This window comes from Coturnix japonica, chromosome 17 (genome assembly GCF_001577835.2).
Source record: "Coturnix japonica isolate 7356 chromosome 17, Coturnix japonica 2.1, whole genome shotgun sequence".
Taxonomy (NCBI): Eukaryota; Metazoa; Chordata; class Aves; order Galliformes; family Phasianidae; genus Coturnix; species Coturnix japonica.
Genome location: NC_029532.1, coordinates 1,514,702 through 1,581,855, shown reverse-complemented (window position 1 = coordinate 1,581,855; position 67,154 = coordinate 1,514,702). Strand labels below are relative to the sequence as shown.

Below are 67,154 nucleotides of genomic sequence, written 5' to 3'. Positions count from 1 at the left end.
ATCATTCCACGTGGCCAATGCACGAGCCATTGCGTCCCAGCAGTGAATCCAATTTGTATACTGTAAAAACAAACTGTGCTCCCACTGACTTTGCATTCAGACTGTTTCCAAGAAGGTAATAGCAGCCAAAGCATAAAATGTGAGAGCTTGGTTTTGTACCACCCCTGTGCCCAGCGAACCGGTGACACCCCAGTGCAATGGCTTGTGGGCTTACAGCACAGCAGTAACGAATGCATGGCAAGTTTGCACGCTTTATTAGAGTCCTATTTCCACTCTTTCTTCCAGAGGAGTCCAGGATGAGTTGTGACAGCCTCCTCTGCCTCTTCACACTGCTGTCCTTGCCCTTCAGCCCCCCGCAGCCCCCTGCCCAGCAGACAGCAATGCTCTGTGCTGAGCACAGAGGCCTGGATGAACTGGCAGGGGCAGGGCACGCTGCTGCTTTCCATGTGCCCTGTGGCCACAGGATGGGGCAGCCGGCCACTGACCAGCAGGCGCACGTAGCAGGCACTGAAGATCACCAGGAGCTGCTGGGCCATCACCTGGAATGAGCACGAGAGGGTCAGTGTCTGCCTCATTCAAACACTGCTCTTGTCCAACAGAATCAGGACAGAAGCAAAGGACAGATACATAACTGTTCCACATCCCCTTTGCTCAGCAGTGCTGGCACATTGAGCCCCAGCACAGTGACATGTCAGGCTTGGGGGTAGGCAGCAAAGCCAGCCCAGGGCTGGGATGGGGTGGCTGGGAGCCAGGCTGCTCGGGGACCCTCTTGTTCTGCCATCATCTCCTTTTGGGTGTGTTGGGTTTTTTTGCCATCAGATGGCTGGAGAGCTTCTACCAACAGGGATGTCACCTGCACTGAATTCATTTAGTAACAGCAAGCAGAAAACTGTGAAATAAATCAAAATAATCTCTTTCGAAGCTTCTTGCTGAGCAGGAATGAGGACACATTTGTCACTCAGCATGGCACGAGCATTTGAGGGCATGCTCCATGGAAGAGATGAGGGCTCAGCATAGCCACACTCAGCCCAGACACAAGCACCAGATCCTAGCAGACAACTACTTCCAAATGGGGACCAGAAGGAAATGTCTGGCCCATAAAACAGACAGCATTAAGGCCATAAGCACGAACTGCTTAGTGCTGTCAGGACTGGAGATGGCATGAGGGGACCTCTAGGTTTGCAGGTGTTGTACCCCATGGGCGATGCCTACTGCCATGAGTTTGGAGGCAACATGCCTAGAAGGTGCTCTGCCCATAGGGGGGTATTCCTCATTACCTCTGGGGGGCCCTCAGGGATGAGATGGAGCAGCTCATTGCACATCATGGGCTCTTTCTTGAAGCTCTCCCCACCAGATAAGAGAGGTGATTCCTCACATGAAGTGTCCTCTGCTGCAGGAACAGCCACCTCCATCACCACACAGAGCTGGTCCAGCCTGTGCTGCCAGCCCAGCTGCAGGAGAAGGACAGTTTGGGGGACCCAAGGAGACAAAGAACATGATTTCCTACCAAAACTACCCTCCCAGGAGTCAAGAAAAGAACAAGATTCGGGGGTTGTACCCCTCACCTCCTGTCATGTAGCCACAACTGGGCAGCAGAGTTTAGATATCTACATACCCACAAAGAGGAAGACTTTCCAAAGGACAAAATTCCCATCCAGGTACCTGGTGCTGTGCTTATTTATTCCTCAGGCTATCTCATTATTTCCAGAGGACAGCTCAAGGTGTCAGCTATTTCAGACAGTAACACCTGCCTTCAGCATTTACCCTTGGCGACTTTCCTTTACCAAAAGTCGCACAGTTGATTACCCAGCTATGTTCACACCACAGGGCCTAAATCAATTCCTGATGCACCAGTAGATGCTGTTTGTCCACCTCCCAGTTTGCCCAGCTGCCAGTTTTCAGCAGAGACAGGCCATAGGGTGGTCATTTACCTCTTGTGCCTGCCGCAGCTCCATGATGTGAGCTGACAGGGATTGAAGGCAGCGCTCGGGGCTGAAGTGCACAAACCAGAGCTGGGAGGAGCAGGTCAAGAATCATAGAATGGTTTGAGTTGGAAGGGACCTTAAAGGCCATCAGGTCCCACTCCCTGCAGTGCTCATAGACACCCACAGCTCCATCAGTGCTCAGAGCCCCATCAACCTGATCTTGGATGTCTGCAGGGATGGGGCACCACCAGGTCTGTGCATCCTGTGCGGTGCCTCATTGCCCTGAGTGTAAAAAACTTCCTTATATCCAACCTAAATCTCTCTCTGCAAGGAATAACACAACTGGGACTCCACTCTTCTGTGGTTGGTTTGTTTGTTAAGATCTTGCCATAGGCACACTGCTGTGATTCTCATAACGAGACTCATCATTGCCATGTAAACATCACACGGCTTTAGGAATAATTGTCTGCCCCAAGGACTAATTTCACTTCAGTCATTTAGACTCTTCCCAGCAGCCTTTGGGTATATTTTGATGCCTATGGATGGGAGAAGAAAAATACCCAATTCTCCACAGCACCCAATAGGAAGAAAAGAATCTTAGAAAGCCTTAAGGATTTACTGCATCAGTAAACATTCTCCCCATCACAGAATCACAGAATGGTTGGGTTGAAAGGGACCTTAAAGATCATCCAGTTCCAACCCCACTGCCATGGGCTGCTTGACCCTCACCACATCAAGCTGCCCAAGGGCTATTCTGCACAGAAAGGATACTTGTAGGATGCTGCGTGGCCCATCCAGGTCATCAGTAATCCCCAGAATTAAGCTGTGTTTGATAAAGAATTCATTGACAGCTGCCAGCCGCACATCTGTGTTCATATTGATCTAGGAAAGAATGTACCAAAGCTGCATATCCCAACACTTCAATGGCAGGGAACTCACTCCCCACGCTCCCTGGGTCAGCTCACCTTCCTCTGGCGGTGGTCAATGATTAGAATCACAACCACAGTGACAGCCACTGCAACCAGAGTCACCAGCACGCTGGCCTCCCAGTAGTGCCCAAAGGAGCAGAGCTGGACCGTGGTGTAAATGTTTGTCCAGAGAGACATATAGAAAATCTGTGAGAACCCAGAGAGATGGATGGCACTCATAAAACTGCAGGAGTGAGAGAAGTCAAGGGAAGAAAAGACCTTGCCATAAATTAATTAAGTCGCCTAGGATGTTCAGGAGGTGAGGGAGGACATGAGCTCTTTCCAATAACAAATCAAGGGGAGAAGGGTCTAAGAAGGGCCGAGAACTAGTTTATCATAAGAAGTTCGCAATCATCAAAGACAAACTGAGTTATTAATGATGATTCATATCTAGGGACGTTTTCGGTTGAGTTCTTTCATTTAGATAAGCTATGAGCCCACTGAGGAATATTGATAACACTTGTGATAGTCTCTCTCTTGTCAGAGCACTCAGGGTGGCGAAGGGGCTGCTCAGCTACAGGAGATGGACACTGGGCTCAAGGAGGATGCTAAGGACTGGAGAACCCAGCCTTTGCATTAAAAACAAAGCAAAAGACAGGGAAACAGAGGGAGAGCCCAGCATCCTTACCACAGCAATGGCAATCTGGAATGCCCTGGAGTTGTAGAAGAGGTACCGCCTCACTTCAGGCTTCAGGACTGCCTCCTCAATCAGCCTCCTCCATTCACCCGCTTCCACCTGCTCAGGAAACCGAGAGCAAGAATCACAGATTGCCTTGAGTGGGAAAGGACCCAAAGGATCATGGTGTCCAGCTCCCAGCTCCATGCAGCACTACACAACCCTATGGCTGACAGCGGTGTCCCAGCACTCCCCCAGCTCACTGGGCCCTCAGCTCCATCAGAACAGCTCAGACAGTCCTTATGGGACACAGCCTGCACTGCAGACCTGATGTGTGCAGAGGGCACAGGCTCAGGCTCCAGCCTCATCGCTACAGCTGTCACTGTGTGCTGCCTCATTTGCAGTGAGTGATATCTCCCTGCAAAGGGCAGGGAAAGTCATAAGAGAAAAGCATGTTTTTATGGCAAAGGACAAGACGAGACAGACTGTCCCAGTGATGTTCTAGCACATCGGAGTGCTTTCATGCTCTTCAGCTGAACCTGCACTGAATGGGTTTCTTCACGGAGCTCTAAGCCAAGGTCATTACAGTTGTCTTGAAGTCAATGAGGAATAGACTGAAATTAAACTGAAACAAACCAACCTTACACCAAAAAAAATAAAAAAGAAACTTAAAAAAGTGTGATCTGGGTGCAAACGGGATCAACCCAGCCAGCATTCACTGCAATGGGCTGCCAGGGGAGATGATAGGTGAAGAGCTTACCTGAACCCCCAGGGACTGGAGTTTCTCTGCACAAAGCTCCATGTCAAAGGATGCAGCCGAGCAGGTGTTGTCCATGCTGAGCACCATGAGCACTTGGCCATTGCGGGCTTCTGCAAAAACCCAGAGAGGTCAGCAGCACAGCTTTGGCATGGCTGTTAAACCCAGCAGCTCAGGAGCCTGTGGTGAAAGGAAGGCTGACAACACAGACTGCCATGACGTGCTCTGAAGGTTGGCGTTCCCCTAGAGCTTACACAAGCTGAGCTATGCCAAGAGGAAGAGATGAGGGCCAAGAAAGTGGTGTGTTCACATGAGATCCTGTTTCACCAACGTTTCATCCAGCTTTCCCCCTATCTCTGGGGATAGCCCCATGCCTTACGGCTGCTCCCATAGCACAGGGTTCAGTGCTCCCCCAGGCTGCTGCACTGGCCCCAGGGCTGCATACACTCACCTTTCCCTTCTGCCCTGCTTTCATCCTCCATCCTCACCATCTCATCACTGCTCATGTATAGGAGGTTCCAAGTTAACTGTGCCAATTGCATTACGATAGGGTGTAACTGCCTCAAGTGAAGAAGGGAAGAGCAGATGCATCTAGAAACTCCAGGATAATAACGTCCTACTTTTTTTTGCTGAAGTTAATCCCCAGATTAAGCAGAGGAGGTGATGAGTGTGAAGCAAGAATCCCAAAGGTTTCTTCACTTGCAAAGAACAGTTTAAAGGTCTCTATTGGCACTGTGCTCAGTACTGCATTTCTCGGTCACCAGCAAGTTCACAGACCCATAGAACAGCCAATGTTGGAAGAGGATCTTGAAGGACCCTCCGGTCCAACCCTGTACACTTACCTTTCACCCACTGTAGGGATCCTTCCTTTAAATCACTCTTACAATACAGGATGGAGGAAGGCGGGCTGTTCTCCTCAATCCCATCAGCCTGGCTCTTATAGGCCATGCTGCAGGCTCTGCTCCTTGGGAACTTTGGGCTGTAGGGTCAGCAATTCAGCACTTGCTGGAGATCTCCCCTATCTCCCAGCAGCAGGCAGCTCCCTCTCCTCACCAGGGACCAGGCTGTGAAATCCTCATTCAGACTCCCACTGGTGACTTCCTTGAGATTCCACTTTTCCATAAGCACGGCAGCATTTTCTAGCCCCGAAAAGAGGAAGGCAAAGCATTCAAAAACCTTACAGAGGCAGCAAATAAAGGCTGAGAGCACCGAGCTCTGTGATGTTACCACCACTCAGGTGCTAACAGTGCAACGTGCACAGGCTTTCCTCTTGCTTATTCGGATCATAGGAACTCCCTATCACAGGAAGGAAACGGTGCAGATAAGGAAGAACCTTGCACCCGCCCAAGCAAAGGAGAGCAGCAGCAAAGCAGGAAGCAACGTGGGGAGCTCTGCTCATCTTCACCCCCACAGCAGCCACCATTTCCCATGGGTTCCCCAGGGAATGATGCAAGGATTTGTGGGTGGTTATTCCAACCAAGAGCATGGAAGACTTTGAAGGTTCTTTATCTTCCATTTTTGCAACCCTGCTGCCAAAGCTATCGTTTAATTTTAAGCTTAACTCCACCTTTTTGCACCAGGAGGGTGGTTTGAGGGTCCCTCATCATAGAGACCCCTTGGGATCACTAAGTCCAACCCTTCCAAAAGGACCACTGCATTTTCCTGTTACTAATTGTTGTTGCAATCACCCCTTTGCACAAAGCCAGGACTGCCGTCAGTTCAAGGACTGTCAGACAGGAAACTGAGGCACGGGAAGAGAAGAAGAAAACAAAACAAAACTGCAAAGGCTGGAAACTCAACGCTTGCAGGAGCCAAACTCGGTGCACTTTGCACAAGAGGTGTGTGCTGTGCATGGGAATGGCCTCAGCACCCACTCCCAATGCTGGAGACAGAAGGGAAAGCTCATTACAAGCTGTCATATTAAGTTAGAGCTGAAGCAGGGCTCTCTGCCCCAGGCACATGGGAAACTGCTGAGTCCTGTGGGAGCATCCAGGGCAGCTCCTACAGTCCTTCCCCAGCACAGCCGTGCCCAGAACCATCGGCAGCATTGCTTTAAGCCATTTGTTCAGCACAGACCTCGCTTGGCTCCACTGCCTCTCATTGCTCCTGTGCACGGAGCTTGGCCCCTCAAAGCCTTCCATCCCTGCGCTCCCCAGGGCTCTGCATCTTAGCACACCTCTTATCTTAACACAAAGCAATTCCATTTGCCTCCCTGCCCCTACAGACCCCTCCGAGCCCCATCCAACCTAACTCCACTACTATGTCCTATTTAAGGAGAGCCCACCAGAGCCATACCTCATCCAGCAGCGCTCTCAGGGTGCAAACTCTGCCCCCTCCTCCTCCTCACTGCCCCACACCGCCCATCGCTGTGCCCCGCAGGTTGGGGAGGTCCCTCTGCAGGGGAGGGTTCGCACCTCCGCACTCCCATCACCCAGCGCTACGAGCGTTGACTTGCAAAACCTTCCTGGTGCATGTGACTTTTCCCCCAGGGCTCGTTTCAGAGCTGTGTTTTTTTAACCCTCTAGAGTTCCTCAAAGCTGTTTCCCCATAGGGGACGGACTCTGCTGCAAGAGCTGGGGTTGCCTTTTGGAGGGTGGGGGTCCACAAACAGACTGAATTGGGGGATTTGGATGGAGCAGTGGCACAGTTGAAGGCTCTGCTCTTCCTCCTCCATCAGGCAGGGTTCAGCCAGCACGAGTCTTGAAGTTGCATCAAATGAGTGGTGGTGAATCCCTGAGTCAGAGCTGTGCATCAGCAGCAGAGCTGGAGGAATCCAAAGGCTGGGAATTGAGTCAGTCAAATATCAGAGCAACTGCTGGTGAACAGTTAAAAAAGAACAACAACAAACCCTGCCGTGCTTCATTGCACCAGGAAGGTGCACACTTCCTGGATGAAACCCCACTCCACTTCAGGAAGGCTGAACTTCTGCAATCCTCCTTGCTCATCTCATTGCAGAACAGCCAATAAAACATCCCGTGAGCAATTTATTTCAGTCAACAGCGTGTATATTTCGTACTCAGGCTTGACAACAAGTTAGGCATTGCGCAGATGCCTTTATATCAGTGCTTCTGAAGTGCTAAGACATGCCTGTAACATTCCTGTTCCTCCTATTAATGGTTCCACTAAAACTTAAGCACTAAGTAGGACAAGGAGGAATGGTTTTAAACTGAGACAGGGGAGGTTTAGGTTGGATCTTGGGAGTTTTTCACCCAGTGGGTGGTGATGCACTGGAACAGGTTGCCCAAGGAGGCTGTGGATGCCCCATCCCTGCAGGCATTCAAGGCCAGGCTGGATGTGGCTCTGGGCAGCCTGGNGCCAGGCTGGATGTGGCTCTGGGCAGCCTGGGCTGCTGGTTGGTGACCCTGCACACAGCAGGGGGTTGGAACTGGATGATCATTGTGGTCCTTTTCAACCCAGGCCATTCTATGATTCGATGAAACCAACACCAAGTACTGCAGTTACAAAGCAAACACGAAGTCAATCAGTAAACTAGGAAGGTGCTGGGAAAGCTAAGGAAAAGGAACAAGAAATCAGGAACTCTCTGCCTGTAAAGCAGACGGAGGAAGCTGGCAGCTTCCCATCAGTGCTGCTGCTGCACAGAGCACAGCTGACAGCCTCTGGAACTGCCCCATCTGCAAAGCAAGGAGCAAAGTGCCTGCACCCTGCAAATAGACAACATCCAAAGAAGACCACAACGAATCCCTTCCTCACCTCCATCAGCCAGAAGGAACCTGTATTGCTTTGCTGCCCTGTGGGGTGACGACTTCATTTCAAAAGTAAAGCATTGGCCAGCTCTGTGCCTGGGGGGTTCACCCACATTATCACAGTGCTTTGCAGAGGTTACCAGCTGCTTTGTGCACTTCATTTCACTTTTAGTTCAGTTTTGCACTTCCCTTTTTGGGGAGTTTCATGCAATCCGTTTTAGATCATTTAGCCCATTTCTCAAGATCATTTTAAATTGTAATTCAGCCCTTTGTGCTGCTTATATCTCTTCCCAGCTTGGCGTCCTAGAAATATATTATAACTGTACTTTCTATTCCATCACACTGCATTAATGAATATATTACAGAGAACCTGATTCCAGGAATGCTCTGCTTGCAAACGGCAGCTGCAGTCTGTGCCATGCAAGTTGCAACCATGAGCAGCAGCCAACACAGCAGATCTCATTCTATTCAATGAAGCTGCATTTTCAGCAGGTAGCTGCTCCATCAGTTTGTTGGGGGTTTTTCTTTCCAATGAGCCTCAATTAGGTGAACAGAATTGCTCAGAGCCTTCTCTTGCCTTTCCCCTCTCCCTGCACACAGCCGCCTTCTGCAGTCTGCTCCGTCAGACAGCTCAGCAGAGCTGACAGATCTGACAGTCATTAAATGCAAGATCTTCATTTCCCAATACTCCTAAAATACACGTTTCAAATGAGGAAGATGACACTTGCATAAAGCGTGGCTTGTTTCTTCCTGCCTTCTTCCTATGAAGACTTCAAGCTCTTTGCTGCTTTGCAGCATGCTAATGTGAAAACCTTTTTCTTGTGCTTCAAATTTAAGGGCAAAAAAGAAGCAAAAAATAAAGGATGCTCGCTGTGTGCCTTGGATAATGATTTGGCTATTGATTCAGCAGATGCTTTATTAGATTACATTGCGACAGCCAAATGTAATTTAATACCTATTTATTTTCTATTCCTATGCCGGTCTAGAGATACAATCTTTCCTGCAAGAAATTACTGTTGTCTCCTTTCAGCCTCAAAGAAAGATGAGACTCACCTTCTTTCTTGGAATATTTTGAATTGCTTTTTTACAGCAAGATGTTGGTCTTGAGGGTTCTCAGTAGTCCTCTCTATTGAGACCTGCAAGCCAAAGCCTCAGCTGCAATCAGGTTGTTCAGGCTTTTCCATCTCACTGTGCACCAGTACAAGAACCCCTGGTGCTGGGCAGGGGATGCTGGTGTTGCCCAGAGCCACATCCAGCCTGGCCTTGAATGCCTGCAGGGATGGGGCATCCACAGCCTCCTTGGGCAACCTGTTCCAGTGCTCCTGCAACAGGCAGCATTGAGAAGGAGATGCTGACCTTCAGGCTGAGCACCACAAGCTGAGCAGGGAGCAAGTTCCATCAGAACAAGCAAGCCTTGAAAATTGAACTCTGGCTTCAAGCAGCACAAATGTGTGTCCTAATTGCACCTCGTCCTGCATGTTAAGCCATCCAGATGATGCTGGTATTGCGGTGTTAATAAGCCATTTGTCCATCTGGTGCTTTCCCCATTGTACAGATGACAAATCTTCTCAGTGGTGTTTTAGAGATTCAAAACATCGACTATAAATATATTCACACTGTCTGAAAAGAAATCCCACAAAGAATCAAGGTTCAGACCGTTGCTGATGAACCTGAATGTGACTGGTACCAAATTGTGCTGTGTTAATCTCCTGATGTGCCAGTTTCATCCATACCATCTTCATAGAGCACCAGGACTGAGCAGGATGGCAATTTGTCCGTATTTCCAGGGGTCAGAAGTCAAAAGAATCAGTTTTATACACACTTAAAGCAGCTTTTGGGGCCTTTCTGAGGTACAAGGGTGAGCTCCATCTCCTTACATCTGCATTTAGGGTCACATCTGCTAGGGGCAATGCAGACAGTGGGACTTTGGAGATAGATTTGCACTAGCAGCTGGGATAGGTCTTACTCTTCATAATCAAACTGCAGGACAGGTGAAAGCCTGGAAAATCAGCCTACAAAGGCAAGAAACTGAGCAACTCCAGACCTCTGCCAGTACGAAATCATTCCTTGCAGAGCATTTTCTGGCACAGTCTGGCTTAGGCACATAAGTCCTCCTTTCCCACAACACCTCATTGTGAGATTAAAGAACTTCAGTTTAAAGCAACTTATCTCGATCGCAAGGAAAGCCACACTTCCCAGTGAGCAGTAACTGGAAATGCTTGTCTCTGTGTGAATTTACCCTGCCAGGTAATTCTCAACAGGCAAATTTCAGGGAAGCATTACAGCAAATTGATGTTCTTGCAAGCATTGAATCTTCCGCATGTTTGAAAGGGAAGGTCTTCACAGGCTGATTTGCCAGTGAGGGAATAATCTGGGGTGAATTTTACACTTTCTTTCCTTCTGGCTTTTCTTTACTGCAGAGAAGAACAGAAAGTGCTCATTTAACAAAGGGAAACTTATGAACTATGAGAAAGTGGAGGCACGCGCTGTGCTTGTTCCAGACAAAGTAAAGTCTCCTTTTACTGATAAACAGGCTGGATGAAATTGCTAATTACAGCCTGGAGCTATGAGGACTTTTACAAGTACCAACGTGCTGCAGCCTGGCCACCTGTTCTCAACGGGAGGAACTGTTCCATCTCCAAAGGACAGACTAGAATTAGCGTGGCTGCAACCTTTTATGAGGCCGTAGCACTTCTCCGGCCATCAGACGAGTCTGATTCAAAGTGCTTTGATTCTGTTCTCCTTGCACAGGCCTGGCACGTTCCCAGCCTGACAGATTCTACTTCACAGGAGCTTTTGTTTCAGTTTTACAATCCATTTAATAGCCTCAATTCTTAAAGAGATGCTTTAAGAACTACAGTATGCTAACATAAAATATTACTAAAGGCAACCACACAGCATTCTCTTTGATAGCACAGCGTTACTGCAGGCAGATACTTGTTCCTTTGTTAAGGCTTCCATCCATCCTGCTTTCCTCCCTCCCATTTGCAAACCTTACCCTGCAGGTCTGAGTGGTTTCTCAGTGCTGCTCTGCAGAAATGCAGGATGTTTTGACTAAGGAACAGCATCGAGGCTTCCTCCTTAGACTGGAGGCTGCATGAACTGCAGCTCTGCTGAAAGCTCATGATGTATTTGTGTGCATCCTTGATTAAAGAGCTAGCAAGCGAGGCATGGACAGCCCTAACACTTATTTCACACTGTTCTGGGAATAGCAGGATGCTGCATGACCTTGGTATAAACAAGCAGTCACCAGGGAAGGATAATTACTGCACAGTGCCTGGCTATCAAACTATACTATTGAACTGGCAACGTTTTATTTCTCCTAATAGTCCAGAGAACATTTGTTCCTGAAAGCTTTCGGAACAACCTGGCAGGTAAAGCATCAGACTGGAGCCAAGAGGAGGAGATCTGTAATGGATTTTAAACTTACCTGCTGTGACCTTCAGACATTTGTTTTACTTATTGCTCTCTTATTAATACTTGATATTCATTCTTCAGGGCCCAGACTCTTCATGCAACAGAGAGTCCTGCTGGTACACTCAGAACAATTTTGTTGTTACAAGAAGACAGACATGAGACTTTTGAGTTAAATAGAGGTTTTTACTTTCAAGTGTCATAGTGCCAGACTTGTAACTTAAGCTAACAGCAGAATATACAGAGGATACTCAATACAGAGAAACTCAAGCACCTGAACATTATGAGCCAGCACTGTACAGCCAGAGTATTTTAAGTTTAACTTTGCACGAATGTTAACAGCACACAGAAAACAATGCATTTTAGTGAACAAGAATATATTGGTCCAGATTACCGACTCAGGTCAGCATCCTTCGCCTTTCTGCTTCTCAGAGGACAGCCTTTCTTTGAATCCTATCCAGAAAACAGGGAGCATTAATCTGCCAACAAAACTTAGCACAGATGTGAGACATGGTCGTTTAATATCAGGATAAGCTCTCAATCTAGAAAGAAACTGACACGTCAACAAAATACTGACGACCTACAACTCACTGAAATAATTGAACACCTTTACAAGAACGGTTACAGTATGGCTAAGAGCTGTACATTCCATCTGAAGCTCAAGTAGCATTCCTGGTACACTTCTCCCTCCTTCCTGCACTACCCATTGATGCGGTAATTCACATGGATTTCAGGTTTGATGTCACACACCAGAGACAACAACTGGTTGAGGACCACCTCACGGTTCTTCTGGAAGTTCTGCTGGATTACACTCATCTTCTCCTGGGTCTCTTTCTCGACTTCAGTGGTACAGCTGCCATGAGATCCAAGTGCCTACAAACAGCAAAGGGAAGAGAAAGCTCATGTGCAAGCTGTTTGACAAGGAAAACACTGTCTGGTTCTGTATTTTGGTGCTCTGTACTGCCTTGGTGCATGTCAGCTATCTCTGCTGAGGGAAGAATTGTGCTGGAAGAAATAGGAATACACCTGGATTGTCTGCTCAGATCTCACACAAAACTTGTCCCAGCTTATCATGACAGCCTACACCTTTCATCTTCTCCTACTCAGTAATTAGCGTGTTTGGAGCATAAGCTTCTGAGGAACGCCTGAAGTGAATGTCCTGCTGTACTGGTGACTGAAAATGGGAACCCCTGGGCACTACTACTGTACATAGCATAGATAAAGTAGTACTTGTGATTTAGTTTAAGCTCATCCTTCAGATCACCTGGTTGCTTGTGTATTTTGAGAATCTTTCAAGAAATCAGACTCCTAAATATGATTGTGGTCCAGGTCTTATGCATCACAAGGAGTATCTTATAGCTTAAAGGAAAGTGGAAAACAGCAAGCAAAGCAGCTGAGCAAAGTATAAGCCTTCCAACCTCAGGAAGAGCTGTGTCTCCAAAGTAAGTTAGCATGATGGGAACCAGCTTGTCAGACATGGAACCTGCTTAGTGCTTTCTGACATTGCTGCTCAGAGCAGGTCTGGGGAGACAGCGACCCATCAGGGCACCAGGCAGTGTATGAGTTTATTAAGTTAATTCATTGCCAGTCGATATTTCCAGCTCTTGAGATGCAACACACCGAGCTCTGATTCATTTCCCCCGATCTCTCCAACATGTGACTGTGTATCAGCAGAAGGGAAGCAGACCTCTGGCAATACGTTCCACATTGAGGGCAGCTCTGAGGGCGAAGGGGCAGGACAGTAGCAGGGAGTGATGCATTGAACTAACCGCTGCTTCCTTGGCTTTGAATTCCTTCTCCCTCTGCAGGCGGTACTGCTCAATCTCTGCCTGGGCTTCTTCTTTTGCCTGCTTCAGCCTCCGATTCTTCCCTGTATCCAAAGAACACAATATATGAAGTAAAGATAATGCTTCCCCAGCAACCTGATGCACAACTATGACACTATCAACCCCATTAAGCTTCCTGCAGCCACAACTGTTAGGCTCACGCAGAAGATGCATTAGATAATACATGGATCTGGCTCTGCTCATGCAAACACGCAGCATCCAATGGTGGCCCCGAGCAGCACAGCAGAATGAACGTGTACATCCTGCTGTGCCTCAGTCTGGCTGTATAGCAATGAGAATGGCTGCAATATTAACCACAATTAACCATATTAACAGCAATTAGCCATATTAATCGCCCTTCCCAATACCCCACCACATCCTGCCCTGTCACCCACAACAACCAGCCCCAGATCAGGCCCAGCCCAACCCCAAACCCTCAGGAACCACATCGTTAAGCCTGATACGGCCCTAACCGGGCTTCCCCCACGTCGGAGCCCCCCCATAAGCCGTACTCACTCTTACGGGCCTCGGCCACCTTCTCTGCAGCTCGTTTCTCGGCCTGCAGCAGCTGCTGGATGCCTTGAGACTGGCTCGCCATGATGGCTCCACTCCCAGCCGGCGTCTGATGTCACGACGCCCCTTTACGCCATTAAGTCACGCCCCCCCTCTCATTCAAACCACTCCCCTCCCTGCCCCATTCATTCTGTATGGGATGCTCTACATCCCATTAAACCAATGGGAAGCGATGGATCCTATGGGCTGAAGATCAAAGTAACTGCCCTCCCCTCACCCCCTCCACTGAACACAGCACCCCATGGCCATCCCTAACATCACAGGGAGACCTGGAAGCCCCAGCCGTGAGGGTCCTGGCTTCACCCCATCACATCTCAGCATCAATATAAAGCCCTGAATGTGATTCCCAGCCCTCAGCCATCACATCCCAGCATTAATATAAAGCCCTGAATGCAATTCCCAGCCCTCAGCCATCACATCCCAGCCCTGAATTCAATTCCCAGCCCCAGCCATCACATCCCAGCATCAATATAAAGCCCTGGATGCGATTCCCAGCCCTCAGCCATCACATCCCAGCCCTGAACGCGATTCCTTGCCACTTTTAGGTGCATAAATCACCATTATTTGCCAGGGTGGAAGTGGCAGCTCTGAGGCAGTGACTCACATCCCCGCAGGGAGGGGTTGGCGGTGGCTGATCCACTGCTCCCGTTCCATGTGATGGAGGGGATGTGAGGCAATGAATCAAATGTGTATTTATAGAGTGGGGTGAGTGCGTGGCAGGGTGACCTTCAACAGGGCCTGGAGATTAACAAAGTGGGGCTGTCAGCCCGGCCTAACACTTCAGTAGGAGATAAAGATGGGGAAAGAGCTCTGAGCATTCAATCTGGGTTTACATCAAGCTTGGTGATGGGCAGCGTGTGGCCATGGAGCAGCACCATGCTTCTGTAAGGCAGTCAGCCCCACAGCACAGTGCTTGGAAGCCCTGCAGCTCATTGATTGCAGAAATCAAGCCACCAGGATGTCATTTTCCTCCTGGATGACTGGGATTTTCAGACTCGCTGCTCCCAAGATGAGCAAACACTTTTCTGCCACCAGAAATCCATCCTGGCTGTAATTGCACAGAGAGAAATCCCTCCATCAGCACAGCCCTGGGTGGGCAGGAGCCACATGATGAGTTTTTGACAGTTCCACTTTGATGCTTAACAAGTGAGGCGAAGGTTGTTTGCATTTAAAACAAACCCTTCCTTTGGCTGTGCTGCTTTTTGTTCCAGATCGAACTGGAGCCTCATGATGTGGGTCACACGGAGAGCTCGTGAGTGTCAGAGTGTTCTGATCCACTTCTCACTTCACGTTGCAAACAACAGTTTCTGACTGCAAAGAATGGATTCCCAGTTCTCAGACCTGCATTGGCATTCAGAAAAGAGACACATCTATGACTCCAGCTACCGGCAATGCCTTTATAATTAAGCAGCACCACGAGTACTTCTGAACTCGTCTTTTATTCTCTTAAGATTAATTGTAACGAGCTTGTCACTTGCCATTACAGCTTAAGAGCTGCCGCAGCAGCTGGCACCGGCATCCTGCTATTTGCCTGCTGCTGGTTTCTTACACCACAAACTCAGCTCATCCTCATTTTATCATATCACACATTCAGTGGAGGTCTGGTGAAGCAGCACAGGGGAAGTTTAGTTGTGTGGCAGAGATGCAGCAGGTTGTTGGGGGGTTGGAAAGCAGGGAGCACCATTCTGCATGTTGTGGATGGGGCAAAAGCATTTCGTGTCTCTTTGGTACCTCCACAGATCACTTTAATGACATTAAATATATTTTTCACTTAATCCTTTATTTTTTTTTCCCTTCTTCTTTTTCTTTTCTTCCCCCCTAAAGATTTGTTTTCCTGCCAGCCTGGGAGGCTGATTTTCATCTCGAAGTGCCGTCTGCTGCTTTGTTCTGTGTCGGATTCTATCTCCAGGCGTGTGCTAAAGCGGGTTCTGAATCAATAACTCAGAAGATGCTTCTGGAACTGGGAAGGAAAGAGAAGCTTCTCCCCTTCATCTTTGTTTTCCTTTTTGTTTCCCAGCATAACAAACATACACAACGTCTTGTGATCCTCCAGCCGTGCAGCGTTCCAAGACATTTCATGAGGAATGAGATTTTAAACAGTGTGTTTGGCTTCTTTCCACATCAGGTAATTAGATTTCTCCTCTTTAAACTCCCCTGCACTTTCAGCTGGATGCTCCATCGCTCTCCAATCCCCAACTCTGGTTTTGTTCCTCAATTGTCTGTTCTTTCCACATGGTTTTGTCTTCATCAGCTGGGAACTGATCTGGTTTCTCTCTTCCCGAGCTTTAATTCATTAACAGAAACCACTGAGGCACTGAGACGTCACAACTGCTCGCCGCTGATAAATGATTGTTGTTGAGAGTTTAGAAACTAGCCATGAATAATTAACTGTGATTCATAGTTTGAGGGCAGTATTTCAAGTTTATGAGCTGTGTACTACAAATCCAGGCACAACAGAGTGGTGGAATTTACAGAGAAAAATCGATCAAAGTACAAATCAGTGCCGCCCCACTGTGCCTTACTTACACCAAGAGCTTGGCCCCAACATCCCAAAATAAGAATGAATATTTCATTTGGGTTTGTATTTTCTTTGTGACTGAGAGCAATCCAGAGCCTACAATGTGTTAGACTCATAGAATCATGGAATGGCCTGGGTTGAAAAGGACCACAATGATCATCTACTTTCAACTCCCTGCTATGAGAAGGGTCACCAGTCTTAGTGTGTATCTATTGCTCGGTGCTTTGAGAGGCATTTGAACAAGTGACAGACTGCAGCATAAGTCTCATTCATTACCAGCTTTGCTCAGAAACATCAAGTGTCTGGGGACTCTCTTTCGTTTGGATGCTCATTAAAGGCTCTGGAGGATTGGAAGAGAGATGCTGTGCTGCCAACACAAACCCGTACAGTGTAATGACACTGGGGTCTCAGCATGGTAAGCTGTGCATTAAAGGATGGATTACCAAGTTATCCACCACTGCGTTAACAGCAAGTGCAGCCAGGGGGAGGTCAGACATGCATAAAAACCGAAACTCTTCCCACCTTCACTGCATGAATGGAGCATTAAATAAAGACTGACCCTCAGAAAGAGGCTTTGGGTGTTGCTGCAGCTTCAACAGACCAATCTGTTTGTCTGCAGCTTTTGCATATCAGTTCTCCTGTGTCTTCCATGGTTCAGTTTTGAACCATAGTGGCACTGTGAGGAGTGTGTCTTTGGGGGTAAGCTGTGCCAGCAGCCCTGCACTGCATGATGCTTGGAATTCCCTGCCAAGGCAGAGCCCAGCAGTACCAATTCCATTCAGCCTCAGCCTCCATATCTGAGGTCTCAGGTTTGCAAGCTCAGCTGATGTAGCCTGCAGTACCACCTTCAGAGCAGAGCTCACAAAGCCTGCCTGGCTCCAGCAGTACAGCCCGGCTGGGTACCACCACGCTGAGCTTTTCTGTCCAACAGAAAAGACAAGAAAGTGAATTTGTGATAAAAGGGAAAAAAACATGAGAACTTTGGCTTTGCAATCTCATCCTGCTGCAGGGCAGGACTCTGCCAGAGCCCAAGCTCAGCTCTGTTTCAGCCGGCCCAGCAAGGAGGATGAGATCAAAGTGCCGACCCAGACAGGGCGCCCATGGCTGCAGGAAACATGTCTGGCTGCCGTTACTGATACCGAATAACAGCTGTGATGGGTAAAGCATCCCCTTCAGTTCTGGGCTGAGTTTATTGGTGTACGATGCTTAAGAGCTGGGATTGTATTGTTTGTCTGCAGTGCTCCAGGAGATCAGCCTCAGAATTACAGATGTGCACATCTCTGCTACATGCAAACTTGGAATTGGGCTCTTATTGAGCAATTTAAACCCTGCATGTCCTTCATTTAAGATGCTGGGATGGGAAGGGGACTGCTCCCACAGTGCGTGGTTGCTATGTAATTTCCTCCTTTCTTAATGAAGAAATTTGTTACCAACTCCAAACATGCAATATATACAAAGTGTGTCTATGCATATACACGCATCCATCCCCTTCCTCCTCTCCCTTTTCACTTAGGGAGCATCTCATTCGGGGCTGACACACTGAACAAATTGCATCTGCCTCACTGAAATACCCCACGTATTTCATTACAAAACACTCCGACTCCCTTCCTTAAGTCCCTTTCCCATGAATGATGACTGGTATTTAAATGAGCACAGAGCATTTTCTGGAGCGTTCCATTCACTTTAATTAAAAGCTAATATTTATTGAGCCGGGCGGATGTGCTCTATACCAAAAGTCACCCGTTCTGCATTGCCAGTGTGCTCCGCAGCAACCAGCGTGTAATCACCACCAAACTGGAGTAAGTAATATTGATTGTGCCTCTAATAGAGGATATGATTCTAAGGGACTCGCAGGAGCAGGCTATTCAAGCTCATTTTATTTATTGATTGAGGCAATAGAGGCTATCATCACACGTGGAAGGCGCTCATTAGAAAGGTGTACCCAATGGCACAGAGTGGAACAGAGTGAGTGCATCCCATGGCACAGATAGAGCCCCTGTGCTGCCCATTACCTCCCATCACTACCTCCTCCTTCACGCTGCCAGTCACAGCTGCTTGATGGTGGCTTTGGCCGTTCCTCCTTTCATGCTTTGCTCCTTGGTGCTCTCTCACCTTGCTGTAAATTTCCACCCACAGGTGCTGTACAGCACAGAGCATCTCTGCAATTCCGTGCCTTTCTCTTCCCTATTAAATCAAGGAGCACTCACTCAATCAGTCCTGCGTGCTCCTTGTCAGATCATTAGCCGTGTTGACTTTTATGCTGTTTCCCACTTCAAATCTGGGCTTCGAGTGTTTTCTCTCTGCAATTTGCTCGTTGTGTAGCGAATCAGAGTGTCATTTCAGGAGGGCACGGGGTGCTCAGCCCTGCTGTGCTGTGGGAGCTGCAGCCTCAGCCCTGAGTGCCCTCAATGATGGTTGAATGTGCTTGTGCCAAACTTGCTGCTGTCGGGAGGTGCACTGATTGAAATTAACCCAGGGGAGCGGGCAGGAGGGGCACATCCTCAGCACAGCAGGGCTGTGGGCACCCCCAGAATAAAGGAGAAAGGGGAAAGGGATGGTGGTGCTGAGCGCTTGGCATTTCTGTGCCCCCAGTAACACAGATAGGGGCTCACAAACTGAAGGGGGAGATGGACCTAAGATGATTTTGGGCTAAATCCCTGCCGAGGTAATGGCATGCACTGCAGCCTTCCTGGACCATGAGGCTTCAGCAGCTCCTTGCTTCTGTGCAATGATTTGCTCACAGGGCAGCAGTCCTACAGGCACAGCACCTTCTGCTGCTGCTGCTCCAGAATGAGAGAAAGCAAGAGGAGTCCAGGTGGTGGAAAGCTGCATCCCCTGGTGGGCATTGCTTGGCAAGGGGGAGATGAATTTGGTGCCTGGGGAGGGCTGGAACCATGCTGCTGAGCTGTGTTTGCTCTGTGAGCCTCTATGGGGCAGAGGAAGGATTAGGAGCTGTTTCTCTCCCTGCCCATCTCTTGGCAGCTCTCCTCCTCCATCATCCCCAGGAGCTCTGGTGCCAAGTTTTTATGCAAAGCAGGGACGGCTCGTTAGTCCATGTCCAAAATCCTTCTATCTCAATGTTAAAATGCAGCAACTGTGTAACTGAACAGAATGTTCTGGTCGGGTTAACACTTCATCCAGGTACAAACGAGCTGCAGAGCACTGAGGAAGGAACTGACTCCATCTGCACGCTGTGTCAGCCTGAAAACTGGGAGAGGAGCCCGGGCATCCTCACCTGAACAGCTCCCATCAGTACAAAGGGGGCTGGGCAAGGAGTGTATGTATAGCTTTATATATTTGGCATTTCTTTTATTCTGAAGGTCTCTAAAGGTTACAGAAGCAGCACCTCTGCAATTGAGTCCTGCACTGGGAGCAAGGATTTGATTGCTTCTCTTTTGCTTATGCGATGTAAAGATTGCTTTCGTCTGTCTGCTGATGGGCTGCAGTGGAAAGCAGAGCACAGGATATATAACTGCAGGATTTATCAGATAGGCCAGCACTTAACGTATCCCTGCTCGCTGCATCCTATTACATCTCCTCTCCCTCTTCTCTGTCTCATTCAGGGTACCATTAACCCAACAGCATTACTCCGGGCTCCGCTCACAGCGCAGTATTAAGTCAAAGCTGAGCACCAGCTGCTTGAGATGCAGCAAAATTCATCTCGGCTTTCCATTAGCAGGGAGCCACAAACAGGAACGAGGCAACAAGTAACTCACCAAGGAGAGCTAGAAAATTAAATCCGCTGTACCAAAGAGAGGAAGATTTAGACCAGAAGAGAATGCAATCACTGCACAGGTCCCTGCTGTCATCCCTGAGCTCCAGCAAGGGTGAAGTGATGGGGAGAAGCTGGAAGGGGCCAGGGGGGAGCAGCTGCTGTGCAGCTGTCCAGGTGAGCAGCTGTTCCAAATGCTCTGCAAAGTCTGTTGCCCTAATATAGCTCAGGCTGAATGAAGGTGTTTTTATTCTGGGCTAAATGAGGCGTTTTCATGTCAGCCGGTAAACGATCTCGTGTAATCTAACTGCTGCCTCCTGCTGAGGCGATGGTTGTGCTTGGGGGGAGATGGGAGCATTCCCCAGCTATGTCTGCAGGGAGACACCAGCTTGGGGATGCAAGAAGCAGCCACCAATGGTCCCATTCGGCTCAGGTGCAATGGGCAGCTTATCAGCAGCAAGTCTGGGGCTGAGCCCTCCTTACTCCCCTGATGGCAGCATCTCCTGCTCCTTCAAAGCATCCTACACTGCTTTGTGGATGCAGGTTTGGGAGCAGAAGACCCCATAGGCTGCGCATGCTGCTTCACATTCAGTGGGAAGACTTTATGCTCTGGCTTCTGTATAAAAAAAACAAAAGCTAAAGGTAAAAAACAAAGCCACAGCATCCTTTGGTGTAACAGTCCTGGTGGTTTCACTCTTGGCACCAAAATGCATCTAGATCAGGTGCTGCCAGCTCTAAGCCCATTCAGTGCAGATGTGACTCTGTCCAGGTTTTGGTTATTCACTCTGCTTTGATGCACGTGATGTAAAACCCATCGCTGCTGTAACAGAAGTGATTTGGATGTTCCCACAGCACAGTGAAGCGATGCACTGGAAGTTTGCACCGAGGAAACTCCATAGGGGGAATGGGAAGGGGATCCGTGCCTGGCTGGGAGCAGTGCTGGAAGCAAGGCTGCCGGGCTCCATGTCACAACCATCCAACCACAGGGAAGAGAACAAATATTTGAGAATGTAATCAGTCAGCGGGGAGCTGTGACAGGATTAAACGATGACATAACACGCTTGTCTTGTCTCCGCTGCCTGCGCTAATGAGCATGATTTGAGAGCATTAGAGACGTATCCACGGGCATTACTGCCTGCGAGTCGGGGGATCACAGCCTTAATTAGTCTCATTTCATGGCAGCTGCCGCTTGCCTGCCCGGTGCAGGCAGTGCTGTGAGTGCTCTGGGGCTGGGCAGGCACTGCATTGTGCTGTGCTGCTCTGTGGGGCACACAGCTCTACATGGGGCAGGGATTTAGGTGAGGAGATGCAGAGGAGCATCTCGCAGCATGGCCTCAGATGGCACTGCATCCACCTCGTAGAAGGGAATAAAATGACCAGCGTGATGGATGAGATGCTTGTGCCCTGCTGCATTTAATCAGTGGCAGTGGGCATTTATTGCATTATATACTACCAATCAATAGTGATTAGTACCTCATTAACCTTTTCTGTTCTTTGGATTGTCTCCTTGTGGCGCTGGAACGGCACCATCCCTCTGTAGCTGACAGTGGTGGCTATGGGGGCTGTGGGAGATGACACCAACCAACACAACCTTAAAGCTTTCCCAAAATGGAATTGTTTTCATTCGAATTACTTTAACTTTGGGTTTTCATCAGTGGGAAATCATTCGGATAGCACTGAAATAAAACATCCCAGGTAATAGAGTGAAGCTACTGCTTTGTTTGATTTGGGTAACTTCTCACATAGTCAGTATCCAAATGTAACCCTGTAGAAGCAGAACATCGTGGTGGTGTGGAGCAGAAATATTCAGCTTTGATCTTCTGCACAATGGAAAACAACAAAGCTCCCACCTGGCTGACTGCTTCAGGCTGGGTTTTGCTCACAGCAGCCTCGGCAAGGCACTGAGCAACGTGAGTGCATTGATTTCTAGGCATGCAGCTGCTGAAGGCTATAGGAAACATCTGAGCTCCTACCCCTCTCTGCCTGAGCGCCTGTCGGCTGGGATGCATCAAACTGAACTGCATCTGATTCAGCGTGGCACTGCCCTGCTGTGAGCAGAACACGGCTGTGCTCATAACAGCCCTCAGAAAATCCCCTCGATGGGGACGGAGCACACATCTCTGCCGTGTGAAGCAGCCAGCACAGAGGGAACCTGTGCCCAAATGATGCTGGGTTCAGCTCCTGTGGTGCTGAGGAGCTGCTGCACCACATTAAAACCTCACGGGCTGTTTTTGTTGCCCACAAGGAAGCATTCACTTAATTCTTGTCTGTGCTGAGCAGAGCACCTGCTCAAGCCGTGCAGACCAGTGCAGGGACAGAGGATTGGGAGCCCATCTGCTAAACAGGGATTTAGCCAAGCTGAGTGCCAGCCAGCCCCTGGTGCTCTCTTAAGGAGCTGGGCAGTTCAGCAGTTGCCATTCCCTCGCTGCCCCTCCAGGCTCCATCCAACTCTGCAGCAAGGAGTTCCCAATCAGAAGTAAGTTTCCCCCTCTTCTTGCTACAACACCTTTTAATTAGAAGCACAACCGCACTGGGAACACACAGCTCACTGCTCAGAGTGCTGGAGAGCAATTACAGTGGATTAAAGTGGAAAGGTTAGGCAATTCATTCAGCCAAGCAAATGCTTTGGATTATTTGGTCCTTGAAATAGGAAATAACACCTTTTTCAGCTCTCGTTAGCTCCATGGTGCCCTGCTGTATAACATGGGGCTGGATGCAAAGGGGTGTGAAGGATCCAGTGGTGGTAGCTCAGGTCCTGCTGAGCCAGGGGTGAGCATGGATTCATCCTGCCTTTGTCACTCCCATATACTCCAAATCACGGCTTCCATGAGCCATGGTTGACATGTGCTGACAGTGGTTATGAGCCCTGCTCAGTGCTGGGAGCTCAGGGAGGTGTTACCCAGCATCAAAGGGCTGGATGAGCCTTTTTCCCTCTGCTCCAAGGCTGTGCACTGCCCTCAAATGTGTGGCTTAAGTGCTTAAAGCAGTGGGAAGGATAAAGCCCCTGGAAACTAATCTGCCTTGCTTCAAGGTTCTATGGGAAGATCTCCATCTCTTCCTTCTCCAAGGAGAAGCAGCGGGTGTCCCCAACACGATGTCCCCAACATCAGCCTGGGCTGATGTGCTTGGTGTCTTGTAGGACTAAGCAAGGTTGGAGGCGCTCAGGTCCTATTGCACTTACACAGACGAGCCCTCAGGGCGTTTGCTAAGCATTAAAATCACAATTCAAAGACATGCAATACCTTGTTTGCCCTTCTCCTCTTGTTTGGCTGACGTGGGCGTGTTTTTGTTTTTACTCTCTTTCCTGTCATATATTGTCCTCTTTTTTTCCCCTTTCTTCCCCAGCAATGTTGACTGTTCCATCTGCTTATTTATCACCCACAGTTAGAACCTGAATTTCAATTACCAATCTGCTCTGTCGGGTTCTCTTTTAAGCAAGGCACTGAAAGCTCCAACAAAGCCTTAACACGGAGAACTGCTTGTAATGCAGCTGTTAGAGCATCTCCATCATATCCACGAGCAAAAGGAATACTCCTGCTATCAAGATGCAGCTGATAAATTAGGTTTAGTCCTCCTTGACGGCAGTGGGTAGAAGGCACCTCAGCAGAGATAGAATGATTTCGAATGATTTGGGATGGAAAAAGCTCTTTGCTCTGGAAATGCAAAAGATACTGAAAACTCACATAGTGAGAAACAATTTATATGGAAAGTGGGGAAAACTGCCTCTGTGGCAGTGAGGTTGGGTTGGATGCCAAGCTTGCCATTGTGGGTTGTTTTAATGTCAGCTACTGAGTTTGTCCATCTCCATTCCGCAGAGCCATTGCCCAGACCCCACTGATATGGGATTAAAACGAAGCACCTGCCAAAGTTCTCCATCGAATCACAGCTGAAGGAATGAATTCCAGGGCTGCTCACATCTGGGCAACATCCTCCTGCCCAGAGCAATGGAAAAACCTCCAGGCGGGTCAGGTAACGGGGTCAGCAGGCTGAGCTCAGCCTGTAATTGATCCCACAGTGCTGGGAGGGGTGGAGGAAGCTGCCCCACGTCTGAGGAACGGCTCTATCCCATTCACCCCACAGCAATAGAAGTCCATCCATACAACGAGCTTCTCACCGGTCTCAGCCTTACACCAGCCACCTCGCGGGCCGGGTGCGTTAATTAGGGCCGCACTAATTGCTGCGGGGCGGGGCATAAGGAGGGGGGGGGGGGACGGCCCCTCTCTGTATAACCGTCTCCCAGCAACAGAGGAAGCGTCACTTCCTGGGGTAGCGGGCGGGCAGGTGCGGTGCTCGGAGCGGAGATGAGCGCGGAGCCGGACGGAGTCTCGCTTCGTTCCTCCTCGTCCTCGTCGGGTTCGCTGGGTTCGGCTGCGGGGCCGGCGCTGCGGCCGCTGTCGGCCAACGTGCGGCGGCTGCACCAGGCGCTGACGGCGTTACTGAGCGAGGCGGAACGGGAGCGTTTCATCCTCTGTCTCAATGCCTACCACGGCCGTCGGAACGTCTGCGATCTGGTGCGCTCACTCCGCGCTCTCCTCGACGGGCCCCGACGGCGGCAGCTGCTGCCTCTATTGCGCCTGGTATTGCCGCGATCCGACCAGCTGCTCTTCGACCAATACACGGCTGAGGGGCCATATCTGCCGCCCCCCGGCCGCCCCCCGCCCCCTCCGGGTGAGCTGCGCCAGGTGACGCTGCGCCGGAGTAAAGCCCACGAGGGTTTGGGCTTCAGCATCCGCGGTGGAGCCGAACACGGTGTCGGGATCTACGTGTCGTTGGTGGAGCCCGGTTCGTTGGCTGAACGGGAGGGATTGAGAGTCGGGGATCAGATCCTGGGGGTGAACGGGAAGCCGCTGGACAGAGTGACACACGCCGAGGCCGTCAAGGTAACACGGGGTTCGTGCTCGAGGGGTGTGAGCGTCCCGGAGCTTCCCTCTCCCCCTTGGCCCCGTGTGGTCGCTCGGTGATGGCTCATTGCGGAGCTGCTCGGTGCTCTCGGGGCTGAGCGATGCTGCTGTCTTCAGCCGACGCTTCTATGTGATGTGACAGCGCCGGCTGTGTTACTTTCTTCAGTCTGAGAAGCGTTTGGAAGTTGGGAATTTGCAGGAGCCGCACAGAAAGTATGTGCTGAGCCGCTGAACTGTGCTGCATGCGCTCAAAGGAGGAGAAAGGGAGGCACAGGGTGCCCAAAGCAGAGCAGCGAGGAGGGGTAGCTCTAATGTGAACGCATTGTGACCTGGTGCTCGGTACCCTGAGGCTGTGTCTGTATGTGAGTGACCCTAAGCCATTCCCTAACGGCATAGCCATGTGGCTGCTGGGCTCAGCAAACCTAAGGAGCTGGGGAATCAGCTATGGAGCTAGGGCTGCAGAGGGTCGGTGTGTGGGGCAGTGAGACCCTTTTGTAGCTGTCTGTGCTTTAGCTCTTCCATAAGATGCTAAAGCATTTCTATCCACAGCCTGCTCCAGCTGGTGTGTTTCTCCAGCTGTGCATTGAAGTTGTGTGGCTGTGAGCTCCCTGCTCTGTCCTTAAACCTATGCTCCATACAGGGGCACATCTGCCTGGCAGCAATGCTGGCCATCCTGAAGAACTCTTTCTTTTGCTGTTGTTTTGTTGTAATAACAGAAAGACGAAGGCAACGTTTCTGGAAGGTAGCCTTGCAATTCTGTGCTCTTAAAACAGTAATGAAAGCCCCATTTTGTCTGCAGTGATGGGGAGCCAGGTGTCAGGAGTTCTCATGTCTGAATGATTTCATCTCTAATTCAGCCCACTGCACCGGGTAATTCACATAATAACTCTCAGTTTGTTCTCTAGTACAGTGTATAAGATGCCTTTTAGACTCTATTAAGGTTGTGTGAAGCAAGTGCTTCCTGCACAGAAATAATTCCCATAGGACACAGTCTGATAAGCGATTGCTTTGTGACAAGTGCTATATTTTACCATTGCTATTTTAATAGGAAATCTTAAACTATCTGCCTGGGAGCTGAACTTCTTTCAGCTGTTGTGTCAATCCTGGAGCTGTGCTGGAGTGCCTGCATCAACTCCCATCCAGGTGCTGTGACCATGGGGAGCTGCAGGTTGAACCTGGGACCTCAGCTCATGGTCAGTGTCTGCTCTGCAAGCATTCCTGCTCCATCAGAGCAGTGCAAACTTGGTGGATAAGCACAGGTTTAGGCTTTCTTGATACAAACCCTGGCTGCAGAGCGCTCTCCTAAGTGCCTCCTGCCTGTTTCTCTGTGCTGTGATGCTGTGGCTCTCTGAGAAGAAGCACATTCTAGTGCTGTATTTCCACCTCAGCTGTCCTGCATCTTGAATCTGTCTGTTTGTCCATTTGCAGCCTTGCTGGGCAGGACATCACAGTGCTATGAGGGATGCTATCAGAGCTCATTGCTTGGGGTGTAAGAGGATGGCAGAGCTCAGGAGCTTCTCTGCACCCGATGCGCTGCAGAGCGATGCAGGGATGCTCTGCTGTGAGCACACACAGTGCCACGGAGCTGTAGGTATTTTAGTGAAAATTAGATTAATTTACAGTTATTTCTTTGAAACGACAGGATTAGCTGAGCACTCCAAAGCAATTCACTTAACGATCGCATTCTTAACCTTCTGAGTTTTATGGCTTGGCTGCTCGGTGCTTTCTCTTTCATCCAACTCCAAATTAAATGACTCCATTACAATTACAGCTCCATCATCCCGGCGTTTGGGACTGCACTTCAGATAGAGATCGCTGTCACTTGAATTATGGCTTAAGAGACAGAGCTTGTGTTGTCTGTTGTATTTCTGGCAGGCAGTTGGCGTTCATCAGCCTCGCTACAGTGTGTGGTTGTTTGTAGCAGAAGTGCTGAAAGTTTGTGTTAATGAGCTCTAATATCGCATCCAGAGCAGCTGAGGCTGTCATGGATGCAGCCTGATTTTGTGGGGTTTTAACCCATCCAAGCATTGGGAACTCAGCCCTGGGTGGTGAATGGGGAGTAAAGGCAGTGCCTCAACCCCTGGTTCTGTAAGAGTATCAGCCTTGTTGCTTTCAACAAGGGAAAAAAGGGGAGGGAAGGAGCTCACCCTGGGACTTGGAGGCATCTGCATTTCAAATCGTTGCAATGCTCCATACAGGGAAGGGCTCCTCGTGGTGTCACAGTGGCACTGATGGTGCCCTGGGGCCGAGGGTTGGGCTGCAGGTGATGAGGGTGCTGCTCTGTTGTGGCATCGTGCTAATTGAGCTTATCTAATTAATGCTGCGTGTGAGATAGCTTGGGGTGTGTGCATGCATATGGGGCATCTCTGGCCCTGTTGCAGTGAGGATTTGGCTGCTGTACTGCTGCATTCCTCAGTGGGAAGTTGGTGGGTTTCCCTTCATTGCACCATCCCTAATGAAATGAAGTATTACAGTGATGCAGAATAATTAGGTGGAGGTCCTTAACCTCCCCACTCATAGTTTGAGGGTGCTGACACCTGGCTCTGGCATTGGCTCCTTCGGTGGAGCCAGTGTTGCTGGGGGCATCCGTAGTTCTCAGAGTGCAATAAATGTGATTTGCTGTGCTCCTTGTAAATAAGTAGTTCTGTCTCAGGCAGATAACCCAAAGGACAAAGTCTCTCCCTCCCTTAGAAGAAAACAAAAGCTCTGCTGTACTGCGCAGCCGGCGAGTGAACGTATCTGTTACTCAGTTCCTCTGTCCTCAGGGAAGATGATGGATTTCCATGACACTTCCCTCAATGCTATGTCTCCTCGAAGAATTATTGGGCTCTAAATCCCTTCCCCTGAGCTGACAGCGTGTCTGCTGGAGCGATGTGGCTGCAGTGAGTGCTGCTGTCACCGCTGCCTGCAGCACCTCTGCTCCTGCCCAGTGCTTGGGTGCTGTGCTTAGGAGCTTTGTGCTGGCACTACTCCTCGCCTCATTTACCCACATGGATTCTTTCAGGGTTCGTTTTTCACCAGGTAACTGACCGTCTCTAGGCAGTGTGAGTTTGTGGTTCCTGCTTGCGTTCTTTATATCTTCTTAGTGCGCAGGGGAAAGAGCAGAAAGGAGTTAGCTTTTATCTGGATAGATAGAGTTCTTGCTGCCATTAAGGCCACCTGGGGCTGTGCAATGGATGCACTGGGCAGTGCCCAGTTCTGCAGGTGAGAGTTGGGCTTAGGGGGCAGTGAGGTGTCCCTGGAGCTGAGGTCTCCTCTGCCCTTCCCAGGTGACAGGGTCACAGTTTCCTATGCCCCGGGGCTAACTGCCTGCAGTCACAATTACGCATTCATTTACATCGATTTGCATAAGTACCTCTTGTTGAAAACCAAACTGCTGTCGCCTTTGCCTTGGGAGAGGGAGAGAGGTTGGGCTGATCTTCCTTCAGGTCCCATCTGTTCTGCTGAGGAGTCCACCTCACCCCTCCATCCCACCTCTCATCCCACACCCCACCGAGTGTGTTTCTGCTCCATTCCTTCTGCCTGTGCACCTCTTCTCTTCCTCTCTGCCTGCAGAGAAGCCACGCACCCAACGCTCCTCCACCATCCCGTGTAAGGTCCCAGCCCTACCCCTGCATCCCCCACCCCTATAGCACGCACAGGGACCTCACCTTCCCCTATGGCACGTGAATGGGAGCCAGCTGAGCTGAGCAAAACCGAGTTTAGAGGCTGGGGCGCATCCAGAGCTCAGCATTGACAAACTTCTCCTAATCGCTCCCTCGGTGCCTCTGGAACTCTCACAGCTCCCTCTGCCTCCCTCCTGTGGCATCTTTGCGTTCCTCTCCCCTTAACACTTTGCTCACTTTTTGCTTTTAGAGTGTTTTTTCTTACTTTTTTTCCTTGGGATTGGTGCAGCTCTGTGCATTGCTGTGATGGATAACCACCCCCCAGGCTGACCCTCGCAGATGGAGCGAGTGCTTGGATGCCCGCTATCCGAGCAGCCCCAAGTCTTGTTATTTTTGGAAGTGAACATCTTGCTTCTGCAGTGAGGGGGAGGATGGCTCCGAGTTAATGCTGCTAGTTTCAAACTGCGATCTACCCACTAAGAGAATGAATTGGAATGGATTGCTCATTTCATTAGCGGCGGAGGTAAGTGAGTGGGCTGAGTCCGTACGAGACGCGTGTTATAGTCAGGCTGCCAGAGGAGTGCTGGTGATTAATTGCCATTCAGTTCTGACATCTGTGTTCCTACTGGGGGATTTCTGAAGGCCCGGAGATGCTTTTTACACAGCTTTTAGCTTTCCAGCTTCCCCCAGAGTGGGAAGAACAGGAGGAGAAGGGGGAAGTCCTCTATAGCGTGAGAGCAGCAGTGTTGGTGTTACAGCCTTCACAATGTAGTCTTCTTCATATGAGTTATAGCTGAGGCAAAGCCAAATCACTCTGAGCCTGGAGCAGAGTGCAGAGATGTGCTGCAGGGCCCTGGGGAAGTGAGGTCTGTGCTGGTGCCGCAGAGGGATTAAGGAGGTGGAATTATTTTATGTAATGGTCCACTGCGAATGGGTTCAGTTTAGTGTGCCCAGCAAACAACGTGCTATGCCAAGAGCTTGCAGGTTGGATGGTGCTGCTGAAGGGGCATCTCTGCAGTGGCTGGGCTTCATGATGTGTGTGTGTCTGAGGAAGCAGCTCTCCTTGTATGCATCACACCCACAGCCCACCCTTTATGAGCCCTGCAGGGCAGAAGCCCAATGGTTTCCAAAGGAGGGTACAATGATGAAGACCTGCATAAAGGGCTGGTGCAGCTGGTCAAACCCGTGCTCAGGTGGGCTTTGGGGCTGTATGTTTTGCTGGGGCAGCCCCACATCCATCTGTGAGCCACAGTGCTGGGGTAGCTCTGGGGATGCTGCTTAGTGCTGGGGGTGGAAGAGTGAAGAAGAGAGGTTCTCCATGTGTATAAAGATGGAGACTTGCCCTGTTCACTCACAGCCATGAAGCCTCATGCCATGGGACAAATACCAGCAATGCCAAACAGCTGTTCTGAGCAGCCATCCTTGTGTTCCTGCAGGGTCCCAGGGCCCTGCCAGCTCCTGTTCTTGTGTCTCTTCTTCCACCCAGGCTGCTCTGTCCTTGTGGTGCTCAGCTGTCACCTGCATGCATAAAATATCTCCCTGCTGCAGGAGAGCCCATCTCCTATGGCCTCATCAGCAGAGCTGCAGGGGGATGTGAGAAGCCCCGTGTAAATCTCTGGCCTCTCATCCCTGGAAAATTTGCTGCATCTCTTTCTTGAATGGCTCCAAAGGCAATGACTGCCACCTCCATGGGCAGCCTGTTCTGCTGCCTGATCTCTGCTTTGGGGAACAAGTTTTTCCTGGTATCCAACTAGAACTACCTCTGGTGCAACATAAGGCCAGCACCTCTCATCCAACCCCCATCTTCACCACAAACTCATTTCAGGAGTTGTGGAGAGGTCTTCCATGAGCTCCCTTTCCCCACACTGCTCCTCATCACACTGTGCTCCAGACCCATCGCAGCTCCATGCCCATCTCTGGCCACGCTCCATGGCTGAGCTCGCTGTGGAGCAGCACAGTAACCATGGCTGGGGAAGCAATGGGAAGTGGAAGTGCTCTGATGGGGCTGCTGGTTTCCCAGCCCTCATTCCAGCTCTCCAGGCACATGGTGACCTTGGGAGCAGGTAATGGACTGGCAGCCAAGCTGCTGTATGTGATGGGAAGGTGGTGAGCTGGATCCTTCAGCTCTGGCAGGGAGGAGCAGGAGTGATGCCAAGTTGGAGCTGGGACCTGGCCAGCCCAGCATTTCTGATGACATTACATTTTGTCCGTGAGCTGCCAGAATTGGTTCTACACTGTCACGAGCTTTGCTCGGCAGCTTCTCTGCTCAGTAGGGAGAGGAGACCTTGCAGGGGCAGCTCATCAGAAGGACGCATGTATGGAAAAATACAAAGCAGCTCCTTTCTGAGGGCAGGTCCTGAGTGTTGATATTCTTGAGGCCTCAGAGGGATCAGCGCTCACAGCCGTCCCCAGAGAGCTCCCATAATGTTAATGTTATTTTAATAAAAGCAATGTCAGCTCCTTGCAGTGAAAGCTGGGGAGGAGGGGGAGCAATTCCAAATGGCCTTATCTGCATCTCGAGGCCATCTCGGTGCATGCTGTCCTAAATAGATTTATGTATTTGTTAATGGATGCGCTCATTAATTGCTGGCTTGTGCTGGGAGGGCAGCTGGTGAGATCGTGGAATCATAGAATGGCTTGGGTTAGAAGGGACCTTAAAGATCACCCGGCTCAAACCCCTCTGCTGCAGGCAGGGTTGCCAACCTCTTGATGGCTGAATTTCTGAGAGTGCTGTCAATGTCTGCTGGACATCAGGAGATTTGATAAAGATGGAGCTTGGGACCAGGCTGGGGAGTGCAAAAGTGCTGCTTTCCCAAGCACGGAGCCCATTCAGAGGCTGCAGAGAAGGCTCACTCTGGGATTCAGCCCATTCTGGGGTTCTCTCCAGGCATGTCAGTACCCCTATATGTGGCTTCATCTGCTGATGGGGAGAGCTTATTTCCTCAGTCATCAACAGCAGCATGGCCTGGGTATTATGGTAGTTCGAGAGAATATAAAAATCTGAGCTGATTCACTGGCTTTTTCTGTCACTCATTACATTCTGTAGGCGTGCAGAGTGCTTGACATCTTTCAGCCTCCAGGAAGGACAAAGCCTGTCCTGTCACTCCAGGTCCCCAAGGCGGATTGTCCTTCCCCATCCATAGGCATTCACTCCTTCTTCTCTGTGGCATCTCTTCCAGGTCCTGAAAGGCTGCAAGAAGCTGAACCTGTCTGTCCATTCAGTGGGACGCATCCCGGGGGGTTACGTCACCAACCACATCTACACATGGGTGGACCCACAGGGCCGCAGTGTGTCCCCCCCCACGGGGCTGCCTCACCATCAGAACAGCTCACTGCGCAAAGATGGAGAGAAGAGGAGCCACCTCCAGCTCCTGCAGGAGGGAGATGAGAAAAAGGTGAGCAAGGGGAGCAGCACGGGCTTGGTCTTGGTTACCTGCTGCCATGCAGGTGCCAGCTGTCATCACTGACTTTGTGGTTTTTGCTTCCTTGTGTACTGCAAAGGCTTGGGATGGAGGGGTAGATGCTCTTGGAGGTGGTGGATAGGGAACCTGTTGGTCCTGTGCAAGAAGGAGTTTCTGTTGCCTCTCTGCTGCTTATTGACATCCAGGTACTATCATATGAGTGAGCAGCCCAAAGGCATGGAGTTACCCGAGCCTCAGCATTTCCATCTTGCCACCTTGTCCCCAGCACTTCGACTGTGTGCCCTCAGCTCAGCCTGGAAAGGCTGTAAGGGATCTGTAAGCTGGAGGCTCCCACCTCAGCCAGAGAGTCTAATCTAATACAGGATGAGGCAGCTTGCTGTTGAAATATTCATGTTGGCCACAAGGGAGAAGGGCCTATTATTTTTTACTTTAAAGAGAAGAGAAAAGCAACTGCAACTGGCTTACTAGTGTCCCCCAACCCCCTCCCATTCAGTGTCACCTTGATGCAGCCCCAGCAGAGCAGAGAAGCTCTTTGATGCTGCAGGCAGGAGGTGTTGCTCTGCACGTCATTCCTTTGCTTCTTGCTGGGTATCAACACACACGCCTGCAGCTGTGTGAGCCCCTTTCTAACACTGGATGTGCAGGGAGATGTGGTGCAGGGCTTGGATGCTATCACACAAACTCACTCCTGAGGTGTAAGGGGCACCATCTCTGGGTTGCCCTATTTGACACGTTCAGGCCTGAAGCTGGTTGGAGAGGTTTTCCCTGCTCCAGGTTGTGCTGCTCTGGTGCCATTGTTGTGATGCCCATTTATGTGGCAGAGCACAGGGGAGATCTGCCAGCCTGGAATATCCATGCCTTGTGGTGCTCCCAGCTCGTGGCATGGTGCCTTCAGCAGCTCTTTGCCAAGCTGTGAGTGGCTCCCTGCCTGGCTTTCCCCAAATCTCTGCTCATTCTTCCACTCCCTGGCACGACCCTTAAATAACCAAAGCACTTCTGTATCCAAAGAGCCCTGCTTTGCCAGTTGGCAGTGAAAGGAAACCCCACCATGATCATGATCCGTGATGGAGAGGGGTTATTTGGTGTGACTGCCTGTGTCATGGGGCAGAGCACGTGCTTCAAGCACCAATGAGCAGAATCATTTTATCCTGACTTTATCATGCACCCCTGAGAGGTGAATCCATCCCATAACAGGATAACAGTCTGCCTTTAGCTGTATTATTATTGTTATTATTATTATTGTCCACAAATATCATGCAAATAAATGCAGCGTATCCCTGCTTAATTCAGTGCAGTCAGTTGGAATTGACAGGTACCCCTGAGGGCTGTTTGATTCCTGGATGGTTGCACTTCCTAAGGGAGAGGCTGGGGATCTGTGTGCTTTTCTGACTCCCCCCCCCTCTACCCCCCCTATTTCTAATTGATCTGGATGTCCTGGAACACATAGGCCCAAGCTTTCAAGCTGGTGCTGTTTTGGGGACGTGCAGTGGATCAGATTTTAGCCCTGCAGCAGGAGGATGGAAAGCAAAAAGTTTGTTAATGCTTTGCCACAGTTCAGTGGATCTGATGTGGTTAAGGTGATGCTTCCAGTTTTGGCAAGGAGAAATTCAAGGTTGGTGGAGGAATCTCACATACATCAGGCAAATAGAGATGTCCCTGGCCCCGCCTCCGGCCCCACAGTTTCCTATTGATGTTTGTGATCTGTCCAGACTCAAATCCTCTGGATTTTGACAGTAGCAAAGACCACTTTAGGCTGTGAATTGTCATCGTTGTGCTTCTGGGATTGACAGCTTATTTCATTAGAAGCACTTTGGAAACCATCAGCCAGCAAAAAAACCCACAGGTGCTGCTGAGATGGGAGGAAAAAGAAACGCTCTGCAAATGTTGGGCTGCTAATTCTCTAAGAAATGCCATTTCATCGACTAAATCCTTGCTCTAATGTGCTGATTGCCAGGGGAACTGCTTATTCCTTTATGGTTTTGGTGCAGGAGAAGAAAGGGAAAAAAACATACGCATAGAAGAGAATGTCTCTTTGCCTCCAGGCAGTTTTGTACTCAAAAGTAGCTATATTAGAAAAGAGAAAAAATAAATAAATCTGAAAAGGAGAAATACATCTGTGATATCATTGCACGGCTTGGATGCTATCGAGAGCCTAATGGTGACTACTTGAGCATGAAGGATAATAGAAGCAGGCGAGATGAGGATGGATTTCTTTCTATTAGATGGCAATGATGTTTTCTGTGTAAAGCAGTGCTGCTCCCTCTTGCACCTCTTGCAGTTTGCCTGCTCTGACCTTGCTGGGTCACTTCCTCATTCACCTGCAGTTTTCCTGCTGTTCCCTGCAGCTGGTGTGTTCTGTGCTGGCCCTGCTGGGTGGGAGGTCTTTCAAACCTGGGTTGCTTGGGCTCTATGTGCTGCTTTCCACTTGCTGCTCCTTGAGTCCGGGTTTGGTGATGGTGGTGACGCACTGGAACAGGTTGCCCAAGGAGGCTGTGGATGCCCCATCCCTGCAGGCATTCAAGGCCAGGATGGATGTGGCTCTGGGCAGCTTGGGCTGCTGGTTGGTGACCCTGCACATAGCAGAGGATTGAAACCAGATGGTCATTGTGGTCCTTTTCAACCCAGGTCATTCTATGATTCTGTGATAAAGCAGCTCCTGCAGCACCTACAGAGAGACAGTGTCCAGAGCACAGGGAAGCCGAGCTGGTCTGCTCCCATCCTGGCTGGATGTGGGGAATTACTGGGTAGATGGACAAGCCCAGGGAGCCATGGCAGAACTACACCTGCTGTCATCCATGGGTTGTAACAACACAGGGACATGGTGACGCTCAGAAGCACAGAGCTGAGATGCTGCTGTGCAGAATTTGGGTGCCATGTAAGTGTCTGTTCCTCCTCCTCTGCAGGTGAACCTGGTCCTGAATGAGGGGAAGTCCCTGGGGCTCATGATCCGAGGAGGGGCAGAGTATTCCTTGGGCATCTACATCACCGGTGTGGACAAAGGCTCCGAAGCAGAGAGCACTGGCTTGAAGGTAAGAGTGATGCTGAGCAGGGTGGGAGGGATGGAGAGCTTCAGCTGCAGCACAGTGCAGTGCTGGCACACAGCTGCGAGGCTGCACTTCTATATATGGTCCTGGCAGGCCGGCATCCTGTAAGTGTCAAGGAGAAGGAAAGATGCTTTGGGGCGAAGGGAAGAGCAAAACAAAGCTATCCAGGAAGCCAAGCATGGTTTTGCATAAAACATTTGTTATAATATTTGCGTTATTTGCAGGGGTTGGCAGGATGTTTGCTCCCAGCTCTGTCCTTCTGATGGACGTGGCAGATGAGCTCGTCCTGCTGCTGTCCATGGCTCTGCTCATCTGCTCATCCCGGTTTCTTCTGCATTTGTTGTATTACAGATTGCAGGTAGCTTTCTTTGAACAAACAACTCAATACTGAGTTTGCAGCACAGAAGCTGGGTTAGGAGGAGGTTGCTGCAATCCATATATACCCATAGACAAAAAGGAGGAGAGAAAGCAAACAGTGACTATAAATAAGAAGTGAACTGTGTTACATCATCGGCACCGTTCACAAAGCCGCCTCTTGTGTTTTGAGGCCGGCAGGCAGATGAAGATGGCACAAAATAGTGCATGACATACAGAGGGAATGAGCCATAGGGCAATGCAAGGCTGTGTGTGCCAGGTCTGACCCATGCACCAAAGGCAGCACTGTGTGTTTTCTCACCCAGCAGTGAGTTGTGGCCTCGTGCTGGGCTCTGCACTGACAGAGCATGGAAAGCAGAGACTTGTGTCTCCTTGCTTGCCAGCTCCTCCTGGTTTGCTTTGGAGGGGAGAAGCTGAAGGGTGAGCGGTGCATTAAATCCATCTAACCGCCCTGAACCCATGAAAGTTTAATCCCCGATATAGGAAACTATTAAAGATTCATAATTGCAATCAAACTAACTAATTGAATTGGGGTTTTGGTGGTCCCTTCCATTGCTTTGCCCAACGCATTAAGGAGTTGTGGGAGACTTTTTTCCAGCCTCACCACACGCTCATTGGGCAAACAAGAGCCCTTGACTTCTCATTATTGCCAGCGTTGCTTTATAGAGCTCTTATCTCTTCTCTAAATTTAACAGGCCTAATCTTTCCCATCTGTCCTCTCACCTTCATCACCACAAGGCATCGTTTCACTCCTCTGGAACTTTGGTTTCTTTCCTTTCTGCTGGGCAGGCAGGGCTGTACCCAGGGAATGCACTGACAGCAAGGTCATGCCTTTGGGTATCACCATTACGCTCATTTTAGAGCTGTTCTTGAGTCGTTTCTTGCCACAGTTCCCTATCACGTGTCTTTTGCTGCAGTCCTTCTCAATCACAGTTGCGTGCTGAGCCACAGATCTCCTTTAGCTTTGTCTGTTTGGGTTGTTTAAGAAGCTTCCTCATGTCTTGGCCAGTTGCATGATCCTGCCTGGCTCTTCAGAGCACCTTTACCAGCTCCTTCCTTTCTGAGCTTACCCAAATAGTTGAGTGATGCTGGTAGTCCTTGACTCTCTGTTGATCTTGCTTTCACATTGCTATTACAGACATAGAATCATGGAATAGCTTAGGTTGGAAGGGACCTTAAAGATAATCTTGTTTTGATGTCCTGCTGTGGACTGGGTGCCCCCCAGCAGTTCAGGATGCCCATGTCCCCATCCAGTCTTGGGCACCTCCAGGGATGGGGCACCCACAGCTTCTCTGAGCAAAAAAAGCATCCTAGGATCTTCTTCCCCTCTCCATGACTGTGAGTCCTGCCCTACTGGAGCAAATGGATGAGGCTGGACCATGAATCCCAGCCCTCTGAGGCTTCCTCAGATCCAGCAGCAGAACGAGACAGACTGAGCTGCAGAGTTTATATTGACTCTCTGTGTTATTCCTTCAGCCTCAGAAGCTCTTCCCCCCCCTCCCCTCCTTCTTTTCTCCTTTTCTCCTCCAAGATGGGGTGAGTTATTTAAAGAACTGCCTTGTTCTGCTTGCATTGCGGCATAAAGAAAATAAGATTGCATTTTGACAGAGCTGAGCAGAAGCCTGTGGTTAAGCAAAGATATGAAAGAGCAGTTTCAAAGAGGTGGCTTATCAGAAACAGGGTGAATTTTGATAGGGGAGTGAGAAGTGTGTGGAATGCCCTAGAAGCAGAGAGACACTTGAGACAAAGGGAAATATGCCAGATGCGTGCTGTGCTTTGAACACAGCCTGACTATCAGGGAGCCCCAGAGTACAACAAAGGCCCTGGCTGCAAAATGGAAAGTTCATGGGAGCAGATGGGAAGGAAATGGGAGGAGAGGAGGGGTGAACCCCCAGCTGTCCGACATCCCACAGCGTGCAAAGAGCTGGAGGCTTTAGTGAGGATTTCAAGTGAACCCTCTGTGCTCTACATGGATGTGAGGTTTGGAGCAAGAAGAAGTGAGGCTGTGTGTTCACTGGGGGTTGTTCCTAACCAAGTGGGTCTTCAAATCCTTCAAATGGAGAGGACTTGGCAGGTGAGTTTGAATTGGGATCCTAAATAGCTCCTCTGGGCTTCACGGGCAGGTCCATTACTGGCTGTTGGCTTGGTCTCCAGCCAGCAGCACTTGGATCTTCTCCCTCATCTCTATTTCTCCAGTTGCTTTGGTCCTAATTTGGTGGGGCAGTGGGAAGGAAATGAACACTGCACCTGCCAGGCTCACCCTGTCCTTGCTCCGCAGGTAGGAGACCAGATCCTGGAGGTGAATGGCAGGAGCTTCCTCAGCATCCCCCACGATGAGGCAGTGAAGCTGCTCAAGTCCTCCCGCCACCTCATTATGACAGTGAAGGACATTGGGAGGCTGCCCCATGCCCGCACCACTGTGGATGAGACCAGATGGATAGCAAGCTCCCAGATCGGAGAGACCCTCGTTGGCTCCACGGGGTGAGTGCTTGGTACAGCCCCATAGGGGTACAGAGTGCCGAGCTGGTTCAGAGCTGCCATAGGGGCAGCAGTGCTTAGGTGTGTGGTCCCCATGTCTGGTGCTCATAGGCAGCACCTATGTGGTGGATCAAGGCTGAATGTCATGAGAGTTTTCCCTGTTAGCTTACAGGCATCCAGGGTGTAGAACAGGTGATGACTGATGGGCACACGGTGCTCAGTGCTGACTGATCTTCTCCCTCCTCACAGGGTGGTGGGTGATCACGCTGCGGATGCAACAGCCAGGGTAAGAGCTGCTACAGCCCCTCCTTAAGAAATCAGCCATCATCATCTTTCCCATGGGAGGGAAGCAGCCAGCCAGACCCTGCCCAGCACTGTGCCTGCAGCCTGCCCTGCCCAAGCAATCCTTTACAAAGCGTGTTCCTCTTAAATGGAAATGAAGCCTTGAGGTTTCACAGGTGGCTCACACTGATAATGGATTTGTGCTATTTGCTTGACAAAACACCTCCCCAGCCTCAGCTCTAGTGTCCTGGGGTAGCCCTGGTCTTATCTGGCCTCATACCCCTGCACTGTGACAGTGCTGTCAGGGATGGGAGCAGCAAGGACCTCCTTTGTTAGATAGAAATCCCTCTCAGAGGAAAAAGCCTTTTGTCTGCAACCAGATGTCTCTGGAACCCCTTTGGTGTTGGTGATTCTTTCTTCTTTTGGAGCTTGTGGCAGGGACAGAAGTGTATATGTTACACAAGATAGGAAACTCACCCCTCTCTTATGGCACAGGTTCCCCCAGCTCTGCAAGAGAGAAATACATCCTGCTGTTCAATCAGTGGCAGCTCCAGGGGCAGTGTCTGTGCCTGCTGAGCAGAGCTGGGAAGCTGTTTATTCAACTGATGTGTAATCTCCTGCCTGAGTTACTCAGACACGGAGCAGGGTGGCTGTGCTGGTGACTCCTTGGGGGTAACCAAAGCATTGCGCTTTCCAGCATCACCCCAGGTGATGTGAGAGCAGCAGACAGCAGGGGGGTGGGCTCAGTGTCCCAGACCAAAGCTAATCTCCTGTCTTCTTGCACAGCCCGTGTTCTACCGAGGCCTGGCTGGCTCGCAGGTGACACTGAGCAGCATGGTGAACCAGACCCGTGTCATGCTGGAGGAGCAGGCGAGGCACCTGTTGAATGAGCAGGAGCGAGCCACCATGGGCTACTACCTGGATGAGTATAAGGAAGGCCACATCTCCGTGGATGCTCTGGTCATGGCACTCTTTGAGCTGCTCAACACGCACGCAAAGGTGAGCCCTGAATAATGGTGATGGGATGGGTCATCCCATACTGGGGGTGTGGTCATGTTCTGACTTCTACCTGCTTGTCTGCCTACCTGCCCCAGTTCTCACTGCTCTCAGAGGTGAGGGGTGTGATCTCCCCACAAGACCTCGATCGTTTTGACAACCTGGTATTGAAGAGAGAGATTGAGTCCATGAAAGCCCGGCAGCCCGCAGGACCCAGCGTCGGCACCGACTCCTACTCCATGATGTCCTACAGTGACACCATCTCTTCCTCCAGCAGCCACTTCACCTCCACCACTGTCAGCTCAGCCCGGGTGAGCCTCTTCCAGCTGTTCCTTCACCTTTCAGCCCCTGCTCTTGGCAGCCCTATAGCAAGCTCACATCCCTCAAGTGCTATAAAGGCATTTCCCCAGCATGGAATGGGGGGGTTCCTCCAAAGCTTTCCTTATCCCCTTATAAGTGTGTGAGGGGCTCACCTCTCCTGGCTGCAATCTGTATCACAGCACCCTGCTTTTGGAGACAGGGGAAAAGCAGACAGTGTCTTACACTGGCAGGACAGTGATGATTTTGTGCTGGCTTTGAGAGTCCTTTGCCCCATCCAAACCCCTGCCCAGTCCCCAGCACTGAGCAGCAGCACTCCCACATCTCACTGCCAGACCCTTGTCTCACACACCATCTAATTAACTTATCATAATCACCCCGGAGCGTGCCGACTCACAGATCCCAAAATTAATTTCCTCGCCGTAAAATGCCTTTCATCATAAATGCATTAGCAGCCTTGGAAATTAAAACCTTCTTGAAAAAAGAACAGATGATGAGGGGCTTTCTGCTTCTTTGGCAGCAAGCAGAGCAGCCAATGTGCGGGGTGGGTGGAACTGTGCTAAAGGGGCCTTTGAAACACAGCCAGTGGGCAGAGGTCTGGTGAGGGGCTCTGGGTGGATAGATGCTTATTGCAGCTGACAGGAGGGAAGAGAAGAAGCACAGAGCTTGTAAACTTTGCTCTTCTGCTGCTCTCCCTGGCAGCCTTCGTGTTCAGCCATGGATGCAGCTGGATGTGGGTTCCGCAGGGTGGGCATTGGGGAGGAGGGATGCGTTGCGCTGGGATTTGCTTGTGTGGCTTTGTTTGTTCTGCATCGTCCCTGATGTTCTGTTCTCGCTGTTGTGCTTGTTTTCATCTGCTTTTCCCCTCGCACGTCCCCAGGAGCGGCTCTTGTGGCTAATAGACCTGATGGAGGTAGGGGCGGCCGGCGGGGTGGAGCTCTGAGTGCTGCGGTTGCCATAGCAGATGGGATGCGAGTGCGTGTGATGTGTGTGGGGTGGGAAGGGGGGGACAGACCCCTCCAGAGGCCAGCACACAGCTCAGCCACGTCAGCAGCTGCCTCCTGTCTCCCAGCTCTGCTTCTCCCTCCATTGGCTTTGCTGGGCTGTAGGTCTTAGTGCTGCAGTGCTGGCAAGGCTCAGCTGTGAACCAGACCCAAGTGATGCCAGCATCGCTGCTTGGCAGCTCGAGGCTGTGCTTTTGTAAAGCCCAGCAGCATTGACGTCTGAGAGTTTTCTTTATAGACCATGTGAGGAAAAGGTCTGTACGAGCATCTGTGCAGGAGGGATCCTTTGGGACACTGGTTAAGTTGGTTTCATGGGCAAAGTCAGTGACACCAGAGCAGGTACCATTATGTGTTGGTGGGCAAACATGCCAAAACCAGCCAGGATGAGGCTGATCAGCACTAAAGTGATTTTATCACAGGGTTCTTGAAGGCTGCTCGGAGATGAGGCAGAGCGTTGTTTGATTGTGCCACCCACTGGTTGGTTGTGTGAGTATCATCACCACCTGTTGTAAATGGAGGATTTTGATCTCAAGATGAGACCTACAAAGCAGAGGTTCATTGTAGATTACAGTAATGTGATGCAGCTTGTCCAATCAGGGCAGTGTGAATTTCTCACCTGTCTGAAACCAAAGCAGTCCTTAAGGGACTTTGTCCCCACCTCCTTCCTCAGCCCTCACTGTTAGGATTAAGGAATTGAGATGTCTCCTAACAAATACACCACCATCCAAGTGCTTTATCCTCCCAGGGCCTGACTCCATAGATGCCGGCTCACTCCCAGCTCCATGAAGCTGCAGATCTGGGTGCACTGCAGTAATTCAGCTCCATTTGCCTCTGCTTTGCTCTGACCCCTCCAGGACAGGCACCATCATCCCATATGGACGGCTGCTGTTTGCTTTGTGTTGTAGTGTCACCCCCATAGCACTCAAAGGCTGAGATGTCTGTGCACAGCACCTGGGGCTTTTGTACACGTGGGCTTCCAGGCTTGTCCATCTCCATCCTCAAACCCTGCAGAGATATGGGAGAGGGGGAAAGCTGGGCTGCTGCTCAGGCTGCTGCAGTTATTTGAAAGCAAAACCCTGTGGGAGTCGGACTGGAAAATAAGGGACTCATTTGGAGTGGTGAGGTTAATTAAAGGCTGATCTGTACTCCCCAGGGGGTGATGGTTTCTCCACCACATAATCTGCAAATGGAAACTGTTGGAGGCAGGCGAAGGCAGAGCTGGAGAGGGAAGAGTTTAGGGACAGAGATGGGGTACCCCCAAAGCTGGTTGGCCCTGCACTGCCTTCATGCCAGGCACTCAAACCAGCGTGATCCTGTGATGCACCAGGTCTGGCTGAAGCCTGATGGTTCTCCACCTTCATCAGAGGAAGGAGCAGACTTGCAGGCTGACCTCCTTGTTGCTTTTGGAACAAGCCATTGCTCTGAGCTCTCAGTCTCCGGGGTTCCTTCTGAAGCCACAGAAATAAAAGCACTTTGCATCAGTGTTTTTGCTGCTTCTCTAATGCTTTTAATTGTCTCCCGCATCTATTTTGGGGCACTGACATCTTACAGGCGCAGCAGTAGCCTCCAGCAGATGGGCAAAACGCAGATGTACCAGCTTTCCAACTAATCACTTGTTTATCCTGCAATAAATAACGTGCAATTGAACACAAACTGTACCCTGCCCGTTCCAGCACAGATGAGCAAACAGCCCCATGTGATGGGAAGGCAGTCAGCCCTCACTGAACAGCAGCTCAGGACCAGGACGTGATGCCCTCAGAGCTCGTTCTTCCCCTCTCTCCAAACTAAAACACAGGGAGCTGAGGTTTGGGTTCAGAGGAACCCACTGCCCTACTGCTGTTCCCTTCAGGCCAGGCTCACAGCACACTATGGGTACTTTATTAGCTTGGGAAAGCCTGTTTCCCAGCTGAGCTGTTTGCTTGTATGGTGTGTGATTCTCCAGGCAATAAATACCTTTGGGTGAGGGATGCTTGCAGGGTGTTTAGGCAACACCCTCCATCACTCTGCATGCTCCCTATTGTGTTGGCATTTCAGTGATCTCTTGTTGCTGCCGTGACCAGGTTTTCTCTGTGTTTACCTTGCCAGAACACATCAGAATTGGAGGGAGGTGAAGACTGTCAGCAGAGCAGCATCAACACCCTGCCAGACATCTCTCTGGTAAGACAGCACACCTTTGGTTATTGATGACACTCAGTGTTGCCCCAGGTTCTGCAGCAATTTGCTCTGTCACCGACCCCTGGTGCCACTGCAGTTGCTGAAGTAAAGCAACCAAACTGCTTTGGAAGAAGGATTCAGGACATCAAAGTAGCATCTGTGCTTACAGCAACCAGGCCAAAGTTGGCCGGTTTGTCCCTTAATTGTCCTCATTTGTGAGTCATATTGTCAATACTGTCAGAAAGATATTTCTGTGCAAACCAGCTGCTTTAGCAGTGCCCTGGGTGTGTGACTGGCTCTATTCTTGCTTTGGCAGGATGATCTCTCGTCCTTCCCAGAAGAACCACCCAATTTCAAGCCTCCTCCTCCTCCCACAGCCCCCCAGATGCTCGACCCCTCCACTGCCCAGCACAGGAACCCGGGGAAGGACAAACCCAAACGCCCTTCTTCCGAGTCCTCCCAGTCAGGCCTCTTCTTTGTAGCCCCCCGAAACCCCACACCCCCTCCAAGCCACTCTGAGAAGGACACCATCAGTGTGGCCTCCACCACCACCACCTCCACCGATGAGTCCTCCCCGAGCGCCATCTATGCCACCATTTCCCCAGCCCCGCGTGGCTCCCGACGGCAAATGGACCCCCAGCTCTCCCTGCTCAGCCATCCCCCCATCGGCCCCTTCCCCAGGGTGCAGTCCCCCACCAAGCTGACCAGCCCTCCTGCAGATGGCCCCACAGCTGCTGGCTGCCATAGCCCTGCATCCCCATCCCCACCTCCACCCCCAGCCCACCCCGCTCCCCCACCACCCAGCCCACAGGCCAACCAGCACTTCATCATGGTGGAGGTGCACCAACCCAACAGCGAGCCCGATGTCAATGAAGTGAGGCCTTTGCCACAGGCTCGAGGTGAGTGTTCTGCTTGGGGTAAAAAGTTGGAGGGTCCCCATTGCTTTGTGTATTGGGGTGCTGGCTGTGAGTCCAGTTTGGTTTCAGCATGGGGGTTCATCACACAAGTGCAAGGTGCTGTATTTAGGTTGGGCCCCCACAGAGAAGAACTTGGGGGCAACTTGATGGTCAAAAAGCTGGACACGAGGCAGCAATGTGTGCTTGCAGCCCAGAGCCAGCTGCATCCTGGTCTGCATCAGGAGGCTGCCCCCAGCAGACTGAGATGCGGGGCTGTGGGTCCAAAGGAGGGACCTGAGGATGCTCAGAGTGGCACTGCCGCCCTCCCGTGGCATCGCTCCCCCACTGCAATTAGTTCATTAATCACAGTAACGAGGAGAACGAGCTTGAGATGTCCTGGCACCATCAGTCCCATCGTCCCCTTTTAACAGCCCGCATCTCTCCACAGCCTCCACGCTCTCCCAGCTGTCAGACAGCGGGCAGACCCTCAGTGAGGACAGTGGGGTGGACATCGGCGAGGTGGAGGCCAGCAGCAAGGACAAGAGCAGGCAGCCGGTCCTTGGGAAAAGCCGAAGCCTCAAGGAGGGCACAAGGAGTGAGGGGACAGCAGAAGGGGCTTCCAAGCCGGTGAGGATGGGTTTGGGGGACATTGGGGTCAGGGACTGGGGTAGAGGACATCATTGATAGGACAAAGGGTTTTAAACTTAGAGAAGACACAGTGTCTTCCCCTCTACCCTTGTGTGCTGTGGGATCGCAGTGGGTCCCCAGCCCCTCGGTATCATCGCTCTGTGCCCACAGCCCGGGCTCCTGGAGCCCACCTCGTGTCTGATCCGAGTGTCCAAGAGCGCCCCGACCTTGGGAATCGCCATCGAGGGCGGAGCGAACACACGGCAGCCGCTGCCTCGTATCGTCACCATACAGGTAGGGGGAGCTGAACCTGTTACCTTGGGAAAGCAAGCCCTACAGCCCTGCTGTCGGCCATATATGGCTCCAGCGCTGCACAACCAGAAGAGCATGCGTTGAGTAACGGGGTGCTGGGCATAGCCCAGGAAATCTCCCTGTAAATGGTCCCTCTATCACAAGGAGGACTTGAGTCACGCCCCAATCCTCCAGCAACAGAAGATAAGCAAAACTCCTTCTCCTACACCCTAACACTCATTCACTCAAGCAGCACCAGAAGCCAGACCTCTGAAGCTTGGAGATTCAAGCTGGAACTCTTTTTATACAAAAAAAATAGATCATTATCTTCCACCCTTCTTGCAAAATGATGTCTCAGTCACAAACATATGTAAACACTCTCTGGTCCTACCTCATGGAAAAGAATCATCCCATAAGATTTCTTCCAGCATCCTATGGGCTCTGCTCTTTGCTTGGGGGGTGAACCTCAAGTAGTTCCATTAGCAGAAGGGCAGAGCTGAGCCCGTCTCTCTTTGCAGCGCGGTGGCTCAGCTCACAACTGCGGGCAATTGAAGGTGGGTCACGTCATCCTGGAGGTGAACGGGACGGGGCTGCGGGGCAAGGAGCATCGCGAGGCAGCCCGCATCATCGCCGAGGCTTTTAAGCTGAAAGAGAAGGACTACATCGATTTCCTGGTCACAGAATTCAACGTCGCCCTTTAGGAGCCATTTGGGACCGGGGGGCACCCGGATGGGGTTGGGGGGGCTACGGTGTGTCCCCTTCTTCCCCTATTGCTGCATCGCAACGCACACGCAGAATCCCACACCGTGCCCAGATGTTGGGGGCTGAGAACGGACAGACTCAAACCCATTTGGGGCAGGGGTACCCGATGACCGGGGGGGGGTTGTGGGGTGGGGGGTCCCCGCGGTCATTGTGGTGCCAGATGGGGGAGGAGGAGGTGGAAGGGTGAGCAGCCGGACGCCTTGTGACTCGCTGCCGCTGTCATTGTATTTATACACAGAGCTTGGCTTTAGTTTTTCAATAAACGGGCGGTTATAGGGCGGTATTAGGGTTGTCTATAGGGCCGCCAGGGGGTGCTGGCCGCCTCACCCGGCTTATGCAAATGAATGTAAAGACGCGGTCTTTATGCTAATCAGCTCAGGCGGAGCGCTGTGATTGGTGGAAAGAGGCGGGGCCGGGGATGATGGCGCGGCCACGCCCACCCCACGGCGCGCCACGCTATTGTCCGACCGGACCGGGAGTGGATCGGAACCGGGTCGGGGCGGGTCGTGCCTTATAGGTGAGCGGAACCGGGCTGAGATGGGAAGGGAGGGGGGGTACGGGGTGATGGAGCACAGCCCGGAGCTGGGCGGGCACTGGGAGCGGGGCCAGCGCCGCGCAAAGCCGCTCCTCCATGTACGGAAGGGGGGGCACGGCTCAGGGGCCCCATCGTGGGGGTGTTTTGGGGTGGGGGGCGGCCGGGGACACTGAGCTGTGATGGAGATACGAGTGGTGGCACTGCGGGTCCGGATGGGGCTCGGGGTGTGACCGTGGGTTGGCTGCGAAGGGGGGGGAACTGCGAGGAAGTGGTGGGGGCCGCCGGCAGCTTCAGTTCCTGGTTTGGAGGAAGGCGCTGAGCTCACCCGGCTGCGGTCACGATGGGGCTGAGACATCCCCGAACCCGGCCCCACACACCCCATCCCACCCCCGGGCTGAGGGTCGCAGTGACAGCGATCCTATAACCCAGTGCTAATATCCCAAAGGGACCCTCAGCTTTAAGGGTCGGAAGATGGGAGCGATGCTGTCCCATTGGGTGGGGATTGTAGCACCATCAGTCGGTGCTACGGGACCCCTCACTCCTTTCCTCGCCCCGCTGAGTTGCAGTTGTCCCCTGCACAGTGTGAAACACAGCGATATTCTTTTGGTTTCCACGATCCCCCCCTTCTCCAAAAATAAAAGAGGTTTGGGTGGAAACGCGTTCAGAAACAAAGCCCCTCTACCCCCAAACCCGCTCCCTGCAGGCAGCAGCCGGGACTGAGCCGCTAAATCCCCCCCTTCCCCTCCGGCTCTGAGCCCTGCGGGGCTGTCGGAGCGCTGAGCTGTGTTCCTACAGTGCACCGAGGCGTGATGGCCGCTTGAACCTGCTCTGAAAGGCATCGGCTGCAGCTGGGGCTATGGGGGCTGAGAGACCCCCCGACCCCCTAATAGGGATGCTTGCTCCCCATCACTCCGATGATGGCTCTCATCCCCCCCTGGTTTGCCCCCATAGCTGTCACCAAGTGGGAGATGTGGCACAGCCCGGCGTGCTCTCAGCAGGGTAATTAATCCAGCCTGTTAGTGTGTAGTTAGTGTGTAATTAGCGGCACGAGGAGCAGAGCTCGCACAGCTCCCGGCTGCTATTGAAACCTCAGCATGGCCCCATGTTGGGGGTGTTGGGTCCAGGGTGTATCTATAGGGTCCCCGAGTGGTGCCCTGGGGATGGCCCCAAACCTGCTGCAGGAAAAGCCTCTAATCCACCCCACAGCCCCAGAGCTGCAAATCCCTACTTAAATCCCACTATTGGGGTGGGTGTATATAGTGCTCCCACTGCCCTGCTCTGTTTGCCACAGGCATTGTGGGCACTGAGTGGACCCCAAACCCTCCAGCAGGGCCCCAGCAGCACGAGGCTTTTCCCCTATATGCTGCCCCAACAGCACAGCTCTCCCCACCCCGAGGCCCTATCCCCGTGTCTGTGCTCCTCGGGAGATGCTTTGGGCTCTGCATCTTCTCAATGCGACTAAAGAGCAATTTTGGCTCTGTTCCCTGGCCGGGTTGGGATGGATCCAACCTCAGATCCTGGCATAGAGCAGAGAAAGCGGCCCCAAGCCCTACAGCTGTGCTCCAGCATCAGCCCCAGGGGGGAGCAGGGACCCCCAGAGTGAGATGGGGGGGGGGGAGTGTGCTGCTTTGTGGGCTCAGCCCTTGCTTGTGTGCTCAGAAACCACAAAGCAAAGGAAAACAATCCCGTGTGTGTGTATGTTTGTGTATTGGGTTTTGCACTGGGGTTGCTGGGCAAGGAGCTGAACAGAAATGCAAAACCACAGCAAGCTCCTGACCCCCCCCCCTTCTTCCTCTGTGTGCAACTGGGGCTGCCCCAGTTGTGCCTGGGCTGGGAGTGATGTAGGGTAGGATGAGCTCTGCCCACCCCCTCCTGCCTCACATCCCTCACGCAGGATGGAGATGTGGGGCTGAGAACCCTGTGCTCATTGCATGCATGGGGGCACGGTGCCATCACTGCTCTTGTGTTTATCAGCAGTGACAGCTTATGAGGGGGGGGGACAGGGCTGCTGTCACACTGCCTTCGCTGTGTCAGCTGTATCCCAGTTTCCAAAGGGGGTCAATTTCTGGTGCCCATTGGCAGTGCCAGGTCCTTGCTGTGCCCTGTGGTCCCACTGAAAGACCCTTTCTTTGTGCTGTGCTGGTGGCCGCATGGTGACAGCCTGGGGGTGTGTTGGGGTGGGCTGGGGGCTGTGGAGCCCTCAGGATCAATGGCTCGGTGCCATTCAACACAGTAACCCCGCAGCGTCTCCACCCCACGGCTGTGTTTTGTCCCTGGAGCTGCTGCTATGGGAACCCTGGGGACACAGCTCCAAAGGGCAGGTCCTGCTCACAGGGCACCCGTCCTGTCCCCCAGCCCTGGTTCTCATTGCCGTGGGCTTGTGGCTATCTTGGGTTCATTGGGGCACAGCTCTGAGCTTGGGTTAATGCCCTTGAATAGAGCCTGTTTAACACCTTCCTTCCCTGCCCCCAGGATGCTGAGCAGAGCTGTGAGCCACACTGGTGATGAAGAAGAGGTCCCCAGCTGCCACAGTGCCATGGGGAGACACAAGTGACAAGGACAGCACGGGACACCATGGGCAGCTCCTCACCTTGGCTGCGTTGGACGCAATCGGAGCTGGGCAGCCAGGAGCCCAAGTGCTGGGAGGAAGAGGAGGAGGAGGAGGAGGAGGAGGAGGAAGACTTTGAGAGGCACATGGATGAGAATGGAGTCATTGGGCTGGGGGCTGCCACTGCGGAGCTCAGCGACCCACAGGACTCAGGCTCTGAGTGGGGACAGGAGGTGGCTGGGAGCCCAGTATGGGGTGAGTGCTCTCTACTGTCCCTAAACCTTTGGGGAAAGAACTGCCATGTTGGGGGGGGTCTCAGGGGTGGTATATGTTGGTGTCAGTGCTGCTTTGCAGGGGACGGTGAGGACCTGGATATGGGGTCCCCAGCAGAGCCACGCTGGTATGAACATCAGGACCTGACAGAGGAGGAGGAGGAGGAGGAGGAGGAAGAGCAGGGCAGCTCTGAGGAGGACGAGAGGCCAGAGGGGCCCTGGGGAACAGAGAGCGATGGGGACCCCCATGCTGAAACCCCCCTGAAAGCCCCGGGTACCACCACGGATGGCGGTGGCACCTCAGGGCTTTCAGACTCCAGTCCCATCCCCAACACCCCCCCACGCCAGCGCTGGGGTTGGGGCAGAGCCAGGGACCCCAACCAGAGCCCCCAAACTCCACAGCAGCCCAAGCCCAGCCGGCTGTCCCCAAGCCCCCGGCATCGCACCGACACCAAAAAGCCAAAGGACCCCACAGACATTTGCCCATATGGCCGAGGGCGGCTCAACCACCCCCTGCCCGACCTCTCCAAGGTGGAAGCACGGGTGAAGGTGGGGCAGAGCTATCGCCCACCACCCAGCAGGGCCCTGCCTGCCCACACCAGACCCCTCGGAGGTCCCCTTGTCCCTAAATCCCCAGCTGAAATCGTCCGGGAGGTGCTGCTGAGCAGTGGGGAGGGGGCCCCTCCACGGCCCTCTGCCCCCCCTGGAGTGCCGCAGGAGCTCCGTTCCCCCAGGCAGGCCACTGCACTGGTGCAGCAACTACAGGTAACCCCAGAGCTGGACTGGGATGCTCGTCTACCCCCCTTTTGTTGCTTATGTCCACACGTAAAGATGTTCCTGTCCCACCCCCCCGGGATGCCCATGTCTCCCTTGGGATGCACATGTCCCCTCTGTGATGCTCATGTCCACCTTTGGTTTCTCCTGTCCCCTGCCAAGGGTGTTCCTGTCCCTTTCCATGACTTAGGATGCTCATATCCATGTCCTTGGAGTGCTCATGTCCCCCTAGGGATGCTCCTGACCCCATGCAATGCTCCTGCCTCCTGATGCCCTTCTGTTCCCTTAGAGGAGAGGCATGTTCCCATCACCCCCCACCCCCGTGCAGGTGTGGCAGCTCTGTGCACCCCGGGGTGCCCCCCCCCCCATGACATGGTGACATGTGCCCCCCACAGGAAGATTACCACAAGCTGCTGACCAAGTACGCTGAGGCTGAAAACACCATTGACCAGCTGAGGCTGGGGGCCAAGGTGAGGAGGACTATGGGGATGTCTCTAAATATAGGGGTGGGAGGGATGGGAACAGACACATTGCTCTGCAGGGCTCGGGGTGTCCCTTTGTCCTCCTGCATTGCCCCATTGTGCAGGTGGGGAGACTGAGGTGGCTCCGGGTGTCAAACCAAGTGCCACCTTGGCCCTGTTGCAATGGGGTTGGGGTGCTCACTGTCTCTTCCCTTAGGTGAACCTTTATGCTGACCCGCCGTGTGCCAGCTGCAGTGCCCACACTGGCACCATGAGTGGTGGCTGCAAAGTGATGGCCTTCAGCATCCCACGGGCCAGCGCCGCAGCCATCAGCACAGCCCCAAACCCACAGCTCCCCATGGGTGGAGGTGAGTGCCAGGAAACAGCCTGCCCCAAACCCAAGCATCCCACAGGTGCCCCCATAGCAGGGGAAGCAGTGCTGTAAGTCGCCAGCTTCATTTCTCTTCTGTGTCCAATTCCAGCTCCAGCACCACAACCAGCAGAGATGGGGGCATCACTGCAGCCCCATTCGCCTCGCTCCCCCCCAGGGGGCTGCCCCACATGTGTGGGGCCGTGCTGCTGTGCAGGGCCACGGCTCACACAGACACTGGCAGAGCAGACCCGCAAGTTTCAAGCACAGGTAAATCATGGGGGCAGCCCCCAGCAGGTGTAAGCAGTGGGGCTCCTACCCCTTCTCTGCCCCTTCTCTCCCACCCAGGTGGATTCCTTTGAAGCCTGGATCCAGGCAGGGAGTTCTGTGCCACAGGAGCAGCTCCAGGTACACCCTAAAGGCCCCATCCCATTCCCAGGTGCCCTATTCCATCCCTAGTGGTCCAATCCCATCCTAGATGCCCCATCCTGTCCCCAAGGGCCTGTCTTGTTCCCATCTTATCCCCAGGTGCCCCATTCTGTCCCCCCCAATCTCCCATCTCTTTCTGCATCCCTAAGCCCAGAGGGTGCAGACCTCGGTGCTGTGGGATCACTGCAGGGGATTTGAGGTTCCCTTTGCACCGCAGCGGTTCCGGAGGCTGCAGGATACTCAGGATGCACTGGAGCGGGCGTACCTGGAGGCACGGGAGGAGCAGAGCATTGGGGATACAGGGAACTTCGACCCGGAGCGGTGAGCATGGGTTGTGCATTCCCTGGTGTTGAAGCACTGCTCAGAGCCCTGCATGGGAGCAGCCCCAATTCCTCGTCCTTAATGATGGGCACTGCATTGCAGCACAGTGGAAGGGGACATCTTCTGCCTGGGGATGCGCCTGGAGGAGCTGAAGGAGCGTCTGGAGCGGGCAGCACCAGGGAGCCCTGCAGTGACAGAGACCCCCCCTGGCACAGGGGATGCAGAGGGGAACAGTGACACAGTGGGGCTGCCCCGACCTCTACGGCACAAGCAGCTCAAAGCAGAGGAGGATTTTGGGGATCTGCTGCAGCAGTGAGTGTCCCTCAATGGGAGGTGGAGGGTGTGGGGGGCACCCTAAAATCTGCCTATGCCCCCCAGGTACCAGCGCCTCAAGTCATTGCCAGCATCACTGAGCTTGGAGCAGCTGAGCCTGACGGGGAGCACAGCACTGGAGGATGCAGGTGGCACCATGGCAGGGGACAGTGGCCCCGTGGGGGTCCTCAGTGGGGCACAGTCACTGGAGGAGGGCACCGACCTGGAGACCTCCCCCTCGTAAGTGTGGGTGCCATTGGGTGGGTTTGGGGTGAACAGCCCCCTTGGCACACCTGGTGCTCACATTCACTCCTCTCCCCACAGGCCCCCCCTGCAGAGGAAAGCAGTGCCACTGCCCCACTCTGAACTCCCACACCCACAGGGGACCCACGGCCGCCTGTCCCCTGTCACCACCCCGCTGCCCCCAACCACATCCAGGCTCCCGCTGGCATTCCCTGAGCCTTTGCCATCGCGCACAGCTCCATCCCACAGCAGCAATGGGACAGGGAGCACAGCCCCTCAGCACCGTACCCTCAAGCCCTGCCACCAGGTAAGTGCTGGAGGGGTCCTTGACTCCGTTCCTATGCCTGGGGTGGGTGCACATGGCCCCAATCCCACTCCCTTTACAGGAGCAGCGCATGGTGTCACCGGAGACAGACAGTGGCTTTGTGGGCTCGGAGAGCAGCCGGGTGTCCCTGTTGGCACACACCCCTGAGCATCAGCCACGGGGCACTGGGTACAGCACCAGCACTGCGGGCTTGCTCCATGCTATGGGGCACTGGGGGGGAAGAGGCAGGGGGTGGTATGGGTGGGAGGTTGGGGCTGCCCCACTGACACATCCCTCCATAGGACGCATGGTGTGCTGGAACCCCCTGTCCCTGCTCCACTCCATCCACAGAAGAAGGAAGCTCCGTTGCTGCCCCCCAGGAAGGCACTGAAGGGTCCCTACTCAGCCCCAGGGCACGCTCCCCCCCCAGGCCACAGCACGGCCCCCAGCACCCCCTCACCGAGCAGCTCCCCATTGCGCTGGGCTGGCAGCCAGGGCAGTGAGCTGGGACCAGAGGGTGACGGTGGTGAGTGCTCAGCCCCCAGCTGTGTCCGTGCCCCACACTGTTCCACTGACCGTCCCATCTCTGCCCCCCAGCTCACTCTGATTCAGAAGGAGGAGACAGGAGCTGCGCCAGTGGGCACCCCCCCGGTGGGACACCCACCTCGCCATCCCCAGCTCCAACTCACCGCGACCTGCTGGGATTCCGTATGGAGCGCGAGTGAGTGAGCGCAGCCCTGCCAGCAGGGGATGGAGGGGCTGTCCCTGTCCCTCAGCATCCCCTCACCATGCCCTGTCCCTACAGCCGGGCCATCCGTGCGCTACAGGACGAGGTCTGGAGGCTGCGCCTGCGGTTGGAGGAGAGCTTGCACCGGTCCCACAGCTACCCCGAGGGCAGAGCACCCCACATCCTCAAGGGCAGGAGGCAGCCAGTGGCCAACAGAGCTTCATTGCTCCAGGATGCAGCACCTGTGGGGTAAGTGGCTGAGGAGAGACCAGATCTCCCCAAAGAACACTAGGTTGGTGGGTCTAGAAGCTCCTGTCTCTTCCCTTAGCCCTAACTCTTACTCATTTTCCTAGCTTTAACCCTAACCCTTTTCCCTAGCCCCACTCCCCTTTTTCCCCCATCCTTTTATCTCTAACCCTTTCCCCTTGGACCTGAGTGGGGCTGTCTCTGAGGGGGTCCATGTGCCCAGCCCAAGTGAGGGCACACACAGGGGTTCCCAGGACACAGCGGGGTCTCTTGGCAGCATCTTGCTGAGGGGTCGCACACCCCACATTTCTCCCTTTGCCTCTCTGCCATGGTGCTGTGCCCCACATCCTGCTTGTTCTAATGTCTCCATGCCCTCTGCAGGGAGCAGAGCCCCACTGCACGGGACAGGGTGACCCCAGGCGGCCCTAAAGGCAGATGGGCATCGCTGCCACGGGATGGGACAGCACCGGACCTCAGTGAGTGGGGACAGCGGGGACCTCTCCAAACGGAGAGGGGATGCGGTGGGGATCAGCTGTGGGGCACAGGGGTCCTGTTCCCTTCAGCCCCCCAGTTGGACCACTCGCTGCGTGCACACGGTGACAGCCGGCCCCGAGCTGCCCCATCTGCACACAAACGCCCTCGCAGCCCCTTGGGCTCAATGTCACTGCGGGCACAGCAGGCGGCTGAGCGCCGGGAGCCCGACCCTGTGGGTACAGCACATGGCCATGCCCACACTGTGTCTATGGGGACACAGCACAACCCGGCACCACCCCATGGGGAGCCGAGTGCTGCGCCGTGCCCCCATTGCCACCCCAACAGGACAGCAGCAGGTGAGCAGCGCATCCCTCCTGCTTCCCACTGAGCCCCATGCATGCTCCATCCCCTCCTTGCTGTTTTTCTATATATATTTGCATCCCCGCAGGTGCCCAATCAGTCGATGCCACGCAGCCTCAGCACAGCAGCATCCCCAGGACCCCCGAGCGCTGCCCCACGTGCCGGGCACCCCATGGTGACACCAACAGAGCCACAAACGGTGGGTGACAGCTCGAGGGGGAGGAAGATGGTGTGGTAGGGAGCAGGGAGCATCACACCCACCTCACCCACTGCCTCCTCCCCACAGCACAGCGCAGCACCAATGGCACAGCCCCCCCGGAGCCCCACAGCCGTCCCCAGGCCGTGCAGCCGGAGCAGCCTGCAGGGTGTTGGTACCTGGCGGGGGCACCTCCTGTCGCCTACCTCACCCCCATCCCCGTGGTGCCTTATGCGCCCTCAGTGCTGTAAGGATGCTCAGTGCTATGGGATGGGGTCAGCTTGAGCTGGGCAAGGGGGGAGGGACTGATGAACTTTCCCCTCTTTTCCTTATATCATTACTCTTCCCTCAGGTACTGCCCCCCATCCGCACCTACCTCAGCCCCACACCGTGCCCGGTCCCCACCACTCTCAGACCTGGAAGAGGACCTGGATCGATCCCTGAGCGCAGCAATGGCAGCAGCACGTCGTGCCCGCGTCACCTCGAGGCGGTTGGGCCGGGCACTGGCAGCTGAGCTGGGCAGGGCACGGGCAGTGAGGGGCTCCTGCCTTTTCTGAGCCCCCCCCACCCTGCTGCCCATCCCATTTAGGATTTAGGTTTAGGTACTGTCCATGCACCCTGCTGTGCCCAAGGACCACTCTCCTCTCTGCACTTCTATGTGGATCTTTCCCCAGGGTACCGCTGTCAGAGGGTTGGTTGACCACATATAATGTGTGTGTCTATCTATATATAGGTACATTGCCAGCACAAGCCTCAGGGCACCTGAAGTTTTCCCCATTACTTGATGCTGCACGGCCCTGCAATGTGTGTAGTGGTGCTGGCTGAGGTTGAAGGGCTGCAATGAGGGGGGAATGTGGGGTCCCTCCCTGCACATGGCTTCATGGGAGCCAGACTTGTAGTGTTCCCTTTGGGATTCCTAAAGAGATTGGGAGCTTTTCCTTTGCAATGCCAAATCAATACGACTTTCCTTTAGGCTGGTAGAGTAAAATCAGCCCTGTGAGCCCCATGCATGGGCAGATCCAGCCATGTGGTGGTACCCAGCACTCCTATTCCCCTTTCTTTATAATAAATGAATGCCTATTTTTGTAGCACAACTGCTGTTGCACACCCATGGGGGATCCTATTCCCACTGTAGGTCACCCAGAACAACCCCCCCTTCCTACCCCCAGCATCCTCCTAGCACCCATTAACAGGGGTGTTTGTAGGTCTTACCTAAAGTGCCCATGTCCAACTTGTTTACCCTATCTTTTTCATATAATAACTTATTCTTTTTTGGGGGGGGGGGGTCCTAATTAAGACCCCCCCATAAAGCACTCACAATGAGCCTAAGAGGGCCTGCATTCAAGCAACAAGGAGGAGCAAAAAAGATGCTCTTCCTCACCTCTCCTCTTTTATAACCCCCCCCCCTTGTTTTGTATTGGGATAACTGCCTATTTTTTAACCATAAAATAAACGGCGTGGTTCCGCTCGTGGCTTTTTCTCCTTCCTCCAAGCGAGAGCCTCTGTGCACTACAGATGGAGATCGCGTTTATTGAGTCACCGAGTGCTTTAGTACAGAACAGAGATATACAGAGATGATACATGTTTGTGCTTCACCACTTCCAAACATTGATAGGTTTCCAGTAACTTCAAGGTAAACAAGTTCCAAGACCGGACCAGTTTTGGTTTTTGTTTCTCTCTTTTTTTTTTTTTTATAAGTTTTCCTTTTTGATAAATTATTTTTTTTTATATAAATAACAGAAAAAAAAATAATAATAATAATTAATAATAACATCCAACGTAAGGGGATCTTGAAGCCATCGCTAAACATAAGGAACTCAAAGAGGGCAGGGGGGGGGAACCGATGAATATCAGTGCAATGATAACAGCCTTTGCCCTAAAAATATATCTTTAACTTTATGGGCAAGGAGCAGATGGGGAAAAGAAGGGGGGAAAACCACCACCGAGGCAAAGGGTTGGGGGGGGAATATGGGATCAAGGGGTCACACAGCCTTCAAGAGGAACAGAACGAAAGGAAGAACCCCAAGATATCGCAGTGCGTCTATTGGCGGGTGGGGGAGGGAAAGGGGAAGGGGGGGGGAGTACAAAATAAGAGGAGTTTTGGTTCAATCACCATACACCAAGCTGTAAGAACGGCACGAGACACATTGAGTCATTACACAGAGTCCGCTGGGGGGGGCGGCACTGCTTATGGGGTGGGGGGGGGTTTGGGGGCACGAGCGGGGCGGGGGCCTCATAGCTTCCTGCATGGGCACACACATAGCAGGGGTATGGATGTATGTGTGTGTGTTGTAGGGAACCCTGGCGGGGGGGGGCAGGGGAGGGGGCCGTGCATGGAAAGGGTCCCGGCACCGGGTCTGACCCTTCTGGTCCCTTTGTGAGGGCTTGGGGGGGGGAGGGGGGTGTATGGGGAGAGCCCCTTTCCCCCCCTATACCCTGTGCTAGACGTTGGAGCACATCTGGTGGGAGGGAGAGGGGGTTCTGCCCATAGAGTGAGTGGTGAGAGAACACAGACAGTGGCACCACAACCCATTATGGGACTAATGGGGGGGGGGGGGGGGGGGGGGGGGGGGTGGGGGTAAGGCCATGGGTCTGTCCAAGGAGCTCACAGGGTAAGGGGGGGGGGGTAAGGGAAGGGAATCTGATCTTTTTGCCACCTTCACTGCTGGGAAATGAGATCCTCAGATGGGCACAGAGATGATGATGATGATGATTTTTTTTTTATCTTTTCCTTTTTAAAATGGGATGCATCGGGTTTTCCCTTAATAATTTTGCATTCGTTGTCTCTTCCCTGCGGTTAAATGAGATTTGGAGGGTCAGGAAGGGAGGGGGGGGGCTCAACACAACAAGAGAAAGCTCGGCCGGGCCGGGATGGGGACAGGGATGGGACAGAGGTGTGCCCCAGGCCGGTGCCCATTGGGGGTACAGTCGGCATCGGGGTTGGGGGGGGGGTCTGGCGGCGTTTTCTTTTAACTGCTGCTCTCCTCCTCTGTTTTATTGAGCTTCTTCAGCGTGTCCAGCAGCTTCTGTGGGGTGAGGATGTGCGTGGACCCTATGGGGCAGAGGGGGGTCATAGGGTCAGCACTGTTTCTGTAAGAGCTTCTTCCCCCCAGCTCCATGCCCCGCTCCCCATGGGGTCCCTGGTCCAACCCCCCAACAAGCAAGGTCTTACCTGGAAATGCTTGCAGAGAGATGGACGCCCATGGGGGCTTGGAATGGGGAAAGGGAGGGGGTGGGAGGGATGAGGGGATGGATGGAGTTGGAGGGCAGCGGGATGGGGGGAGGGATGATGGGGACCCTCCTGTCCCCTGCCCGCATGCAGTAGATCCTGCTGAACACCACCACGGGCACCTGGGGGGGTGGGGGTGCACTACAAGGAGGGGCTCAGTGCAATGAGCATCCCAGGGTAGAAGGGGTTAAGAGAGGAGAGGGGTAAAGGGGTCCTGCCTGCTGCAGCCCCACTCCTTCATGGCTGCACCCCCCAGTCCCTTCCCTGGGTGTCCCCATGTTCCCACTTTGCCCAGGGGCTGCACAGTGTGCTCCAGTGCTGGGTCATGGAGCAGGACCTGGCTGGCAGCACCATGCACAATGAGATGTACCATCCCTGCATACCCCATTGGGGACAACACACAGTCCTGGCTCCATCACGGGGCACAAAGAATCCGACAAACCCATCATTTCCTACAGAACCAGGAGCTCACACCCATCTCTCCCTGAGCACGAGGACACCGCTCCGCACCTCCCCGAGTGGGGGGACCCCATCTGCACTATGGGGAGCACATGGCATGGAGGGGCTGCGGGGCCGGGCATGGCAGCGGTGAGAACTGCAAGCATTTTCCTCATCCAAAAAAACCCAAAATCATCAAAAAGGAAAAAAAAAAATCAACAACCCAAATGATAACGAAAGAATCAAAGAAAGCCCTTCAGGGAGGAAGAGTTTCTTTTTTTTTTTGTTAGTTGGCTGCCTTTACTTGGTTGCTTGGGCTCACTCCATTGCTGGAGCCTGATCCTCAAATGAGACCCTAGTGGAGTCCCTGAAGTCGGGGTGCCTCAGGTCCATGAGAAATTTGGTGGGAGTGAGAATGTGAGTAGAACCTGCGGGAGAACAGAGCAGGCTGATGGCCTGGCCGTGCCCCAGGGGGAGCTGCATGCACCGGGGCCGGGGGGCTCAGCTGTGGGTTCTGCTTTTGGGGTGAAGACAAGGGATGAGCTGCCCACCCAGAGCACACAGGGTCGGTCGCGGAGCGGTGAGGGATGAGATGGGTGAGATGTGGAAGGGGGTTGGCACATGGATGGGGTGCAGCAAGGGGCTGCCCCTGCCTGGCCTGGCCCTGTCCTGCTCCCTGTGTTGTGCTGCACACACAGCACACACTGTGGTTGGCGTGCCAGTTTGCACACCGATTTCTCCTTGCAACAACCCCCATGACACACACACACACACACAACAGCTCCTGCAACAGGAGCAACTCAAGCTGCAAAATATCCTCTTCCTCCCCTAGCCCTGCCTGTGCTTCAGGCAGCAAAACTCACCAAGGAGATGCAAAGGGGGCAAAGAGAGGGGCCCAAAGAGAGTCCCCGGGGGGGGGGGGGGGGGCTGCCACCAGCAGGACCCCCCCTGCCCTGCTCACGTGGTCACCTGGAGGTCAATGCTGCAGGGTGAGAGTGGGATGAGCAGCGGGGAGTCGGGCAGGGCCCCCACTCACCTATTAGCACCTCCCACTTGCCGCTGGCTTGCGTCACCTCGTAGGCGCAGCGCATCTCGTTCATGCTCACCCCCCCCAGGATGAAGATGATGAGGCGGGGGCCGCTGCGGTACTCGCCGGGGGCCTTGTTCTTGTGCCAGTGGCCATAGCGGGCACTAAAGAGAGGGAATGGGGTTAGGAAAGGAAATGGAAGCACAAGGAGGCTCACAGGCCCGTGTGTAGGGGGTGATGGCACCAGGAGGACCCACCTGACAGCTGTGGTGCTGAAGGAGGCAGAGGAGCGGGTAGAGATGTACGGGTAGTGCTTGGTGTCCAGCTTGTCCTCGATGGCATCCTGCAGGGATACAGCCCCGTGGGGCTCAGCCAAGTGTCCCCATTCCCAGCCCTTGGTGGTCCTACCCACAGGCCCCCACAGCACTGACACTAAGCAGGTAAAGCCCTGTCTATAGGTGCAGTGGGATTGGGTTCAACTCTGATCTGGGAGTGAGCTTTGGGTGCAAAATGAGGTGAGTACACTTGTGCAGCTTAAGAACTATTAAAGCTGGGGCAAGCAGGGGCTGGGCTGCAGTGACATCCCACCATAATATGGCCCTGGGGTTGGTCTGTCTGTTGGTGTGAGCGGGTGGAGATGCTCACATCATTGGAGCACACTCAGTGCCTGCAGAGCCCCATGGGGATACTCTGATCCAATAGGAACCCAAGGGAATGCAGCAAGGATGAAGAAAAGGCAACCCATGCTTTGGCTATCCCAGTGGGTTGGGGCTTTGCACTGTGGGTGTGCACAGGAGCTGTGCCAGCACTGTGCTCTCAATGCTGTGCAAGCCCAGCTGGGGCTGCACACTGTATATATAGGACCAGGAATGCTACCAAAAACATCCCCACCTTGCAGCAATCACAACAAAACTGCCAGCACTGACACTGCAGGGAATGTGCTGGGGAGATGTGCTGGGGTCTGGGCTGGTCACCAACGCACACCCCATCCCATCCCATCCCCACCTCACCTCCATGATGTCCTTAATGACGGGGGTCCACCGGGACAGCTGGTAAGTCTGCTCACTGATCCGTTCCTTCCGTTCTGGCTTGCTCCGGCGCCGCAGGGTGGACTGAGGGCAGAGAGGATGGGGACACAGTGGGACATGGAGCCACTCCATAGGGATGTGTGCAGATGGGAAGGAGGAAGGGGGGGGTTGGACACTCACGTCTGTGATAATGGGCACCCCAAGGTGGGCCATGTTGGTGATGATCTCGCTGTCCTCAGCCGGGATCTGGGCGTGTTGGATCAGCTTGTTCAGGTTCTCCTCGGTGATACCTGCGTGAGAAATAGGTGAGCACTGTCTCCTTGGGACACCCACCTTGGCAGCCATCACATTTGGCTCCTCCTGGCCCCCTCTCACCGTTCTTCAGGAAGATGTACAGCAGGATGATACGGATCTTGTCATAGGTGCTGACATTCCCATCCAGCAGGATGGGGACAATGGCCCTCATGGGGTCTTTGATCTTCTCACCTTCAGCATCGGTGCCCATGGCCAAGTCCTGCAGAGCACATGCCCGTCACCAAGGCTCAGCACTGAGCTGCTGTCCCCATGGGGTGCAGGGAGATGGCAGGGGGACAGTACCTGTTCCACTCGGCACAGCTTGTCCACTGTGCCCTGGTAGTGCTTCATGCAGTCCTCAGCCAGGTGCAGGTGAGTGGAATACTGCAGAGACACGAGTGGTGTGGGCACCCTCATAGGGGAGTCCCCACCTCAAAGCCACCTCTGGTGCTGCCCATGTCAGCTCAGCACTGATGACTCTACCAGGACCCTTCCCCTTGGTGTTACCTTGCTGAGCTCCTTCTGGTACTGTGGCATCTTCTTCAGCATCTGGGACAGGTCCCTCATGGTGGTCTGCAAGGGAAGGGGATGTGGTCACAAAGAAGAAGGGCACAACCCTACCAAGCACTGTCCAAGCATCTCCTTCTTTAGGAGTCTTGTTCTCATGCTGGGGGATCACTGTTCCCTATTTTCTCAGCCCCCCTTTAGCCTTCCCCCCAGAAAGGGACCCATTGCCCCATCAGGCTTCGCCACAGCCCTTGGCGGTGTCCTCAAGAGCCTTGGCCATGCATGAGCTCCCACTGGGAGATGTCACCTTATCGCCCGTGTTCATCCTCTTGCTTGATGAAAACTCCTTCAGGGACCGGGTCACCTCCCTGGGGACAGGAGGAGGACACGACCATCAGCACAGAGGGAGCCAAACCACAGGGCTGGGTGCTGTAGGGCAGCCCATAGGGACACTCACTGGGACACCTCAGCAATGTGTTTGTGGCGCAGGGAGACCCACAGGTCATCATCCTCATCCAGAAGCACCTCCTTCACCCGCGCCTCCCCGATGCCACTTGTCTCATACCTGGAAAGGGGAACAAGACACGTGGTCACATGTGGGTCAGGGAGGCACGGAGAGACATGGGGTCATACAAGGCATGGGGTGACACAGGACAGGGTGACAGGGAAGGATCACAGAGATCAAAGGTTGGAAAAGGGCAATGGGCTGAGGGTGGGCAAAGCTGCCCACGCCAGAAGGCTGCCAGCACCCAGCTCCCCACCAGTGGCACTCACTCACTTGTAGACATCATTCTCGATGGGCAGCAGGTCATAGCTCATGGCCTGAAAGGTCAGCTCGTGCAGCACTGGGGAAGCGGGGTCGAAGCCACGATCCAGGATGAGGAGCTGGGAGCGAGCCTTGTCCGGACCCTACAGAGCCACCAGCAGGACCATCAGCAGGTGTCAGGGTCCCCAATGCCATCCTGAGCTGATGTACAGCAGTGAGATGCCACCCCAACCCCATCCCCACTCACCTCACCCATAGTGGGGTCATCAGCCTTGTAAGCATCCAGCTTGTCTTGGATGAGCTGTGCCAGCATGGCGTTGTCCTTGTAGTCCCTGGGGAAGGAGGAAGGGATGTCAGCCCCCGGCTGTACAAAGGGTAGGGAGGAATTGCTGTGATGTCCTTGGCTCGGGGGAGAAATGGAACCTGAGCATTATTTGCTGCTCCTTTTCACCTCTCCTTGGGGAACACGATGCTCTGCTTTCCCTTTGTCTATCCCACAGGAGACACCCCCTGGATTCCAGGCTCCTGAACCCAGCTCTGCAGAGCATCTGGCTTTAAGCCTTCCACTTCCCAACCCTGCAGCCTTACCCGCGGTACCGCACGGCCGGGTATTCCTTCAGCGTGGCACACAGAGTGGCAATCTGCTCTGCCAGCCTCTCCAGGATCGGGTTCTTCATCTGTGCCTTGTGTGGGCTGTAGAAGCTTTGGAAGGAGTCTGCTGAATCCAGGGAGTAAACCTGGGGAGGGCAGCAGGGGGCGGTCAGAGGGGACGGGCTGTGGGGAGATCCTCATGGGCTGGGACAACACACCCCAACACAAACAGATATGGGGTCCACATTCAGTGATGTTTGGGGTCCCCATTCAGTGATGTTTGGGGTGTCCTGACCCCCCTGTCCTTCCCTTGCTCTTGGGCTGCCAAAGAAGCCCATCTCCCACCCACCCTCACCAGGATCTCTCCCAGAATCTGATGCCATCTGTCCCTCCCTGTCCCCCTTGTCCCCACAGCACCCGGTGCCCATGGCAGTGCAGTGCCAGGAGGCAGCACAGTTGCTAAATCCCCACAGCGGATCAGCCCCGAGACATAATCAAAAGAGACAGAGCGCAGGGAGCAGCGCTGGGATGGGGATTGTGTTGTCTTCATAGCTCTTACAGAAGCACTGATGGGGGGGAGGACCCAAGCATCCCCCTCCTGGTCACATGCAGAGGAAATCCCCAGCCCTCACCTACCTGGGACTCGGAGGGCAGGAAGGCGATGTTGATCTCGGTCAGGGTCTTGATGACCTTGGCAGCACGGGACTTCACCAGCTCATTGAACAGGGCATCAGGGCAGGCTGCAGGGAGCAGGAGGAGGAAGCAGCACTCAGGGCAAGGTGGCCATGCTCCTTTGGTCCTGCTCTGCTCCAAGCATCCTTCCCACCCTGCCTTCTTGTGCATGTTACAGTGGCAGCATCATTCCCTTTTCTTGGTTTGCATGATGTATTTGCAATGGAGGGATGTGATGCCCTGCCCTTGGGAGCAGGGAGCCCAAATCCCACTTTCAGTATGCAGAAACCTGACCACAGGCTTCTCCTTTTCTACCTGCCAATGCCTCCAGTGCCCTGCAGGTACTCACAGTCAGTGAAGAAGACATGGGCTGCTCTGTACTTAGAGGTGGGGGGGTCCTTGAAGTCACTGATGAGGGAGTGGACAGACTGCAAGAGAGAAGAGAGTGTAGGGGCTGGGCAGGTCCGCCCTACATCCAGCCCCATAGGGAGCCCTGCACCCTGTGCCACAGCCCATGGGCACCCACCCCTCCACCCCAGCTCACCTTCTCGGAGGGTGTGATGAGATAGACAGCCTCCAAGCTGGGCAGTGGCTCCCGGCGCTTGTTGATGTCCTCCACAACTGGGGGGGGAAACACAGGGATCATGCCAGGGTACATGGAGCCCATCCCACTGCAGCCCCTGGGTGTCCAATGCACCCCCTGCCCACTACAACTATATGCTGCACCATAGAAGTAAGGAACAAAACAGCCCTGGGTGGAGCAGTGGGTTTGTCTGTGTGGGAGGAGGGGACCCACAGACACTGTGTGGGATGGAGAGGGGTGGCTGTATCCCACAGAGAGAGATGCACGGCACTGGTACTCACTGGTGATGCCCTCCGTCATGATGTCGGTCATTTTGCAGCAGGATGACAGCATACGCATACTGAGCTGGTCCACCACCAGCACCTGGGGGACAGCAGCCATCAGGTAGGGATGGAGCAGCAGGGAACAGCCCCACCTGCTCCAACCCCTTCCCAGCTCCATCCTTCCCACCCTCCTTCTCCTTCTGCAGCATCTCTCACCTTCCATTCCCCCTTCTTCTTCACCTTCCGGATCACATCGTGCATAATTTCTGCAAGAGGAGGAGATGGGGATGTGGTGAGCACCCTGAGCCCAACCACAGCACCATGAGATGCTCCATTCCCTGGGGATACATGGTGGGGGTGTTTTGGAGTCTGGGTTGGGGGGGGTCACCCCCAGCACCTACACATGGCACTCATAAGCTCAGTGGGGAGCACTGAGCCCAAAAGTGGGTGGTAAGGGGGCAGGGGGAGGGTCCCCTTGGGCTACCCACGTGGCTCAGCCCTAATCTGAAGCACCAGGACAACAACTGCGGCTTAAGGGCTCCTTTTAGAAACAAGAATCAAGCGGCCTCAACCTGCTCCTTGTAATCCCCCACAATCCCATTTTACATCCCAGCCCTGCATGCTTACACAACCAGCTGGGGGCCGTCTCTGTGCTGTCACCATAAGGCTACCAGGGCTGCTCCTATAGGATGGGGGATGTCACTGTTGATGGCTCACTCAGGTGTGCACCAACATGAGCCTACAAAGCTGTGACCTTTCCCTGGGCTGCCCCCCATTATAGAACAGGGATGTGCCACCAAACTGCCTGGTCAGGTTAGAGTCCATCAGCTGCAGCATCACATCCTCAGCTCAACACTGCAGGATTCTGATGATCCCAGATCCCCAGGGAAGGGATGGGTGCCAGCAGGAACCGAGCTCGGTGACGGACATTTCCGGATCCTGCTGAGGACCTTGCACTCTCCTCATTACTCATGTTTGGCTCCTTCTCCAGAGTGAAGATCCAGGAATAACAGTTCTGTTTACCAGCACGTCCCACACCCTGCAGCCAAAGCCCTGCCAAACTGGGGGAGGGAGCGTGGGGCAGGAATCCCAGCCCTGAGAACACGGTGATGTTTGCTGCGGGGCAGGGAGGAAGGAGGATGGGACGGCATCCTGCATGCAGCCATGGGGAAGGGATGCTCCCATGTCAGCAGGTTGGAGACTGCAGGGTGTCCTCATCAGCAGGTGATGCTCACAGCCAAGGTTTTAGTCTTGGAGATAAACCAGGCTCCAGGGGAAAAATACATCTGTAGATCTGATCCGGTGCCTCCAATGCTTGGCTCGTCTGAACCTACCACGGTGCATCTGCTTCCTTCAGGGTTTTAATCACAACTTCAGCTGAGAATAGATCACACAGACAGCTCTGGGTCTATCCTTCAACACGGATAAGACACCAACACCTACAGAAGAGAGAGTGGCATCCCACCTCCAAATGGACCTCCATGAAGCACACTGAGCTGCATCCATCACTCCAAGAGGCTCAGCCTGGGCTGCTGGCACTGAGCTGGTCCCACACCTCTAGTTGGGCATGGGGTGGAATGGCTTGAGCCCACCACAGCTTGTAGACACATAGACAGCTTCATTTTGAGGTGCCCATCATTCAGAATGATCCTGAAGCTTAACAAGCAGTCCCAATGTCCAGTGAAGAAATGGCCTTGGCCAATCCAGCACCGTGACCTGGAGTACCTCCTGCTGACGGATGCTGCTATGGGGAACATCCCATTACTTTTGCTTCATTCAGCACAACCCAGGACCTCAAGTGTGGGCACATCTTGGCCTTAATGGATGGCAAAGATCAGGAACAGCCCAAAGCCCTAAAGGACAAGGGTGGCTTTTCCTTTAGCAAAGCTCAGCTCTTCCATGCCCTCCATTTCAGGATCCAGGAAATCCAGGTCAGAACTGGGTGAGATTTGAGGTCACTCCCAACTCAATCCATTCGAGCGCTCTATGAGATCTGAGCTGAGCTTTGCTCCAAACCCATTTCTCTCCAAGAGCTGTCACGACGCATCTTTGAAACGAACGTGTTTCCTTTTCGGGTTGGCCTGGCAACTGCTTTCTTCTGGTTCATTGACTAATTGCTTAAGACAGTGTGAGCATTCCATAGACACAACCACGTCAGAACGTAGTAGGCAGAACATCAACCTCCTCATCCAGGCAGCTACAGGTGCCAGCGCCATCCCCAAACACTCCTCAGGCAAATAGGATGGCAAGGAGACCATCAGCCCCAGCCAGGGCATAGAGAATAACTTCACTTATGGGATGCAAAGCCCACCTGGCATCTCTCACCATAGCCAGGAGCCTTCTTGACATCAATGGAATGGCTGGAGAGCGTTGCATCCATAAACCAGCAGATCCAAGTGGTCTTTGCTGCTCCCACAGTGGGCTCCCAATGGGCTGCATGGAGCCCACGCAGCAACGTGCCTTCAGCTGCTCTATTTTTGCTCTCTCTGAGCTCTCTCCCGCACGGCGAGTTGGTGGACACAGCATCTGCTCCTCAGCGTGCAGCCGGAGCCACGTGATGATGACTGTCTTTGCAAACACTCAGGGACCAGGGATGATCTTGGAAGTCTTTTCCAACCTTCGTAATTCTACGATCCTGTGACTCCTCTCAAGATTCTTTGTGGCTTTTTTAAGAGGGAAAGGCTCCAGGTTAGTGCCTTTCTCAGCTTCATTTCACACGCACTCACCAGTGGTTGGGTGCAGATCTGCTTCCATGGGGAAGGATGGATAAGTCTTTCCACATCAGGGTGCAGATGCTCCATGCACATGAGCCCTGTTGGCTGTGTGGTTGTACAACCCACAGCCCAACCTGGAGCCAATGCTGCGGGCAAGGATGGATCCCAAGAGGACAGATGCTGAAGCCTCAGGGTCTGCTCCAACCACAGGGATGGGGCACAGGGGTCCCCTCCCTATAGACCTACTTGTCTAGTGTAGGGGGACAACATCCTCCATCCTGGTCCTGAATTCTTCATCATCTTCTGCTTGGCTACAGGGCAAGATGTGTTTGTTGTGCCCCAGAGCATCCTCAGCAGGCAGAATTGTGCCTCTGGCATCCCCCTGTGCTTTAGCAAAGGCAACGGGTGCCCCACACAGTCTGGCTGAGTCACGCTCCAACCACGCATACCCTGGGGCCCGGCTGTGCCCTGCAGCCCATGGAGGTGCCATGGTTAGAGATGGGGACATGGCACCGTGGGTCTGGAGGTGCAGTGTGACCTGAGGATGCTCCATAGGGGGGAACCAGCTGCTGTCCTGAGGGCAGGAGGGTCCAGGAGGGCTGTGCTTCTCCCCACCCTTGGAGAGAAAAGGACAGCTCTGGGGATGCTTCTCTCCTCCTGCAGGCAAAGGTGTCCCTGGGCTTTGAGACCATAGTGCAGCCCATTGCTGCTGGATACAGCTCAGTGCAGTGAGCCCACCCTCCTCCTCCTCCTCAAGGCTGCAGGAGTGCAGGCACTGAGCCTGGCACCACCTCCTGCAGGATTTTTCCTGCCGGCATTGCCTTCCCAACAGCTCCCCAGGACCCGATGAGGTGTAGGGACAGCCCTGCAGAGCACTGCGGGGTGACACAGAGGGCACAGGGTGACAATTAGGGGGGGGGGACACAGGGGCAACCTGTGGCAGCACCCTTTGCTGTCAGCTCCCAGCTCAGGGTGCTTCAAAGCACAGTGTGCTGTGGCAGCAGCTGCTCAGGGGAATAATCCCATCCTGGAGGGCTGCCAGGGCACAATGCAGCTCTGGAGGTGGAGCTGTGTTGGTGCGCAGCATCCTTTGCCTCCTGCCCTGCTCTAAGGTACCCACAGAGGGATGATGCCCTCGGGTCAGCTGCAGGGCACAAGCTGGGACCTCAGGAAGCATCTCTTCCTCCTCCTTCTCCACTGGGGAATCCATGCTTAAGGGATGCAGGTCTGCAGCAGTGCGTGGGTCCTTGCAGCAGTGGGGAGCAGCTCCAGCATCCCAAGGGGGGGGGGGGGGGGGGAGCC

The 67,154-nt window shown here is 53.2% G+C and overlaps 5 protein-coding genes across 14 annotated transcripts; 2 read left to right on the top strand and 3 right to left on the bottom strand.

Annotated features, from left to right (window-relative positions):
• Positions 1-237: 237 nt before the first annotated feature.
• Positions 238-6,928, bottom strand: TMEM268 (transmembrane protein 268). Of its 4 annotated transcripts, none has more exons than XM_032448119.1 (9): positions 6,562-6,925; positions 5,109-5,405; positions 4,270-4,379; positions 3,522-3,629; positions 2,891-2,995; positions 2,697-2,807; positions 1,932-2,012; positions 1,278-1,451; positions 238-539 (listed from the first exon to the last, which is right to left on the bottom strand). In XM_032448119.1, the coding sequence occupies exons 2-9, from the start codon at positions 5,212-5,214 to the stop codon at positions 264-266; spliced, it is 1,071 nt and encodes a 356-aa protein (XP_032304010.1). In that variant the 5' UTR covers positions 5,215-5,405; positions 6,562-6,925; the 3' UTR covers positions 238-263. The 4 variants fall into 4 exon arrangements, with proteins under 4 accessions (XP_032304010.1, XP_015734320.1, XP_015734322.1 ...); XM_015878834.2 differs by having other exon boundaries at positions 2,891-3,040; positions 6,562-6,920; XM_015878836.2 differs by lacking the exon at positions 1,278-1,451 and having other exon boundaries at positions 2,891-3,040; positions 6,562-6,928.
• A 4,621-nt stretch (positions 6,929-11,549) lies between these two features.
• On the bottom strand, positions 11,550-13,862 carry ATP6V1G1 (ATPase H+ transporting V1 subunit G1). The gene is made up of 3 exons (XM_015878833.1): positions 13,727-13,862; positions 13,154-13,254; positions 11,550-12,257 (listed from the first exon to the last, which is right to left on the bottom strand). Exons 1-3 carry the CDS (start codon positions 13,806-13,808, stop codon positions 12,084-12,086), a joined length of 357 nt encoding a protein of 118 aa, XP_015734319.1. The 5' UTR covers positions 13,809-13,862; the 3' UTR covers positions 11,550-12,083.
• Positions 13,863-24,262: 10,400 nt separating this feature from the next.
• Positions 24,263-45,538, top strand: WHRN (whirlin). 2 transcript variants are annotated; one of them, XM_015878737.2, is made up of 13 exons: positions 24,263-24,893; positions 31,699-31,914; positions 34,845-34,970; positions 37,639-37,841; positions 38,088-38,124; positions 38,907-39,119; positions 39,215-39,427; positions 40,315-40,347; positions 42,524-42,595; positions 42,909-43,491; positions 43,937-44,115; positions 44,287-44,409; positions 44,925-45,538. In XM_015878737.2, the coding sequence occupies exons 1-13, from the start codon at positions 24,315-24,317 to the stop codon at positions 45,105-45,107; spliced, it is 2,760 nt and encodes a 919-aa protein (XP_015734223.1). In that variant the 5' UTR covers positions 24,263-24,314; the 3' UTR covers positions 45,108-45,538. The 2 variants fall into 2 exon arrangements, with proteins under 2 accessions (XP_015734223.1, XP_015734225.1); XM_015878739.2 differs by lacking the exon at positions 40,315-40,347.
• Positions 45,539-45,554: 16 nt separating this feature from the next.
• Positions 45,555-55,608, top strand: AKNA (AT-hook transcription factor). Of its 4 annotated transcripts, XM_015878732.2 has the most exons (20): positions 45,556-45,685; positions 48,176-48,506; positions 48,606-49,288; positions 49,693-49,767; positions 49,976-50,126; positions 50,241-50,398; positions 50,477-50,536; positions 50,775-50,878; positions 50,981-51,190; positions 51,257-51,430; positions 51,515-51,740; positions 51,820-51,926; positions 52,040-52,263; positions 52,335-52,458; positions 52,543-52,713; positions 53,092-53,186; positions 53,274-53,540; positions 53,633-53,743; positions 53,831-53,987; positions 54,093-55,608. In XM_015878732.2, exons 2-20 carry the CDS (start codon positions 48,278-48,280, stop codon positions 54,295-54,297), a joined length of 3,531 nt encoding a protein of 1,176 aa, XP_015734218.1. In that variant the 5' UTR covers positions 45,556-45,685; positions 48,176-48,277; the 3' UTR covers positions 54,298-55,608. The 4 variants fall into 4 exon arrangements, with proteins under 4 accessions (XP_015734219.1, XP_015734218.1, XP_015734220.1 ...); XM_015878734.2 differs by lacking the exon at positions 53,274-53,540; XM_015878731.2 differs by having other exon boundaries at positions 53,092-53,540.
• Positions 55,609-56,367: 759 nt separating this feature from the next.
• STXBP1 (syntaxin binding protein 1) lies at positions 56,368-63,785 on the bottom strand. Of its 3 annotated transcripts, none has more exons than XM_015878740.1 (19): positions 63,355-63,404; positions 63,157-63,238; positions 62,837-62,913; positions 62,642-62,720; positions 62,257-62,360; positions 61,618-61,766; positions 61,277-61,361; positions 61,042-61,172; positions 60,721-60,828; positions 60,571-60,631; positions 60,264-60,329; positions 60,060-60,140; positions 59,838-59,976; positions 59,643-59,752; positions 59,445-59,546; positions 58,692-58,777; positions 58,444-58,598; positions 57,712-57,835; positions 56,368-56,792 (listed from the first exon to the last, which is right to left on the bottom strand). In XM_015878740.1, exons 1-18 carry the CDS (start codon positions 63,397-63,399, stop codon positions 57,726-57,728), a joined length of 1,770 nt encoding a protein of 589 aa, XP_015734226.1. In that variant the 5' UTR covers positions 63,400-63,404; the 3' UTR covers positions 56,368-56,792; positions 57,712-57,725. The 3 variants fall into 3 exon arrangements, with proteins under 3 accessions (XP_015734226.1, XP_015734229.1, XP_015734227.1); XM_015878741.2 differs by lacking the exon at positions 56,368-56,792 and adding an exon at positions 63,766-63,785 and having other exon boundaries at positions 57,708-57,835; XM_015878743.1 differs by lacking the exon at positions 57,712-57,835 and having other exon boundaries at positions 63,355-63,399.
• Positions 63,786-67,154: the final 3,369 nt, after the last annotated feature.

Excerpts from the sequence above, each read along its gene's own strand:
- STXBP1 (XM_015878741.2), bottom strand. The coding sequence starts at position 63,399 with ATGCACGATGTGATCCGGAAGGTGAAGAAGAAGGGGGAATGGAAG. Across the intron at positions 61,173-61,276 it reads ATGACCCCACTATGGGTGAG|GGTCCGGACAAGGCTCGCTC; the intron begins GTGAGTGGGGAT and ends GTGGCTCTGTAG. Across the intron at positions 60,829-61,041 it reads ATCGAGAATGATGTCTACAA|GTATGAGACAAGTGGCATCG; the intron begins GTGAGTGAGTGC and ends TCCCCTTTCCAG.
- ATP6V1G1 (XM_015878833.1), bottom strand. The coding sequence starts at position 13,808 with ATGGCGAGCCAGTCTCAAGGCATCCAGCAGCTGCTGCAGGCCGAGAAA. Across the intron at positions 13,255-13,726 it reads GGTGGCCGAGGCCCGTAAGA|GGAAGAATCGGAGGCTGAAG; the intron begins GTGAGTACGGCT and ends CTTTGGATACAG. Across the intron at positions 12,258-13,153 it reads TCAAAGCCAAGGAAGCAGCG|GCACTTGGATCTCATGGCAG; the intron begins GTTAGTTCAATG and ends TGCTGTTTGTAG.
- TMEM268 (XM_015878834.2), bottom strand. The coding sequence starts at position 5,214 with ATGGCCTATAAGAGCCAGGCTGATGGGATTGAGGAGAACAGCCCGCCT. Across the intron at positions 3,041-3,521 it reads TCCAGATTGCCATTGCTGTG|ATTTTCTATATGTCTCTCTG; the intron begins GTAAGGATGCTG and ends GGGTTCTCACAG. Across the intron at positions 1,452-1,931 it reads AGCTGCGGCAGGCACAAGAG|CTGGGCTGGCAGCACAGGCT; the intron begins GTAAATGACCAC and ends CTTCTCCTGCAG.
- AKNA (XM_015878731.2), top strand. The coding sequence starts at position 48,278 with ATGGGCAGCTCCTCACCTTGGCTGCGTTGGACGCAATCGGAGCTGGGC. Across the intron at positions 52,714-53,091 it reads CAGGATGCAGCACCTGTGGG|GGAGCAGAGCCCCACTGCAC; the intron begins GTAAGTGGCTGA and ends TGCCCTCTGCAG. Across the intron at positions 53,541-53,632 it reads CCCCAACAGGACAGCAGCAG|GTGCCCAATCAGTCGATGCC; the intron begins GTGAGCAGCGCA and ends GCATCCCCGCAG.
- WHRN (XM_015878737.2), top strand. The coding sequence starts at position 24,315 with ATGAGCGCGGAGCCGGACGGAGTCTCGCTTCGTTCCTCCTCGTCCTCG. Across the intron at positions 37,842-38,087 it reads ACCCTCGTTGGCTCCACGGG|GGTGGTGGGTGATCACGCTG; the intron begins GTGAGTGCTTGG and ends CCCTCCTCACAG. Across the intron at positions 38,125-38,906 it reads CTGCGGATGCAACAGCCAGG|CCCGTGTTCTACCGAGGCCT; the intron begins GTAAGAGCTGCT and ends CTTCTTGCACAG.